This window comes from Monodon monoceros, unplaced genomic scaffold (genome assembly GCF_005190385.1).
Source record: "Monodon monoceros isolate NGI ecotype Baffin Bay Population unplaced genomic scaffold, NGI_Narwhal_1 Super_Scaffold_15, whole genome shotgun sequence".
Taxonomy (NCBI): Eukaryota; Metazoa; Chordata; class Mammalia; order Artiodactyla; family Monodontidae; genus Monodon; species Monodon monoceros.
The window spans coordinates 84,954,518-85,026,606 of NW_021703771.1; positions in this window are offsets into that span (position 1 = coordinate 84,954,518).

The window sequence follows — 72,089 nt, forward strand, 5'->3', positions numbered from 1 at the left end:
ATGACCTTCTCAGCACCTCTGGAAAGTATCTACTGAAGATCCTCCAAGAAAAATCCGTATGTGCTGGATAAGCTCAGTGGTGAACTCATTCAGGATGCATAGAAATCAAGGCCTCTTCCAAGAACTGTATGGCTTCTCATCTTCAGATATGCCAGCATGTAAATCAACTGTGGAAAATATTTTCTGAAGAATCGCTAGATCACGTGCTCCTTGAGGGCATAACCCGCCGCATATCCAGAGCAAGCTCCATACCTAGTACAGCAGTTGGCTTATTTGATTGCTTATTTATTGAATTAAATAGATTTCAAGTTGATTTGGAAATTTGAAATCTACACCACTGGGTTGCGAATTAAGTAGATGATTTTTTATAAAATATCTATTTTAAATAAAATTTTGAAGTATATTGGATTAGATTCCGCTAGACCCTAACTGCTATCTAATCCCACGTCTCAGCTGATAGGAGAATATCTGTTACACCCAGGGCCAGCCGCTGTGGAGTAGAAGCTCCAGGAACAACTACTCTGGACTCTGGGCTGCCAGTTGCCTGCCGGTTAGACAGCAAAACTTCCTGCTAAATCCAAAAGCTGCATTTCAGCTCTGGTCAAATATTCCAGTAGAGATGTACGATAAATTTCTATAAAGCAGGGCTGAGGATTTTCTTCTTATTTCTCCCTCCTCCCCACCTCCTTTTTGCCTCCTAATTGCTGATGTGGACCTAAAAAAAAAGCAAGGTGTAAAAGCTTCGCTTTTTCTTTTTCTTTATTATCCTAAGTGTGAACCTTACATGGTGAACTTGGGATGTCAACCCAAGAAAATGCAAATATAATTTGAGTTTGAAAATATACCATAGCTGCCTAGCTACAGAAAAGCCTGAACAGCTGTACCTGTTAGTCAGCTGTGCCAGATCTGCCCACACTAGGCTGCAACTACGTTCTTTGCTTTGGAATCTCTTGTACTCTTTTATGTAATCTTCTTTGCTAAAATACGAGGGGAACGATCAAGCGACAGTATGAGAAAACTCATGGAGTTGCAATCCAGTCAATCCATCAGTCCTTACCGAGTGTGAGTCTCTTGTGAGGCACTGTGCTCTGTATGATGTGGGAATGTATGGGTGGTATTGCTTATCCTCAAGAAAAAAATCATCTGTAAAGGAGACAGGAGAAAACACTTGAAAGCGTCATTTACGATACAGGACATGGAGAAAACAAGAAAACTTCAGAGCAGGGAATAAAAACAATGTCCACTGCACTGTCCCTGAGGTGTCTTACCCCACTGTGGGTCCAGCCAGGAGTTTAGTTTAGGATTGCCTTTGGCAGCCTCCAAACCCATCCCAAGGCCGGCTGTGCTTTCAGCTCCTGTGGGGATAATTTCAAGTCTTGTGGTTAGCTGGGACTTGAAGGCAGTGTGGAAATTCCAGAAACCTCCCCATGATGAGGTGCCTGCTTTATTGGCCAATCTGGGGAACTCAGAGCAGGAGAATCCCAAGAATGTGAGCCCCTTGAGCCACCCTGCATTCTAGGGGAGTGTCCCCAGCTGCGTCTCTGAGCCTCTTCAAAAAGAAGCTGGGCGTGGAACAGAAAAAGACAAATATCATATGATACCACTTATATGTGGAATCTAATAAAAATTGATACGGTTGAACCTCTTTACAAAACAGAAACTGAGTCACAGATCTCGAAATCGGACTTACGGTTACCAAGGGGGAAATGCAGGGGGAAGCGATGAATTGGGAGATTGGGATTGACATATACACACGACTACATATAAAATGGATAACTAATAAGGACCTACTGTAGAGCACAGGGAACCCTGAGGTTAGGTGAATAAGGGACATGATTTTTATATCTTCTTGAGGAAATATTGCTTTTATTGTTAAGAAATCTCCTTCTTTATTCTCCTTAGTTCTTTTCCCCATAGCTTTTTTTCTGATATAGCTAATCTAGCTTTCTTTAAGATAATAACTCCATGGTTTATCTTTTTCCCTTTCTACATTTTCGACCCTTCTATATCCTTGTATTTTAGGTACATAGATAACTCTTCTAAACAGCATGTACCTAGACTTTCTTTAATCCGTTCTGAGAATACTTGTCTTTTAATAGATGGATTTAATACATTTAAATTATTAAATTTATTCCTAAGTATGTTATCTTTTTTGTTGCTGTTATAAATGGGGTTTTCTCCTCCATTATACTCTAATTGGTTATTTTTGTCTGTATATGGAGACTATTGATTTTTGTGTGCAAAGTTTATATTCTACTACCCTGATAAATCCTTTTATGGTTTGAGTTAGTTTTGTTATTGTTTCTCTAGGGCTTTCCAAGCATGCTTTCATATCAGTTATGAATAGTGCTTTTACTCTTCTTCTAAGTCTTGTGTCCCTAATTGTTCTCTCTTTCTTAATTGCGTTGGCTTCCCATGACCTGCTAAATATTCTTGCTTTGTTCCTGACCACGAAGGGAATGCCTCTTTCCTCCCCGTTAATAGTCTGATGTTAAGACTGAGGTATTTATATCTTATGATGTTAAGAAAGTACCTATCCGTACTTATTTTCTTGAAAGTCTTTAATAGGACAGGTGTTGAATTGTGCCAAATTCAAAGTTTTTAAACCACGTTTGGATATAATTACATGATTTTTCCTCTTAGACTCATTAGTATGGGGAGTTATATTCATAGATTTCCTGGGCTTCCCTGATGGGGCAGTGGTTAGGAATCTGCTTGTCAATGCAGGGGACATGGGTTCGAGCCCTGGTCCAGGAAGATCCCACATGCCACGGAGCAACTAGGCCCGTGTGCCACAACTACTGAGCCAGTGCTCTAGAGACCGCGAGCCACAGCTACTGAAGCCCGCGCACCTAGACCCCGTGCTCCGCAACAAGAGAAGCCACCGCAATGAGAAGCCCGCACACTGCATTGAAGAGTAACCCCCACTTGCCGCAACTAGAGAAAACCTGTGCACAGCAACAAAGACTCAACGTAGCCAAATATAAAATTAAAAAAAAAAAAAGAAAGATTTCCTAATACTAAATCAGATTTGCATTCATAGTATACATTTCACTTAGTCATGGTGTACTTACTTTTAACGTGGTTTTCAACCTGTTTACTAATATTGTAACTAGTATTTTTGCACTATATCCATAAGCAACATTGATCTATATTTTATTTTTGGCATATCTGTGTCAATGGTAATCTTGTTTCATAAAATGAATTTAGAAGTTTTCATTCATTTTCTACAATTTTTTTTTAAATTTGAGATTATCTGGTCATGTAATGATTTGGTGGAAGTCCCCTGTGATAGCATCTGGGCCTGGTGCTTTTTGTGGCCTTGATAACTTTCCTATTTCTTCTATAGGAATGAATAGAAGCTTTTTGTCTCTACTGGGATTAACTTGGATAAATTTTATTTTCCTAAGAAACTGTTCATTTCACTGAGATTTTCAAATATATTTCCATAGTGGTGTAAAAGTGTTTTATGTTGTTTCAAATTCCTCTGTATCAATAAATATTTTATATATATGTGCTTTCTCCCATTTTCCTTAATGAAATTGGTCAGTGGATTTTCTTCTTTTCTTTCTTTTTTTTTGATATCTGCAAAGAACCAACATTTTGGATTATTAGATTTATCCAATATTTTTCTGTTCCAAACCTCATTAATTTTTCTTTATTATTTTCTTATTGTGCTTTTGTGCTTTTGTTCTGTTTACCTTGTACTTTGAATAACTTTTTAAATTGTAAATACATTTATTTCACTCTTGCTTTCATTGCTAGAGCTATTTGAGGCTATATATTTTCCTCTAGTCACTGCTTTAAACGTATCCCATTGATTCTGATATGTAATATAAGTTCCTATTGTTTTTTCCAGAAATTCTGAAATTTCAATTCATATTTCCCTTCTTCCCATAGTTGTTTAATAGAAGGCTTTAAATTTCCAAATAGAAGGAATTTGAGGAGTTTTTAATTCCTTTTCAAATTTCTAGGATTTTGGAGGGTTTTTTTTTTTTGATTAAAGAGTTTTGTTTGAAATATATTTACTACATAGAACTTACGAATGCTTTCTTGATGATCTGATATATGATCAAAATTACATACTTTTTGTACATGATCTATGTGCAGTTGTGAAGAAGGTATATTCTCTATTTTCAGGATATATTTTTATATATAGTGATACATAGATAAAGATATAGACAGATATAGGTATATATACATATACATAAGAGCTACTTTATTCTAGATGTTTTTTAGATCCTTTATATTCTTACTTACCTGTGCACTTGACCTGTCTTTCACCATGTGGTATGTTAAAATTTTCTACTAGTAGTGTGTTTATGTGTATCTCCCATTGCATCTCCTGTAGTTTCTGCTTTGTGCAGGTAGTGGCTGTTTGGGGCATAGATAATCATTTCTTGGTTATGAATTTTTACTCTTAGCATTTTAAAGTAACCTCATATGATGCTCTTTTGCCTGAATTTTCCTTCATTCCAAATCAGAATTGCAGCACCAATCTTCTTATTGTTTCCATGCCTGGTATACAGTCCCTCATCCCTTTATTCTTAGCTTTTTGAATCAATGTGCCTTGGGTGTGTCTTTATTTACAGCATAGAGCGGGGTTTTATTTTATCTGCCACTGTGAAGATGGTTTTGCTTTTTTGGGGGGGAGGGGGGCGCATTACATGGCTTGTGGAACTTCCCTGATCAGGGATTGAACCCATGCCTCCTGCATTGGTTGTGTGGAGTCTTAACCACTGGACCAGACTGCCAGGGAAGTCCCACTTTAGCTTTAATAGATGAGTCAAGCCCATTCACCTTTTACTGATATGACTGATATATTGGTCTCAGATCTGTCACATAATTTTTTGTTATAATACCTGTATGTATTATGTCATATTTATTGTTTCTTTATACGGGGAGTCACCTCTGTTATTACTTTTTAAATTCCTTTGGTATTTTTCAAAGGCTTAAACTTATTCTAGCTGTTAAATGTATGTTTATACCTTTTACAACGCAGAGTCCTCATTTTGTTTTCTTACATAACCACCACTATTAGGTCTGTGAGGCTTAAATTGTATTGTTTGACTCACACCTATTTTCGGTGATTTTCTATTTTCAATGATCTTACTCTAATTTCCCTTTGTCTCTTCCTCTAATTGCCATTATTTACGTGTTTCTTTCTACATTGTCAGAATATATTCTTGTTTTAATCTTAGCTCGTCAGTTAACTGGATTAAGTTATCAGCATCGATTCTTTGCTAAGGCTTCCCCACTTGATGATGGACATCTTTTCGGTGATGTTTCACGCAGCCCATGTGTCCACTCTGTCCCCTGAGTTCCCGCACCTTCAGTGCTGTTTTCCCAAAGCCTATACTTGGAGGACTACTTGGTCTCAAGTTCGCCTAATTCATTTAACCACATCAGTAACTTTTTTTTTTTCAGGAGGTCCAATGAATACTTTTAATAGCCTTTCTCTCAGGTTTAGTGATTTCAGTTCAATTTCCTGGGAAAACAATGGCCATTTTCAAGAAATAAACTTCAGTCTTTCCCAGAAAATTTACCTAGATTGTTATTTTAAATATTGGTTCTCTTCCTTTATTTTGTTTTACTTCTTCAGTAACTCCAATTATATCTACTTGGGGCCATTTTTCCTGCATTCAATTACAAACTCTTTCCCTCTGAACATTTCACTTTTATTACATTTTCATCTTCTTCATTGTTTTTCTGCCTTTCTTCAAAGTTTCTCAGTATATTTCAATTGATTCACTCTAAGCCACCCAATAATTTTTTTTTTCACTTCTGACATGGTTTTTGTCTTTTTCTTCATAGTTCTCCTGATTTCTATTCAGGTCATTACCATTATCCCCCTAACACTATAGCTTACGCATTTTATTGTCCTGCGATGTTCATTTCTCCTGCAGAGTAGACTTTTCAATAGTCATTTTTGGTAGACATTCTGTCTTTTCTCTTTGATAGCTGTTTAGATATTTATTTTCATATTTGATAGCCCATAATAGTTTTCCTACAATGTGCCTATGAATAAATGTGTTTTTATTTGTTGTTATTGAGACATTGTGCTTTTTCATACTGAAGTTTCATGTCTTTTTTTTTTCAATTTCAGAAAACTTCCTTCCCTATTACTTTATTATGTCTTTCTGGAACTTTATTTGATATATGTTGGGACTTCAATTTCTTCCCCAGTGTCTATTTTCCTTTCTTGCTAGTAATAAAATCTCTTTTTTTTTTCACTTTAAAACCACAAAATTTATTTTGTCACAAGAATCCACTGTATCAGTGATCAGTGGATGGGAAGACATCCCTAGTCTAGTTCCCCATATAAAACTTCCATTTCCCTTTTCTATGGACTGTTGCTCATCTCTGAACCCATCTATTAGTTATACTGGGATAATGGCCATGTCAGTAAATACTGACCAGTGAGCGGGGAACTTGGAAAACCGTTTTATTTCTGTTATCAGTTATACTAATGTATTGTGAGAAGTTAATAATGCAGGCAGATTTAGGCAGATTTAAATGAAACACGTTTCCAAAATAATCATTTCATAAAAGGTAATTTCAATGATCAGTGTCAGTCGTTCCATCAGCATTTCTTCAAATTGTACTACACATCACTTTCTATTTTACGTGTAAAAAACATCAGTGTAACGTTAATTAATATTGTCATAATCTAGATATAAATATTATGCCAAGTCAGAGATTTAGGGAAACAGCTTTGTACTCAGAGACAGCAGATCAGGTCATATCCCAACTCTGCCCTTCACTGCTTGTGTGACCTTAACAAGCTCAATTAAATTCTCTTAGTTCCTTCAGCTGTTAAATGGAGAGTTATTTTAGGAGAATAGCTAATGAAAGTGCCTAGCACAGTTCCTGAAGCAGACTATGATTTAATCTGAAGTATGTCATCAGACAAAATTAAACAATGGTTCTGTGTGATTCTTCACCTTTAGTTCATCAAGCTTTTAAAATCCCTATACTTTAGTGACAACACGAGGAAGTGAAAATATCAGGTAATGTTTGAACTCTGAGAGTTTTGACATCATCAGACCTAATAACCCAACACAGTCATTTTCCCAATGCAGAAAATGAGACAGTTAAAAACTTGTCAGAAAAAAAATCACCATAAGCCCAGGTGTCCTGACTTCCTTCCCAGCGTTTTTCCGTTACCCTACACTACCTCTGATCAGGCTGGCTCAGAACAATAACTCATCTTAAAGTCTCAATATTCTTAAGTGTTTTTTCCATGTTTGTTATATTTCAAATATCACATGACTTTCCTTCTCCAGTTATCCTGTTTTGCTTTGTGAAATTAACATAGAAAACATCTATAAAACTCAATTAATATAATTAAATATACATCAATAATACTTTACATATACATGCAAAATTAAAGAGTTTTATTCATATTAGCAAGAGGTGCTTATAAGTTACCATCAAGAAAAGAAGGAAGCCAACAGATCTTTCCATTAATATTTAAGACTGAATAGCTTCATTCTTTTATTTTATTATATCAAGTTCAGTGTTGCTGCCAAACTTGAACTTGACTTTGAAACATCAGCCATATTTTGTTAATATCTCAGCTGTTGCAGGAGTCTTTAGGACAGACTGTGATATAGACAAGAAGATGGTGTGGAAATGAAATGAGAGTGGCTTTATTCTTGTTTGGCAGAACATTTGAAGTTTTTATCATTATCTTTCTTATTTGAGAATCCCTTGTGCCATTCTTCTCTCATCCCAAAATGGACACGTTACAAATGGAAAATTAGTGGCAACAGATAAGGACTTGGTAATTATGTGACTGCTAGGTGGTAAGATTAGGAGCCTATAATTTAAAGGAAATCACTGACGAAGCTTTCTGATTCATAAAGAGCAGAAAGAGAGCACATTTGTGCTGACTACATCTTCTCCAGTCCTCATTTGCCTTTATCCACCAAAAAAACCCACTTTTTCTATTGCAAACGTATCTTGACTGTTGAAATATGCAAGTGTATTTGGCTGAGAACTGGTCATTAGAATACTAATAAACAGAGATATAATGATAACATTAGAAACAAAGTTATTGTGGAATCTTAGAATTTTCTGACCAAAGAAGTAAAAAGCTGTTCATTGCAACCTCCATATGCACTGCACCCTATTCACTGTGTGGTAAGAACTTGTCTCTGACATCTGCTGTAAAATGCTCCTTCTATTCTCAATTCTGGAGGACGAAGAGCATTTAACTAAAGCCCTAGGGAACTGATTAAAAGAACCTGGCTCCCAGAGGCCAGACCAGCAGATTGCAACACAGAATGCCAATATATTATTTTATAATAATGAGAAAATAGACAATTTTCCAATGACCAGCATATCTATGCTCGGTCTCCAAGGAACCTCCTGTCCTAGAAACAAGCTTGGAAGACAAAATTGAGTGCCTTACTCAACAAGCACAAGTAAGAGTAACAAAGGTTTTGAGGAGGATAAATACATTTAAATGTATATCTTTAAAGGACATTTTTAAGTATGCCTATCAAAACTTTGCTGTATAAAAAAAGAAACTGGAAGAATACTGGTGTTAAAGTTCATGATAAGATAGACATCTGTCTTGTATTAAAATAGAAAATATCTAGGGCTTCCCTGGTGGCGCAGTGGTTGAGAGTCTGCCTGCCGATGCAGGGGACACAGGTTCGTGCCCCGGTCCGGGAAGATCCCACATGGGCCCGTGAGCCATGGCTGCTGAGCCTGCGCGTCCGGAGCCTGTGCTCCACACTGGGAGAGGCCACAGCAGTGAGAGGCCCGCGTACAGCAAAAAAAAAAAGAAAGAAAATATCTAAAAAGAAAATAAAAAGAGATTCTTTAGTAAACTTCATAGACTTCCAGTAAAAAAAAATAAAACAGAAAATATGGTGTTTTTCTCTCTCTCATTTTTTTGGTCTTACTTCTCCAATACCTATGGCACCGAAGTCATGTAGGACAGCATAGTTTTGAAAATTTGACAGAGAACTGTAATAATATATTTTCCCTGAAATGTATGTATTCTTGGTATCTTACTGCAATATGACCATCAGAAGAGTCCCTGGGCTACCAGGAAGTAAAATTAAAGGTCACTTATATCATAAAATAGAAATGATGGCTCCAGAAAAACAACAAATGCCTAGAACACACTGTTATAATTTATTGACTACTTTACCCTTTCCTCACTGATTTCCTCTGATGTTGAGCTATATTTCTCAGTGCTTCATAAAGTACATCCCATGAAGGTGAGAAGGGACCAGGGGGATGGAGGGAAAGTAGCTGCACCTGGACATTCGGAACCCCTCTGTGACCGTGACCTTCAGCAATTTCTCCTGTTTGTGCATCCTTTGTCTTCACTTATGTGTCCTGTGTACCCTGTGGAGTCTGTGAGTTCTTTCAATCCCTCACCCTGGGTCATCAATGCAATGTCTCACCTGTATGGCAAGCAGCCCTCTTATTAATTTACAAAAATATCTTTATTTTCATGCACTTCTTCATTAGGAACTTCAGAAAAAATGCCATCTAGTTATAAAAGGAAAGGCATTACGATTTTGGTTGGAAATTTGCTAAATATGTAGATCTACTTATTAGTCAATTAACAGCATTTCCAATTTCCTTTCATGCTCTTCAGATAGGGATGAACACATACACAACAGTTAAAGATAAAAGCAACACATCAGGGCATGTATGCAAGTGAGAAAATGGAGAAGGAAAAACTTGGCTGTTATAAAATGGGTGATTTTAAGGGTGCCACTAGACAATTTTAAAAGCTAACATTCATTAAATATTTCCTATGGGCCAGGCACTGTTTGAATCACTTTGCATAAAGCAACTTGTTTAATCCTGACAACAACCTGTGAGGTATGGATAGATGTGGATGATAGATAGAAGACTGATAGATTGATGATGGATAGATAGATGACAGATAGATACAGAGATACGAGAGAGACAGAGGATTGATAGATGTAGTGATAGACAGTCAATAGAGATACACAGATATGAGAAAGACAGACAGAGAAAGATGATAGACAGAGGATACATTAGATAGATAGATAGATAGATATCAGACGATAGATATATAGATAGATAGATATCTGACGATGAGGAAACTGACATTCAGAGAAGTTAAGTAATTCACTCAAGGTCAAACATTGAGGAGAATCAAGCTTCAGACACCAGGAGCTGAAGTGAGACCCCAGAGCTGGAGTCCTTAACCACTACTCTACACTTCTAAGCAAATAAGCTAATAGTCTAAGAAGCAACAAAGCTGGATATAGTTAACCCTGCATCTATGGTGTGTGTGCCCACGGTGCAGACATTTGCTTGCACTAGTTGGAGGAGGGATCAGGATTCCTGGAGGGAAGTATTTACTGGGGTTACCTAGGCAGCATCACAGTGCTTCAAAGCAAAGGCCCATTTTTCAGTCCATATTCCCAATCAGCACAAGAGCCCTGTCCACACCTTAGCTGCAGAGAACTCAGTGCGGAGAGGGGCCTTCGGACACATGCCTACAGGAGCTATGCTTGGGGTGATACGCAGCTCTCCTTTCTAGCACATATTCCAATACACGGAGACCAGAAAGAGTTACTAAGGCTGCATATCAGAGGGATTTTGAACACGTACCTAAGCAAAAGCTGAGGATATTCTGCAAGCGTGCGAGGGCCTGAAACACGCAGCTCTTCAGCTCATCGGGCAAAACCAAGGGATGGCGGAAAGCTCAGCAGAACCCCAAAGCGACTGAACTTGATGAGGAGAGACGATTGTCTGGTGCTACGTAAGTATCACCCTCAAGGCAGGTAGAACCTGAAGAAAAGCAGGACCTCTCCACTTGTTATGGACAGCCGTGGTTTTTAGGCAAATCTAACACCTGGAAAGAAGCACCTCTACCATTCTTAATCCAGAAAGCAGGTTTGCATCTTAATAAATGCTCTTCTTTCTTCAATATTCTAAGAGAAACTGGGCCTTCTCGCCTTGTTTACATGGTTTGGATGGGGCGGACTCCATCTGAACAATTATAGTCCAACAATCAAAACCTTAGAGACCCCATCAGATAAATCCAAGGTTTTTGTAGACAGCTGCTCTGCTCAGGCCAGACTGAATATCCTTAGCTAATGCCTTTACTATTTGAGGATTTAAACAAGCACTGGCCACAGGCAAATGTAAGCTGCTTTGTAATTCAGTAAAGTGGTCCAAATGTTCTCATCTCTGCTTCTGGAATCCAGATTTCTCAGGTTTAGAAGGATCCTAATTAGCTGAAGCTAATCACATTTATGCAGATCTCCACCGCTGTGTAAGCCTCTTACAGCCTCAGGATGGAATATAACCTTACATAATCACTAACCTTATCCTACGATGGGCCTCCATCTCATTAGATGCAATTGCCCTATATTGGCGACACGACAGAACCTTGCACCAGGCCTGGATGCCAGCTGGGGCTGGAATTATTTGAACAGGTGAAAAGGTGCTTTGGGAAAACAACAGAAAGAACAATCCCCATGATTTTCACCCAGACTTATCCACACAAGTCAAAGTCAGTTTTCTGAGGAACATGATTTAGACCCACTTGCTCCTTGACTCACTTGTAAATCTCTGTCCAAGTTTCTTTCTGTCCTCACCTGCTTGGACTTCCCACTTGCTTTGCCCACCGTCTGTACTGTCCGGGACTCAGCACCACCTAGTGAGTGTCTAGTTGTTACTAGGGTTCTGATCTCCCATAGCCTCTCTGCACAGGTGTTCTGGTCCTAGCCTCCAGCTTAGAGGAATACCTCTAGTTCTACCAAGCTCCAGCATATTCAGTGGGCTATAAGGGCCATAGACTAAGAGACCAAAGTTTACAAAAGTATGTTCTATTTCATTAGGAGTATTATAAGGCATTTTTGGCATCCACCATTTATTACAGAGGAGAAGTGTATTAGAACCTTTCTTACTTTCATTTAATGGGGCCAAATAGAAAAGAGTCTCATTCTCTAAATAAATTCAAAGATCAGATAGTCGGAGGACTAAAGGGATCTTCAATCCTATTCAGTCCATTCCCAGTCATGGTAGCTCTAAGATGGCCGCAGACCTCACATCTCCCATTGTGCTAGGGTTGGTCCATTCGACCAATAGAAATGGCAGAAGTAATGGTGAGTCACCTCTGGGATGATAGTGTAAAAGATGCTGTGCTTCCATCTTCCACTTCCTCTCTCTCTCTCTCTCTCTCTCTCTCTCTCTCTCTCTCTCTCTCTTTCTCTCTCAGATTGCTCACTCTACAGGAAGCCAGTCGCCAAGTCCTGAACAGCCCCACAAAGAAACCACATGGTAACAACCGAGGTCTCCTGCCAACAGCCATGCCGGTGATCTCCCAGCCCCATCAGGTCTTCAGATGATTGAAGCCCCAGCCAACAGACTGGCTGCAATCTCACAAGAAACTACGAGCCAGAAGCACCCAGCTAAGCCATTCCCAGAACCCTGACCCTCAGAAATTGTGTGAGGTAGTGACCTAGACAGCATATAGGAGTGTCCCGTTTGTGAAGGGGGTTGTTGGGTGGGGGGAGTCATCATTTTTTCACAAGTTCTGGAGCTGTTAAATTTGGAAAACAAACCCTACGAGGTGAACCCCCATGGTGTGATGGAAGAAAATACATTTTCTGCATATTATGACATTATCTAAATGTTTAAACACATGGAGTAGAGAAAGTAACAAGAGATCTACACCTCTTATTCTGATTTTGGGTGTAGAGCCCATTCATACCTTATTCACTTTCACAGTCCCCATAGTTCCTGACAGAGCTTCTTGTAATGGCAGGTGTGCAAGAAACGTGATGAATGGGTTAATGAGCCCATGTATTTGAGGGTGAGGGAATATTTTTCTTGTTGAAGTCCTGCCCTGTTACTCTCAAAACTATAATACTGATGATTTAATGCATGATTCAGAAGGTAAATACCAAAGGTCTATGAAGGAAAAAATACTTTCCCTCTGAAAATGTCACAAAAAAGTCATCATCCCACTTGCTACCTGGAGAGGTAACTGTGCTACATTCTACCTCATCTCAGGTGCAGCACCAACGTGTACCTGCTCTGACACTGAGATATATAAACATCCCCTTTCCCGCCAATTTGTAACCAAGGGCTAACACTGAATGTTTGAGGATCACAAGTTTTATTCAAATTCTGTCCCAAACCAATATCCTATTTCTTCCTCCATGAGTGAAAACACATGAAATGTGAATTGTAAGATGGTAACATGACCTGTTTCACTGTGGCCAATTTCAACCCATTTAACCTCCTTAAGAGAAAAAAAGAGTAACAAGAACATGTATTTCTGGGCACTACTGTTTTCTATAATGACTACTAATTTGAACTCCAGAGCCTCCATCTTTAATTAGCAATGTCTAAATAATATGTTGGAACCTTACTATGTATTACCTATTTTGAAACAACTAAATATTGTGCTACTTGTTGCACAAAGCAAGTTCTCCAGACTCAATCTCAATCAGCATTTCACAGTCTTTTTTTCTCTAATGTTCCCTGTTTAAGAGTGGATAATCCCAGTTTCCTTCCAGAAATGCGTATTTGAATGATCTATGGGCTGCTCCTTAATATTATGACTTTTCTTGTCTTTGAGTCCCTTGCGGTTACATGTCACCAAACTTTGCTCTGTCTCTGAAACCCACTGAGTCAATGGCATGAGTATCACTTTTGATAAGTCGCTGGGGAAAAGATTTACAAGAAGGTAATGCATTTGTTGCTTAAATTAGGAAACCATCAGATAATATATACGTCTGATATGACAGCTGAGAAATGAAAAAATAGTACTTCCACAGAGAGAGTCAGAAATTGACAGGAAGAATACATCTCGTTACTATTTTCACAAGGTAAATGATCCTATACTTTTGGATCTATTATCAATTAGTTGTGTTATTTTGGAAAAATCACTTCACATCTCTAAAGACCATATTCCTCATTTTTGCAGTGAAGAGATTTGACTAGATAAACTGTCCAATTCATTTCCTCTCTAAATCATGTGTGATTCAAACAGTACCTTGTGGAGGGGTCTGAAAGCTGACAACAAACGATTAATAATCTATCTCTTGTCCTTTTATAGACAAAAAAAATAACAGTGAATCCCTTTTCTTCTATCTTTGTAGTGCTCCCCACCTTGTACCCTGCCATTTCCATAAGATCTGCCTCATTGGTTTAGAAATAAGCTTGGCACCCTGCGACATTATTAATATCCTAACAGATCTCTGTGGATTAGCACGGCACACTGACAAAGCGTACGTGGGGCTGCTCCAAGGCATCACATCACAAATCCTATTTATGCAAATTTGCAAACTGCAGACTGACAAGATATTCTGTCTAAAAGATTCCTTATTCATGTCTAGGAGCACCCGGCTGACAGGATGCGTTGTTGGAGTTCCACTGGGTGGCCCCAGGCTCCGAGCTGAGGACAGCATTTGTTCCTTCATGAAGCACCAGGCACAGATGAGTAATGAGTGATCTGAAGGGAACCAAGGGGGGCCCCGTTCACAGCAACCAGGTCCTGTCAACTAGCCACTAAAACCGTGGGTTGTGCGTCACTCCCAGCCCCACTCAAAATGGACGAGTCTCCCGGCCCTGCTTCCTCTGGAGTCTTCAGATTCAGGGTGATGGTAAGAACACGATGCCACACTCCGCTGTATGCAACCTGCTACAGGTACCATATCACCACTCAATTGAGAATATATTTTACACAAAAACATACATGTGAAGATGATGTTGGGAATGGTGTGACTGGTGACATACTAAGGATGAGACAGAAAATGTCATCCATCAGTTGGAAAGTTCAGGGAATCAGGGATTCTCAGAGTGGGAAAAACCTCTCTTCCTGAGCTGCTGATCAAATCCAGATTCAAGTAGTGCACACAAGAATTTATGGCCCAGGGTCTTCAGGCCACAACGCAGGATAAGCTCTCAAGAAAGTGTGATGAACTGCAGATTTGGGAAGCAGAGCCTTAGAGAATCAGAAGCATGAGTTCCCAAGATGTCATTTGACTTGCCAAAACCGTTAATCCAGAAGCAGAGGTAAAACTGCAATAAAGGTCTCCTGATTCCCAAACAAGTGGCTCTTCTGACTATTTTCCAGCAAACAAAGCAAACTCAAGGTCATGCAGACCATCTACTGTTTTCTAGATATTCTACAATACATTTCAAGATCTAGAAAATCCAGCAAAATACGGTACCAACGTCAAATTTGCACACTTGTGGAATCACTTACTAAGTTGCATTTTCTTTTTATGATGTCAGCTTACATTGATTATCTTTAAAATAAATAACTGTGAAAATTATTGCATTTCTAAGGGTTTCAGTAAGTAAACAAACATCTCTTCCCCGTGTGACAGCTGAGCCAATTGAGAAATAGAAAATAAGCAAACAGGTGGAAATCCAACATACTATTTTTTGACTGATAAACGAATATTAAAGAATTTTCAGTCAGTGGGATTACTCAGATTTATTCACAGATCCAGTCATATGCAGTAGCGGGCTGGCATCATTTCCCATTATTTTTGATGGCTGTAGGGATTCCCCTGTAATAGGTGATAACTCAGAGTAGAGGGAAGTCTGTATCCCAGCAGACACCTTACTCCCAAGGAGAGGGAGAAGCCACTGTGCTCTTCATGCCAAGGTTTGCTTTACACCAGCTCACAAAGGGAATGAGAGGATGGAGAGAGGCCAGACGTGCTTCTATAATGAAGCATTCTCCACTTGGAAGGAAACATCACGAGTGGGGGACAAGCATCCCCCAGTAATAAAACTCAGTAACTACCATAAAGACATTACTGAGGACTTTGTATGTTGTGTTACATAGAGTGTAATTCTTTACCACACTCTCTGAATTCTCAGCTGAAATTAACCCCAGAGCAGTTCCAATTCTAAGTATAGAATACATACAAATAGTCTTGGCCACATGCACTACCAGAATGCCTTAGGACTCAGTCAGAGAATACATGCAGGCCTTAGTAACACATGTTTAACGTGATCCTTGTCTGCAGTTTGTTCTCATCATCCTTCCCTCCTTCCTCCTCCTTCCTCTTCGTGTTGTAATCGAGTCACTTAATATTGTCACATATCATCCACCCTTGAAAGCCACTTGAAATGCTTTTAGTAACAAGGCAAGGTACAAAATAAATAAATATTGGATTTGCCTCAAAAAGCAGCTCTACCCTGACAAATGATTCATCCAAAGAGCATTTTCTACATACCGTAAGATGAATTTCACCTTAGGAGTGCTGATTTTCTGTCAAAATCAAAGCAAAACACTGAACTTTTCTTTCCTTATTGGAATCATCATTCCACAAAAGCAATCACTCTCTCTCTCTCCATTCCCAAGGTGCATAAGTTTTAAATATATTTCTCCAGCTCAGATATCTATTGGGGTACCAAATACCTACAAGGCTTTTGCACCTGGGCATCTCAAAGACAGCACCTCCTCAACTGAAGTGACAGCCTTTCTTACAAGAATCTCCCTGTAAAATTCCCTTTTCAATGATCACGGAAGTACCCTGCCGTGCACCACCCAAAAAATGTGGGCATCATTCCAGAATCTTCATGATCCCCACCTCTAAATGCCATAAATAAGCATAAGTAAACATGGTTTTATCAACATAACCTGGGACTATAGAATGCTTCCCCAGCCCCAAACCTCAACACCACATTACTAAAGGCCTATTTACCCTGTGCATCATATCCAGCTATGAAGGAAAAATTATAAGACAGAAAATACAGTTGGAAGAGACAGAGAAAGTATCAGAACCAGACATGACAAAGATAAAGGAATTATCAGATACGGAATTCCAAACAACTGTCATCAACATGCCAAGGACTCTAATGGAATATAAACACAGAGATGGAAACCCTAAGACAGAGCCCAAAAGAAATGCTAGAGATGAAAACACTGTCACAGAAATGAAAAATGCCTTTCATGGGCTTATTAGCAGACTGGACACAGCGGAGGAAAGAATCTCTGAGCTAGATTATATATCAAGAGAATCCTCAAAAACTGAAGAGTGAAGAGAGCAAAGACTGAAAAAAAATAAAACAGAATATCCAAGGACTGTGGGATGACTAAAAAATATGCAACATATGCATAATGGGAATAGCATGAGAAGAAAGAAAAAGGAACAGAAAAAAATATTTGAAACAGTAGTGACTGAGAATTTCCCCAAAATTAATGTCAGATACCACACCACAGAGCCAGGAAGCTCAGAGAACACCAAGCAGAACAAATGTCCCAAAAAATTCTACCTAGGCATATTATATTCAAAGTACAGAAAATCAAAGGTAAAGAAAAGAAAAATCCTGAAAGAAGCCAGAGGGGATAAAAACCAATTTACCTAAAGGGGAAAAAAGATAAGAATTATATCAGCTTTTCACAGAAACCATGCAAGCTAGGAGTGGAGTGAAATATTTAAAGTGCTAAGAGAAAAAAATCACCAGCCTAAAATTCTGTACCCTTCAAAATTATCCTTCAAAAGTGAAAGAAAGGGACTTCCCTGGTGGTGCAGTGGTTAAGAAGCTACCTGCCTATGCAGGGGACAGGGGTTCAATCCCTGCTCCAGGAAGATCCCACATGCCATGGAGCAACTATGCCCACGTGCCACAACTACCGAGCCTCTGTGCCTAGAGCCCATGCTCTGCAACAAAAGAAGCCACCGCAATGAGAAGCCCATGCACCACAACGAAAAGTAGCTCCCGCTCACCGCAACTAGAGAAAGCCCACACGCAGCAACGAAGACCCAATGCAGCCATAAATAAATAAAAATTTTTTAAAAGTGAAGGAGAAATGAAGACTTTCTCAGAAACAGAAACTGAAAGGATGTTAAAATAAGTTCTTTAAAGAGAGGGAATATAATACAACTTAGAAACTCTGCTCTACATAAAGAGAGGAAGAATATCAATGAAGGAGTAAATGGGGGTAAAATAAAATTTTTATTTTTCTTATTAATTGATCTAACCAATAACCATTCGTTCAAAATAATAACACTGTATTCCATTATGTATGCTTATGTATATATCTTATGTATAATTGAAATGAATGGAAGCAATGATACAAGGGACAGTACAGAGAAATTACAATTATTTTGTTATTATAAGATACTCAAAATAACAAAAAGAATAAAAAAGAAAGAAAAAAAATAAGATACTCACATTACCTGTAAGGCCATATAGTTTTATTTGCAAGTGAACTTGAATTAGTTGTAAATGTATTTTACCAACACTAGAGTAACCACTAAAAATAAATAAATAAATAAAAGTATAACAGATATGCTAAGAAAGGAGAGAAAATGGAACCATATATAAAATGTTTATTAAAACCTCAAAAGGCATAAAAAGTGGAAGACAAAAATAGGAACAAATAACAAGACAACAAATAGAAAACAGTAACAAGTATGGTAGGTATTAATTCAACTATATCAGTAATCAACATCAAATATCTAAATGTACCAATTAAAAGCTTATCTGAATGAATCAAAAAATAAAACCCAAATATATGTTGCCTATGAAAATAATATAATTAAATATTAGACATATATAAATTAAAAGTAAATGGTTGAAAAAAATTATACCATGATGACACTGATCCAAAGGAAGCAGGAGTAGCTATATTAATTTCAGACAGAGCAGACTTCAAAGCAAGGAAATTTATCAGGAACAAGGAAGCACATTACACAATGATAAAGGGATCAATTTTCCCAGAAGACATAACAATAAACACTTTTAAGAAAATAAACAGAGAAGCTGGGAGAAAATATTTCCAAAGCATGTATCCAATAAAGAACTTACAACCAAAATATTTTTGTCTTTCAATTCTATAATAAAAAATTTTAAAACCCAGTTAAAAAGATAAGCTAGGGCTTCCCTGGTGGTGCAGTGGTTGAGAGTCTGCCTGCCGATGCAGGGGACACGGGTTCGTGCCCCGGTCCGGGAAGATTCCACGTGCCGCGGAGCAGCTAGGCCCATGAGCCATGGCCGCTGAGCCTGCGCGTCTGGAGCCTGTGCTCCGCAACGGGAGAGGCCACAATAGTGAGAGGCCCACATGCCGCAAAAAGAAAAGATAAGCTAAAGATTTGAACAGACACTGCACCAAAGAAGAGCTATATAAAGACAGCAAATAGCACATGAAAAGATGCTCAACATCATTAGCTATTATGTAAATCTAACTTAAAACTACAATTTAACACTACTATAAACTTGCAAGAATGACTCAAATTTTTAAAACAATACAGAGAGTTAAGATGTGGAGCAATAGGAAAATTGATCCACTCCTTCCAAGAATGCAATATGGTACAGTCACTTTGGAAAACAATGTCACTCTTGGGTATTTAACATGTGTCTGCACAAAGAATGTTCATAAGAGCTTTATTTGAATAAACCAAAAATCAAAACAACTCAAATGTCCATCAAGTGAATGTATAAACAAATTGTGGCACGTTGCTACCATGGAATACAATTTAGGAATAAAAAGGAATGAACTGTTACTACAAGGTATATCGTGAATAAACCTCAAATTTATAGTGATGAGTAAAAGAATGCAGACATAAAAGTGTACATACTATATAACTCCATGTACTTAAAACTCTAGAAAAGAAAAACCTGTAGAGACAGAAAACAGATGAGCGGCTGCCTGGGGTCACGGCTGGGGAGTTGCCTGGGAAGAGGCACAGGGACTATTTTGTTGTGACAGAAATGCTCTACCTACTGATTGCATTGGTAGATATACAGGTGTATCAATTTGTCAAAAGATGCACCAAAAATGGGTGCTTTTATTGTAAGAAAATTATACATTAATAACGTTAATTTTAAAAACCATACATGAGGACGACTTCTGGTTTGGTAGCATAAGCAAGGACCCACTCTCTTGTGAAATGAGCATGATTGGTGAAACTTTTCTTTAAAAAAAAATTTTTAAGTCTCTAGAAATTGTCCTAAGTGTATATAGCAAACAAATAAACATTTGATCAAGAAAATCTATGAAATCTAAATAAGAATAGAAACAGTCTGTAGTATTTGAGCCATGATCCCCTCCTTCCCTCCTCTTTCCTTCGCCCATAGTGACAGAAGCACCACATGTATGGGGACAGAAGAGGACACACAGCTTCCTCTCCCCCCAGCTCCCAGTGGATGGCTATGGTATCTCCCCAGGAGGGGAAAGCTACCAGTGTTTTTTCCCCAAAGCCCCAGGTCCACGTTGTAGAGGCTTTTCTTCCAGACAATGGCAACAGAGGGATCTGAGACTCTTTTATCTACCCAATTCTCATTCATAAAGCAGAAGCTCGGCCTTAAGCACAGCAGGTGGAGAATACCAGGGCCCCAGTTGCTCTCCCCTGAGCCCAGCACCATGCTTGTGAAGCAGGGTGTTTCAGAGAAGTGTGGTACTGTGCTTGGCCCAGCTCCAGAGCAGTCGTACAGAGATTGTTGCTCAGAGGAAGAGGAAAGGCATAATTACAGATAGCGCCCAAAGCTCTCCCCAGTTGAACTAACTTTATTTAGAACAAAACATGGGGAAATTCAATCCTAAAGGTGTTCTTGAAAACAATGGAGATTGTGGTGGCAAGCAAACAAGATATGAAGGTACTGAGTCAAAATTCTTATGTGCAGTAAGAACAGCTCAGGGTGAGGAGAGCTTTGTAGTTGGTGAAAGTTGCAGCTGCTTGAGTCAGCACACGCGATAGAAAATTCCTTTGGAGAGCTCCTAAAACACTTTCATAAGATAGGGAGCATTTGTCCTCATGATCAGGTCAATTTTCAGTTCAAGTAATTCTATTCTGTGGCCCTAATATTCTTGATGCCATTTCAATTTTAGCATTCACCCTTGGCATCTTCCGCTTGAGGAAAAGTCTTAACAGACAGCTGTGTCACACCGCCGACATCAACTGGCTTTCACACTCCCTACCTTGACATGGCGACCTTTGTAACTGCAGCTGGCAAACAATGACAGTTTAGTCAAGACACATCAGCTGTTTTTTCTGCAAGTCATACACATGGGAAATATTAATAATTGCCCCATAAAAGTTCATTTCTGTCTTGTTCCTAAACCTAAACAATTTCCTGTGCCTTTATCTTTCAGTGTTACTGTGTTAGTGTGCATTTAATGTTTATGTTATTATAGCAGATGAGACAATGGTGTGGAAAAAAATTAATTAATAGAGATTTCAGCTTGGCTTCAAGTATCCTTAAATCTTAATTCATACAGGCATTTCATTTTTCTAAACTGAACATTCTGCAGAGATAAATGAAGACTGATCGCATTACCCAGAAGCTGCTTATCTTGATGAAAGATCTCAGGGAATCACAGCTGTAAGCAAATGTGACCCTTTGACATCTTACATGTAGACAGGTTTTGGAAGAGAGGGGTGGCAGTGTGTTAGCACAGCTGCTTCTCCGATAGGAATGCTGACAGTGCTGCTGTGATTATTTTTTGTTTAAATTCTGCATCCCATTAGTTCGGATACGAAAGGCTGAACATTTGATTCTAATGTATTCACATTTCTCCCATCAGGAAAAGTCTCAGTCTGGTTCAGCAGTGCTAGAATCCAACACCACTCAGTCAAAATTATCTGAAACCTAAACCCGTATCATGTCTTGTCATATATTTTAAGAACACAGTCAAGTTTGTTATGTCAAGTGATATATGATCAACAAACAGTAAATGTAATAAAAATGAGGATATCGTTCAAAATAAAAGCTATTTGGGCACCTGTGTCTGGCAGGCTATTAAAGTAGAAAATAGATGCTTGGGTTGTTTTCCTGACACTGGATAAACATTCCAATGGGCAATGATAAATTGGAAGGTGAGAAAAAAGTGTCTTATCTCTTACATAGACAAAAAAGGACTTGACAACTATTTTTACATTCTCTGTATGTGTCCAGATAAAGAGTGCATGACTGGTTTCCCTTGGAATCTTACACTGAGTGTTTTTGCCTCAGTCTGAATGAATATTTGTTCAGAGTCTAGATACCACAGATTAACACCATAGAAATAGATGAATACAGAAGATAGTAGAGTTGGCAAGAGTGGGGTCATTTTAGAAGAACCTGGGGGAGGATTGGGACAAAAAGAGAGCATATTCGTATGTTCCTATGCATTCTTATTTTAAATGGCCCAGACTGGTAAAATTTTTAACTACATCAGCATGGGAATTAACTCGAGTGGTCAATTCCTGTCAATACTGAAAACCTTTATCTGTCACCTGGTAGATGAGAATTCAATGTGAGATGAAACATGAAAGTTAAAGTAAGCAACGTATGGAACATTAAAGTTAACGATCATTTTACCCATTCGAGTGCAGTAATGAACAAAGCAGTGTAATTAAAATTATTTATCAAACTGAACACAGAAAGCAAAATACCTATTTACTGGGTGATAATATTTCCATCGGTTACCAATCTAAGTATTTGTTCTCTCCTTTGTCTAGAAAACAGTAAAAATAATATAAGTAGCGTTAAGTTTCTTCATCTGTAAAATGGGAATGATGATATCGCAGGACATTGTCGTGAAGACTAGAGTAATGATCTTTATTCTGGGCACGCGCTTGGTGCCCTGTGAGAAGCTTTCTTTGCCTTGCCTCCACCAGCATACAGTCTTCTTCCCACATACTGGGAACTTACTGGGAACATACTGGGTCCTTCATTAGGACCCTGCCTAACCCTGCCATGTTCAGCCCATTCTGTCAATCTCTCCTCACACTGATTTGCTCAGTGATCAGATCTAAGCTACCTTTTAGGGAACCAAGTTATTAAACATGTTAAATTAGGCTTTTCCAGTCAGAATTGCTGCTAAGGACTCTAGGTTTCAAGTATCCCCATGTTCGAAAGAGATACACCAGCCAGTACAAACAAGTCACACACAAGACGATGAAAGCTCTTTGGAGCTCTCCCCCAGGCCAGGTACTTACAGGAGACTGGTCAGTAAGGGAGAAGACTGGCCAGGAGGATTTCCTTGGAAAATGTTTGAAGAGTACTGTGTGTCCTATACCCCCATCCAGGAAAGGGTATATTTCCTCTAATTCAAGTCAGGTAAAAGGAAGCATTACATCCACCATATAAAGTTTGAGGCATAGAGACTGAGTAATTGACCTTTATCTAGAAAAATCCAAAAGCAAGAGTTTGGCTGTAGGTATCTGCGATAGATGAGTGAGAAATTGTAGCTACATGGAGAGTGACCTGCCAAGTGCTTTCCACGGGCCAAAGTAGTCACCATGGAAAGTAGCCCATGAACTTCCATGAAAGAGCCCGTCCCAAAAATGGCCTGTCAGGGAGAAGCGACACCAATGGAAAGAAGATGTGTGAGCTTTACCCCAAGACTGAAGTGTCTACATGTTCACAGCAGAAACATCAGTACTATACCAGATTGCAATGACAGCAGTCAAGCAAGACCTTTACATTCCTACAACTCCTCTCTCTGCTCACCCTGGAGGCGCCAGAAGAACCAGGGCTAAGAGAAGAAAAGGAGGAAAGAGGAAAACGCAAACCACACCTTCTTCCTACATAAGCTTCTGGGTTAGGCCAGAAGACCTGTGGAAAAGAGAGTTTAAATTGAATGAGAAACCGAAGCTTCGATTTAGGTCTTTTCTGTGCATGAAACTTTATCAGTATCTGAAATTGACTGAGCGTTTGCCAGAGTCTTTGTCCTTAGGGAGAGGGCCCTCTGACATGAGTCAGAAAAAGTTGCTGTGGGGAGTTCCCTGGTGGCCTAGAGGTTAGGATTCCGGGCTTTCACTGCTGCAGCCAGTGTTCAATCCCTGGTCGGGGTACTGAGATCCTGCAAGCCATGCAGTGCAGCCAAAAAAGAATTTGCTTCTTTATTCAGTACTCAGAGCTCAGATCATTCAATAAACCTATTATGATTATTAATGTTCAATGTTTCCTTAATATAGTTTCCCTCCCCTTATGTTTAAATACTAAAAATGTATGATTGGAAAAGTTCTTAAGAAACATTTTGTCCCCCAGCACAGTCTCCAAAAGAAGGTTGCTACTCTTGTGTTTCTGCCACACATTTGCCTTATGCATTCACTTACACATTTTTTTTATTTAACAAATATTTATTAGTATCTTACTGTGTATGCATAAAGGTAGAATAAATGGCATGGGCTCTTGGAATCATAATTCTCCTGACCTGAGTCCCAGTTCCCCAACTGGTTCACTGAGAAAACTAACAGGCTACTTGTGGTACTTCAGTCTTCTTATTGGGAAACATGTAAATAATAATGTCATCAGCATTAAATAAGATAACCCATGCAAAATTTTTAAATAGTTTCTTCCTGATCACAAAGACTCAGAAGAACTATGACTAAAATGAGCTAAGAGAAGAGTATTCCAGGCAGAAGGAACAGCAAGTGCAGAGCCATCCAGGTGAGGGAACCGGTTTTTCTGGTTAGAGAAACAGAATGAAAGCTGGTGTTGCTCTATATCGAATTACCCAAAAAAACTTTAATGCTCTAAAACTGCAACTATTAATGTGGCTCACTTTTCCATGAGTCAGCAATTTGGGCAAGTTGAGATAGACTGTGTTTCTGGTCTCAGTGGGGCTCACTCATGCTGGATCTGTGGTCAGTTGTTGGGTCTGTTGGGGGCTTCTTGATCTTGGACTGCCTCAAAGGCAATAGCAAGTCTCTGCTCCACGTGGTCTCTCATCCTCCAGCAGGCAGCTGTCATGGTGTCTGGATAGTGACTCAAGATGCTAGCAGAAGCACAGTAGGCCTTCTGATGCCAGGACTCAGAACGGAGGCACCATCACTTCTGCTGCACTCATTTAATCAAGGCAATCACAAGGCCAACACAGATTCATGGGGGAGAGAAATAGACTTCATCCTTTGACGGGATAAGCTTCAGTAAGTCATGAATCTGGGGAGGTAATATTCGGGCTGTTTTGCCATCTATACCACGACTGCTGATGCAATTAGTGCAATGAGAGAGATGGGCAGCAGTCAAATGATTCAGCACATGTGGGCCAAGTAAGGAGATGTAGTCTTTTTACTAAATACAGTATAACTCACTAGAAGCTAGGTGATTTATGGTTTTGAAATATTACTTAGGGACCCTACATAGGTAATAAGTTGCAAGAGCAGAAACAGAGTGATCATTTAGAAGTAATTGAAGAAATACAGGCAATATTTAATGATGTCTTAGATGAGATGCTGGAAAAAATTCAATTAAATCAGGAAATATAAATAAAGCTGATATGACTTGCTAATGTACAAACTATAGAGGGCTATGGAAAGAGAGGAACCATGCATGATCGCTAGAGCTTTATGTACTGGGTAAGTTATGGGACTCTTTACAGAGAAGTGGAAAAGTGGAGAAGAAACAGGTTTGGTGAAGCAATTCAAATTATATTTTGTACATATGAAGTTTGTGATCTCATTATTCATTCAAATGGCAATGTCAAGTAAGCAATTAGATATGTGAGTCTAGAGGCCATCGGGTGTTTAAAGCTAGAACAATCAGCATACCAATAGTATTTTAAAACAGGAAAATGTATTCGATTACCCATGGAGAGAACATAAATGGAAAATGAAGTACAGGACCAAATCTTATAAAATTCTAACATTTAGAGGTTATCTGGAAGATGATAAGAGCAAATGAGACAGGAGCCTCCCTTGAAACCATCAGACAGTTACAAATAAAAGATAACCTCAGCACCTTGGCACTTCATATTGACATGCTGGGCTTGATAATTCTTTGTTGTGAGGGCTTCCTGTTCTCTCCCCACTAGATGCCAGTAGTACATCTCCATCAGGACAACAAAACATGTCTCTAGACATTCCCAACTAACAAATGGGGTATAAAAATCACCCCCAGTTGAGAACCTCTGATCTAGGGGGGAAAAATGATGTCAATTGCATCAGATAATACTAAGTAGTCAAACGTACTGTGAAAAGAGAGGTGACCACAGGGTTTGTCACTATGGAGTTCCTGGTAATCCTGATGACGTAGTTCGAGTCCAGGGGCTGGCAGAGTCAACACCCGGAAAAACCCCATGTTTCAGTTTGTGAGATAATACAAAAAATATATATATTAATCTCTGCCCCTCAGTCCCTGACACGGGGCTTATAAAAATCTTTGTAAGTTCCTCAATGGTAAGAAAACTAGGAGCATCTTTTGTACTAATGGGGTGAGTCTGGGTAGGCTCCTAGATCGGGGCTGGTCACCAGAAAGACCAAGTCCGAATTAGAAGCTTGGCATTTTCAGCTCCAACCCCACCTCCATCCTCCATAGAGGGAAAAGGGGCTAGAAATGAAGATAATAATTCACCATGCCTGCATTAGAAAGCCTCTATAACACCCCAATAGTATGGGCTTGGGTGAGCCTCCAGGCTGGCAAATACATCCACGCATTGGGAGGTGATGTACCCCAACTCCATGAATACAGAAGTTCTTGTGCTCAGGGCCCTCCCAGACCTCACCCTATTTATTTCTTCATCTGGCAGTTCATTTGTACCCTTTATTATATCCTTTAATAAATGGGTAAATGTAAATAAGTGTTTCCCTGAATTCTGTGAGCTGCTCTAGCAAATTAATCAAACCCAGGGAGGGGAATCATTGGAACCTCTGATCTGTAGCCAATTGGTCAGAACCACAGGTGATAACCTAGGCTGGCAACAAGCATCTGAAGGGTGTGGAGGAGGGGAGGCAGTCTTGTGGGACTGAGCCCTTAACCTGGGGGATCTGATGCCCTGTCCAAGTCAGTAGTGTCAGAATTGAGTTAAATTATAGGATACAGAGCTGGTGTCGCAGATAATTGCTTGGTGTGGGGAAAAAACTGGAAAAGAACAAGCCCAGGAGCCTTGCCTTGTAGAATAATCTCTCTCTCTCATACTTAGCCTTTCATACAGCTGGCTGAGAGCTCCACCATGTAGGATCCAGGGACAGGACAATGTCAGAGCAAAGTCACTGCTTAGGACCCATCCAACCTCCATTCTTGATTACTGCTCCATCCCAAATATTGAGGTCGTATTATAATTACACAAGCCTCTTCACCTACCTGTAACATCAGAAACACATGCTTCTACTCAGGTAAATGTGCCAGTTCATAGCTATTACATGGACAATGGTATCTAAAAATATACCTTCCAGAATAAATCAGAGAAGGCTATAGGCTCCCCTTCGGGTCTACGCTACCCGAAGCTTTTACGATTATACCATCATAATCTGAGCATGCACTCTGTCTTTGAGGTTTAACAAGGTTTCCCTTCTGTCCACCTGTTTCTCTTGCTCTCGTCACGCCTGTGAGAGTTCTTGGCTTTCTACCCTCTAGTTTCACTGCTGAGGCTCAGACTCAGCTTGCTTGACAATCCATTTGGAAATAGGCCCCCAAGTGATTAATGTCAGCAAACATTAAGCTTAACCCAAATTAAACGTCCCTCAGGTCATAAATATAAGGCTGAGGGTCAAAGGTGTTTCCTCCTACCCATCCAGGTCCCCTGGGACATATAACCACCAGGACAACTTTGCCAGGCTTCCCACCAGGGAGAGGAACTTGGAGAATCAATAATATACTTATTTCCATCTGAAGATGGTGTTTGCCACTTAATCCATACTCCTTGCCCACTTTCTTTTGTACTCAACTCATGGTTTCACTAGATGGATTTAGTTTTTTTCTCCATATTAGATGCCCATATTAGCTGCAGACTGATAATCATGCTAACGTTAGCCCATGTTCCATGCCAAACTAGTTGACACCCTGAAAAGGAAAAACAGTGAGAAAAATACATTAGTTTCACATGCACATTTTGCTGAGTTGTTCATAACAAAAACACTCATCACCCTGACTGCTATCTCATTTCCCACGTCAAATCCACCTGACCCTACTTTGTATGTATTTTTTCTTTTTAAAAACTGTTTTATTTATTTATTTATTTATTGGTGGCACCCTGCAACTTGAGGGATCTCAGTTCCCTCACCAGGGATCGAACCTGCGCCCCCTGCAGTGGAAGCGCAAAGTCTTAACCTCTGTACCACCAGGGAAGCCCCCATATGTGTCTTCTCTCATAGCACTCATCTTCTAACAAGTTACAAATTAAATATTCAAATATGTCTTTGTTACTTTCTGTCTTCACATTCCCACCACCTCCATTAGAATATAAACTCCAGAAGGACAATAATCTTTTATTTTGTTCACTGATGAATCTCAACCACCAGGAACCCAACTGGTGCTCTAGACAGTCTCTATCAAGTGAATGAATTGGATTTCTCCCAGTAGGCAAACAGTTTTGTCAGAGAGCAACAAAACAGTCCAATCCAATCTCCTATATTCTCTTTTCTCTTAGAGAGAAGCAAGTGGCCCAGGAACTTCTCCTACATGCTTCCTTGCCTGGTTCTTACTTCTGAGTTCTTTTTTTAAAAACATCTTTATTGGAGTATAACTGCTTTACAATGGTGTGTTAGTTTCTGCTTTATAACAAAGTGAATCAGCTATACATTCACATATACGTATATCCCCATATCTCCTCCCTCTTGCATCTCCCTCCTACCCTCCCTATCCCTCCCCTCTAGGTGGACACAAAACACCAAGCTGATCTCCCTGTGCTATGCAGCTGCTTCCCACTAGCTATCTATTTTACATTTGGTAGTATATATAGGTCAATGTTACTCCCTCACTTCGTCCCAGCTTACCCTTCCCCTTCCCTGTGTCCTCAAGCCCATTCTCTACGTCTGTGTCTTTATTCCTGTCCTGCCCCTAGGTTCTTCAGAACCTTTTTATTTTTCTTAGATTCCATATATATGTGTTAGCATATGGTATTTGTTTTTCTCTCTCTGACTTACTTCATTCTGTATGACAGTCTCTAGGTCCATCCACCTCACTACAAATAATTCAATTTCATTTCTTTTTACAGCTGAGTAATACTCCATTGTATATATGTGCCACATCTTCTTTATCCATTCATCTGTCGATGAACACTTAGGTTGCTTCCATGTCCTGGCTATTGTAAATAGAGCTGCAATGAACATTGTGGTACATGACTCTTTTTGAATTATGGTTTTCTCAGGGTATATGCCCAGTAGTGGGGTTGCTAGGTCATACGGTAGTTCTATTTTTAGTTTTTTAAGGAAGCTCCATACTGTTCTCCACAGTGGCTGTATCAATTTACATTCCCACCAACAGCGCAAGAGGGTTCCCTTTTCTCCACACCTTCTCCAGAATTTATTGTTTGTAGATTTTTTGATGATGGCCATTCTGACCTTTGTGAGGTGATACCTCATTGTAGTTTTGATTTGCATTTCTCTAATGATTAGTGATGTTGAGCATCCGTTCATGTGTTTGTTGGCAAGCTGTATATCTTCTTTGGAGAAATGTCTATTTAGGTCTTCTGCCCATTTTTGGATTGGGTTGTTTGTTTTTTGGATATTGAGCTGCATGAGCTTCTTGTATATTTTGGAGATTAATCCTTTGTCAGTTGTTTCATTTGCAAATATTTTCTCCCATTCTGAGTGTTGTCTTTTCATCTTGTTTATGGTTTCCTTTGTTGTGCAAAAGCTTTGAAGTTTCATTAGGTCCCATTTGTTTATGTTTGGTTTTATTTCCATTTCTCTAGGAGGTGGGTCAAAAAGGATCTTGCTGTGATTTATGTCATAGATTGTTCTGCCTATGTTTTCCTCTAAGAGTTTTATAGTGTCTGGCGTTACAGTTAGGTCTTTAATCCATTTTGAGTTTATTTTTGTGTATGGTGTCAGAGAGTGTTCTAATTTCATTCTTTTACATGTAGCTGTCCAGTTTTCCTAGCACCACTTGTTGAAGAGGCTGTCTTTTCTCCATTGTATATTCTTGCCTCCTTTATCAAAGATAAGGTGACTATATGTCTGTGGGTTTTTCTCTGGGCTTTCTATCCTGTTCCATTGATCTATATTTCTGTTTTTGTGCCAGTACCATACTGTCTTGATTACTGTAGCTTTGTCGTATAGTCTGAAGTCTGGGAGCCTGATTCCTCCAGCTCTGTTTTGCTTTCTCAAGATTGCTTTGGTTATTTGGGGTCTTTTGTGTTTCCTAACAAATAGTGAAATTTTTTGTTCTAGTTCTGTGAAAAATGCCATTGGTAGTTTCATAGGGATTGCATTGAATCTGTAGATTGCTTTGGGTAGTATAGTCATTTTCACAATGTTGATTCTTCCAATCCAAGAACATGGTATATCTCTCCATCTATTTGTATCATCTTTAATTTATTTCACAGTGTCTTATAGTTTTCTGCATATAGGCCTTTTGTCTCCTTAGGTAGGTTTATTCCTAACTATTTTATTATTTTTGTTGCAATGGTAAATGGGAGTGTTTCCTTAATTTCTCTTTCAGATTTTTCATCATTAGTGTATAGGAATGCCAGAGATTTCTGTGCATTAATTTTGTATCCTGCTACTTTACCGAATTCATTGTTTAGCTCTAGTAGTTTTCTGGTAGCATCTTTAGGATTGTCTACGTATAGTATGATTTCATCTGCAAACAGTGACAGTTTTACTTCTGCTTTTCTGATTTGAATTCCTTTTATTTCTTTTTCTTCTCTGATTGCTGTGGCTAAAATTTCCAAAACGATGTTGAATAGTAGTGGTGAGAGGGGGCAACCTTGTCTTGTTCCTGATCTTAGAGGAAATTGTTTCAGTTTTTCACCACAGAGAATAATGTTGGCTGTTGGTTTATCATATATGGCCTTTATTAGGTTGAGGTAAGTTCCCTTTATGCCTACTTTCTGGAGGGTTTTTAATCATAAATGGGTGTTGAATTTTGTTGATAGCTTTTTCTGCATCTATTGAAATGATCATATGGTTTTTCTCCTTCAGTTTGTTAATATGGTGTATCACATTGATTGATTTGCATATATTGAAGAATCCTTGCATTCCTGGGATAAACCCCACTTGATCACGGTGTATGATCCTTTTAATGTGCTGTTGGATTCTGTCTGCTAGTATTTCTTTTGAGGATTTTTGCATCTATGTTCATCAGGGATATTGGCCTGCTGTTTTCTTTTTTTGTGACATCTTTGTCTGGTTTTGGTATCAAGGTGATGATGGCCTTGTAGAATGAGTTTGGGAGTGTTCCTCCCTCTGCTATATTTTGGAAGAGCTTGAGAAAGGTAGGTGTTAGCTCTTCTCTAAATGTTGGATAGAATATTTCTGTGAACCCTTCTGGTCCTGGGCTTTTGTTTGTTGGAAGATTTTTACTCAGAGTTTCAATTTCAGTGCTTATGATTAGTCTGTTTATATTTTCTATTTTTTCCTGGTTCAGTCTCAGAAAGTTGTGCTTTTCTAAGGCTTTGTCTGTTTCTTACAAGTTGTCCATTTTATTGGCATATAGTTGCTTGTAGTCTTCTCTCATGATCCTTTGTATTTCTGCAGTGTCAGTTGTTACTTATCCTTTTTCATTTCTAATTATATTGATTTTAGTCTTCTCCCTTTTATTCTTGATGAGTCTGTCTAATGTTTTATCAATTTTGTTTATCTTCTCAAAGAAACAGCTTTTAGTTTTATTGATCTTTGCTATCATTTCCTTCGTTTCTTTTTCATTTATTTCTGATCTAACCTTTATGATTTCTTTCTTTTTGCTAACTTTGTAGGGGGGATGTTTGTTTTTCTTCTTCTTCTTTCTCTAATTGCTTTAGGTGTCAGGTTAGCTTGTTTATTTGAGATGCTTCTTGTTTCCTGAGGTAGGATTGTATTGCTATAAACTTCCCTCTTAGAACTGCTTTTGCTGCATCCCATAGGTTTTGGGTCATCATGTTTTCATTGTCATTTGTTTGAGGTATTTTTTGATTTCCTCTTTGATTTCTTCAGTGATCTCTTCGTTATTTAGTAGTGTGTTGTTTTGCCTCCATGTGTTTGTATTTTTTACAGATTATTTTTCCTATAATTGATATCTAGTCTCCTAGCATTGTGGTCAGAAAAAATACTTGATACCACTTCAATTTTCTTAAATTTACCAAGGCTTGATTTGTGACCCAATATATGATCTATCCTGGAGAATGTTCCATGAGCACTTGAGACTTTCCTCTGACTTCTGATTTAATCTTTGCTTCCAACTCTAATTTGATTAATTGGCTTTAACCCAACTCTTTCCCAGGAATCTGTTTGCTATATTTTTATATCCGAGTGACAATCAATCATGTGGCATTTTTCAAGTAGCATTTCTATACTTATCCTTCAATTTCTAACTTGTCCCAAATGTCTCCTTCTGTATTACCTTTTAATCCTCAATTTATGGCACTGGCCTTTGATACCTTGTTCAAGTACATATTGTTTAGAAGACATTGTACAGCCTCCTGGGTACTAGAGTGGTAACAAGTGGTTTAGATCACTCTACCCCATTGAATCAGAGCCCAACCACAAAGCTGTTTGAATCAATTTCAGAATTTTTTTTCTCCAACAGTGGGTGACACTGAACTGATTTTAAGCACGTCTCACCAAATCCACATCATTACATGAGTGCAATATGATGAACTCATTTTGTAGCAGCATTGCTATATTCACACAAACAAGCACCCCAGCCACCGTGTGTAGACCATGCTTTACCTCGCTGTCTGAAAACACTTGAAAACCTCTTCTGATGCAATACTGGCAGCAGTCTGGCTCCCAAATGACTTCCCTCCATTGATTTTCTTGGGTAAGTAGTTTCCAACCCTACCTGAGAGATTAAAAGAAAAGGGGAAGAATTTCTCCTCAAAAGATAAGGTACAAGGATTGCTGACACTATATTTTCATCTGCTACGTTGAGCCATATTTGTCATATCCACTGAAGTATATTACAGATTATTTAGTATTTTTTAAATATTCTATTATTTTTCATCACAGTGGAAGGAAATCTCAGAGCAAAGGATATAAAGATTAGGAAAGTCACTCTTATATGACTTATTCCATCTTGATGAAAGCTTAAACATTCAGTAAGTGTCTTTCATCATCCTCCTTTTCAAGTCTAGCAGTCAGTCATTATAGTGCTAAAGATCTCTAGGAAATTGAAAAGATATTAAACACGTTTTTTGTTGTCAAGGCCCATAATCCAGTTAAAAGAACAAAGCATGTTTTCATGAAAAAATTACCTTTCTGTAAATAGTACAAGGTAATATACTATGGCTCAGAGAAAAGGGAAAGGTGAGCTTAGGCTAAGCTGATTAAGAGTGGAATAATGTGAGCAGGTGAAATGAGGTCTGCATCTTCAGAATCAGCTCTCATTAAATCAATGGCATGGAGAAGCATGAGTATTCACAGAACAGCAGCAGAGGTAATAGGGCTCAGTGGACAAATGTCCACATGGCAGATGGCTGGTTGAGGTCACAGGGTTAATTACTTCATCCGTCCCTTTGTTAATTCCCTAGATCAATAAATTGTTTACTGAGTGTGTTTAATATACCAGAGGCCCTGCTGAGTGGGTGCAGGGAATACAAGAATGAACCAAACAGAAATAATCCCTGCCCTCATGGGGCTTACATTTTACTAGAAGAGACAGAAGCTAAACAAGTTCACTAATTAAATATTATGTTAAGTGCCAGAAAAGAAAGAAGCAGGTTTCTATAAGATTGAGGGGAGTTGGGGGAGAACATTCCAGGAGAGGGAGCAGCAAATGGGAAGCCTCTGTGGTGTGAAGAACTCAACGCGTTGTGACAGTAGAAGCAGACTAGGGTGACCGCGGGGGTACAGACAAGATGAAGCAACACAAAGTGAGGTCACAGTGCTTGTCACAACCCAAGCTTTCCATGGCAAGTGGGTCCAGGGCAATGCGGTACGGAGCTTGGTGTTTATTCTAAGAGTAACTGGAACACTCTGGAGTATGTTAAGCCATTAATTGGCATAATGAATTTATACTTAAAAGAAATCACGCATGCTGATGTGTGGAATGCAATGGAGGGGACGTAAGCAGAAATCAGGATACAAGTTACGTGACTCCAGAGGTAGGATGCTGACTCCTGGAGGTGGTTTCCAGAGAAAAGGCCATGATTTGGGTATGAGAGGGGATCCTTGACAGTATTCCAGGGAAATGTTTACCCGTTTTTATTCTTGTGGGAAATACCCATGTCTGCAGGCACAGAGGAGATGCAGTGGGGAGGGAGGACATTGAGGTAAAAGAGGGACAAAAGGGAACATTAAAAGAATACAATCCTGAAGGACACAGAGATGCCAACTGGCAGGGTTAGCCTTGGAAATGAGATCCTTCTTACTCTAAGATGGTTGGAAAGGAAGACAGATAGCTGGCTGCAGAGAGAAAGCGTGAGTGTGTGGTACATCCACAAGCAGAACGTCACAACTGCTGTGTTACAGGATATCCACCCGTTTTTTAACCAACACTTGACTGGCCCTGTGACTAAAACTGGTACAACGCATCTTGGTACTTAGTAGAGCATAGGTTCTTCTGTCTCCATGCAGAAAGAATTCAGTAAGAGGCAGAGTGACAGGTAAGGAAAGAGGTTATTAGAATAGGAGGCTTGTGAGAAATACCAGCTGGCAGGCAAGAGAGTGCCACATTGAGAACTTAGTGGGCTACAGTTTTATAATCAAAAGGAAAGTGGGGAGGGGGAGAAGACCACCTTCTTCCTCATTCTTGAGTAGACGTCGAGCTTCCATCATCAGCCCGTGCCCCTCCTCCACGTTGGGCGGGGGAGTTTTCTTGCCCCTACATGGTCAAACTGGGACTGTCATGGTGCCATGGAAATGAGCAAAAAGTTGGTAACATATGCTAAAATATGGTAAATCTTCTCAGATTTCAGTATAAAGTCACCTTTTCCTTATATTTTTGTTTTTAGTGTGCCCAGAAGAGCATGTCCTAGGAATCATTAGCTTACTGAGCTCACTGGGCAGGATGTGGGTCTCAGGCCACCATTGTTGTATTGTTTGGGGGCATGTCTCATGCTTCTGTTGCATGGTCTTGTTGCTAAAACAAGCCTGCTTGGTTTTGTGGTTAAGCAAACCTGCTTTCTTGAGTGATCATCAAGTTACAGGGGTCTCCCATACTGTTTCCTTTACTTAGGATCCGTTAGTGGGATTAACTATTTAATCACCTACTTTATCCCTTTACTCTGTCCCTACCATGACAAGGTAGAGAGCCTCGCTGTGGCTCCAAAGAAGGTGTCCGGATAGGCTAAATGTCAGTGGACCAGGACCAATGAGGGTTTGAAAAGGACAATGTAATCTGATGGTGACAATTGAAAAAAGGAAGCATTTGTTAAGGAATCATGATAGGAAAACCCTCTCGAAGCACAGCGGAGAGCAGAGAGCCTGACAACCCCTCTCCTTCCCAGTGTGTCCAGAAGTATGGGAAGGACGGTCCTGAAGTGAATCATCATGGCCTGGCCAGGTCTGGATCAGAAGTGGAGCCCAAACTAGCAAATTATAGACCTGGAATGAAGTCAGAGATTGTAACTCCAAATCCAGACTCTTTTCACAAGGAGAACATTAGGGTAAAAGATTTGCCTGGAGCAGTAATTGTATGCATTGGGATTGAGTGAATTTGGAGGTCTGCAATAAAGCAGCATTAATTTGAGAGGCCAAATGAATAATAATGAAGAATTTAGCTACCGGAGTTTATGAAATTGACCAAGCCTAAATTCCATTTGGAAAATTGCCATAGTTGCCTCTGCAGGACTCTGACTTGGTTCGTATCAATAGTTGTTCACTCTGGCAAGAAAAAAATAAGCCAAACAAAATATGGGGCTCCCGAAATCGGGCTGCCCAGTGCAGAACTGTTTCACTTGACCACACTTGGATTCTTCCAAGCTCTCTCTCCCACCAATTTTTCAGCCCTATTTCTTACATTTCTGCCCATAACTTTACTGTTCCCTAATAAAATGGCACTAACACATGTCTCTGGAAGGAAGCGAGATCCCCAAGTCCTCATGGCTGGACCACTGTTTTAGAAAACAGCACACCTCTGACTTGATTCCATTTCATTGCCCGGAAACGATAGCGATTTGGGGGGAAAGGGGTTTTACTACAGCTTTAGCTGATGATCGCTTTCAGTAAGGGGGAAATAAATTGGCTCAGTAAAGGTTTTTGAGCAAAACAAACAAGCAAGAATCTTGCTAGGACAGTCCGGTCTCAACATTAAGGAAATAGCAGCTTAGGGTGACAGCTCACCAATCGGGACATCACCTCACCTCCCCCAGGTAAGGTTTTATAGGGTCAGAGTACCATTTCAGGCTAGTTTATACTGCGTTTAAATCTTCTGCAGTCTCTTTGGAACTTGTTATTCTTGTAACATTCCTATTTCATGTTCATTCAATCTAAAAATGTGGCTTTTCTGAAGTGTTACAAGATAGGCACAAATCAGAATGCTACACAGCGGTGGTGGTGTTGGCCGTGTGTGGTTCTATTAGGTTAAGTCAGTTTAGTGCTGGATAAAGAGAAGGACTAAATTAGAATTTTGGATGGCAGAAATAGTCTCCCATCTGGCACTGTAATTACATACTACCTTGACCTTGCTGTTCTAGCACTAGGGTTCCTGAGGGGCACACGCAAGATTTAGGAGATATATATTATTTAGAATATCTTCTTTATATTTCTGAAAAAATAAGCTGTATAAAAATTATTTTAATATGCCTCTCGCTTTTAAAATGAAATAACTTCCAGACGCCTAAGAAATGTGACCAATTTATGGTCGAAATAAACAGCCGAGATCTGTCTATTTTCACGCATGACATCAGACATTATTTCAACTAGGACACTGTTTCAGTACACTCTTCGGTGAGCCGGTCCCTGGGCTTTTCTTTCAAAGGGTCGGTCTTGGTTGCTGCTGACACGCGGCATTTTCAAAGACTCAAAGTGGTCTTTATTACAACCCTTGACTTCACCTTCTATGCTAACGGGAAATTTTATACAGCTCTAATCTCCCTGTCGCAGCCCAGCAGGAAGCTGTGCTCTGCCTGGTTCGATACTGCCACCTACTGGCAAAATATATTCCGCCCCCCCTTCTCATTTTATTGATTTTTTTCTGGGCTGACACTTAGTGCTTCCTGGAATCCATGTGGAATTAGCTTTTAACTTTCTACCTAAAGCCACAGGCTGGACTTATAACCAAATAAAATCACCATCTGAATCTCTGCTATTGCAAAATAGGGCTGAAATCACCCAGGCAAGGTGTAAGCCCATTTTTACTGTCAAACACAAGCGTGTGTCACCATCCTGCGTTTTCTCAGGCCCTGCCCACAGGGTGACCCGAAGCAGCCAATAGCCAGGGCCTTCTCTCTGCCCTCTGGTCTCTCCCCACGCATTGTCCTACTGGGTCTAAGTCTCTAAGTCCCTCCAAATGGCTACTGCACTCACAGGCGACCAAATAAATGGATTGCTTTTAAACAGAAAAATGGCCCTGATTGTCATTAAATATAACTAGTGCCTTATGTACATTTCATTGGAACTACCAGCTCGAATCAGCCTGTCAGAATTTCACTACTCCTGATGCCAGTGTGTCAAGGGGCACAAACAATCAGCTCAAGAGAGTAAAGAAAAGGCTTGTCACAGCCTTTACAGCATCCTCTTCTCTGAGTTCCATCCCTTTGCATGGTGCCTGATTTATTTCAAATTCTTTTCATGTTTGAAGTGCACGTGTGTGTGTGTGCACACGCGCGCGTGTTACCCTTCAAACTTCAAAACCATCGCACGGTAAAACCTTATTTGTTATAAGGGTCCAAGTGCTTTTTTTCTCCTTTGACTCCCCTTCTGCAGATGAGAATTTATCAAAGGCTGGATCCTAACCCTTTGTGAGAAAAACAAAGTATGCTGAAAAGAGGATGTAAAATTCACACTGAAACTGGAAAGATCAAACTTGAGGAATATTGACCCAGCATGACTAGATACCACCAAATCTGAAGGCTTCAGGACTACCAAGAGTAGCTTTTTCCAGGCGGTGAGAAAACAGAAATAAGTCTGTATCTAATGTGGAATCAGAAGAAGAGTCCCTTCGGTGCCATGTCCTGCCTCCAGGAAAAGTCAGTATGATATTGGATCCTTTTGAGAAAAGCTTCAACACACACGCCTCCAAAACAAACGCTTGGAACAGACCCCGCCAGCCGACGGGGGGGAATGTTTCCCAAAAGATGCAAATCCACTCCTGCAGTGAGAGCTGGGATTGCTGCAGATCCTAATCCCAAGGATTGTGAGGAAAGCTCTTTAAATATTGGAGGAGTGTGCCCCAAAGACACGTGTGTTGCGGGATCACATGCCACGGTTCACCAAACTTGGGGCCACGACAGGGGAGTCCACGAGTTCCAGAAAAAACAGGCAATCCCACACAAGCCACTCAGAGGCTGGCAAGAGGGGCAGTGGAGACCCAACCTGGGTCTCTTCCCCTGGAGTCAGAATAAAGGATGCAAGTGTCTCTTCATGCTCAAAAAGCCAATTTTCTACCAGCAAGTTATGAAAACATCCTCTTTTGTCTTCAAACCCTTTTTCTCCCATGCCGTATCAGTCAGGTATCTCTAGAGAAACAGAACCAATGAGAGAGAGAGAGAGGGAGAGAGACTTACTTTAAGGAATTGGCATGGGAGATTGTGGAGGCTGGCAGGTCCAGAATCTACAGGGCAGGAGGGCAGGCTGGACACACAGGCAGAGCTGACATTGGGATCCTGAGGCTAAATTCCTTCTTATCCAGGAGACCTCTTCAGGCCTTCAACTGATTGGATGAGGCCCACCCACATGATGGAGGGTAATGGGCTTTACCTAAACCAAATGCAGAGTGATTGCAAATGTTCATCACATCTACGGAGTAACCTCAGAGCACCACCTAGATGGTATGTGATGTAACAACCAGCATCACAGCCCAGCCAAGCTGACATAAAATTCCCACCACATCCAGGTCCTCTCCATCTAGGTACCCAAGAGGCTACACACTGAATATAAATCTATGTCACTTTCATATCACTTAAGATTCTGAAACATTTAGACCCCGGTTTAAAATATAACTGTATCCATCCTGTCACTTTCTCTCCTCTACCTTTCAACCTTTCTGCTCCATCTGCCTTTCTTGCCTAAAATCTGGCTTGGGGAGAGCTGGTCTCCTTCCAAGGGGTCAGCTGGCTTTCTAGTGAGGCCACAGGCTGGAGTGCCTGCCTCCTGGAAGCCGCCGGAAGAGCACAGCGTGGAGGATCTCCAATGAGCTCTGCCTTGGTCAGGTACCGCCAGGTGTTCACGGCCTGTCTGTCGCAGGGCCTGGCTCTCCTCCACAGGTACGAACAGGACAGCCAGGGTGGCAAGTTAAATACTAGTGTCTGGATATAGAATCTGAATAGAAGTCAGCAAGTATAACAGGATCTGCTTGGTTATTTTGTTTTAATTCCCAAGAGAAAATAAATGTGTTCATTCCCCCCTAGGTATCTCCCACCAGCACTGCAGACAGAGCCCCTCTGTGTCCGGGACCCCAGGCTCTGCGTCGGCAGGCGGCCCAGGTGGCAGCCTCGCGGGGCCCCGAAGCAGAGGTCGGGAGCCCCCTGTGCTTCAGGGATCGTGTCTTGCCCTCCACGCGATTTCAGCCCGACTCGGTGCGCAGACCACGGGCAGAGGCTCCACTGAGGACCACTGGCCTCCCCGGGCTGCCACGCCCCCCGCCCCCCACAGGGGAGCGCAAAGCGACGGAGTAGCTCACGGTGGCGCACGGATTCAGAGCCCAGGGCAGCCCCGGCCCTAGAGGGACAGGCAGTGCAGCCCACGCTGCTCACACCTGACAGGTGCCAGCAGCGGACCTCATCCCCAAGGCTTCTCGGAGCCCACGGGACGCAGACCCGAGCACGCGTCGCCATCAGACCTGCTCCAGGGGATTTTGGCCGCCGAGACAGGACGCTGCTCCCTCACCCCCAGTGGGACGGACTGCAGAGCGGTCACTCCCATACCCGATATCCCTGCCCACACAGAAAGTGCTGTTTTTTTATTTTTGAGATTAAGTATTTTTTTTAATTGAAGTAGAGTTGATTTACAAAGTTGTGTTAGTTTTCGGTGCACAGTAAAGTGAATCAGTTATATATATATTATATATTTTTTTATTTATTTATACATATGTAAATGAATCATATAATATTTGTCTTTCTCTGTCTGGCTTACTTAGTATGATAATCTCCAGGTCCATCCAGGTTGCTGCGAATGGCATCATTTCCTTCTCCTTTATGGCCAAGTAATATTCCATTATATATGTAAGGATTTACGGGGTGTGGCACCATGAGACCAGAGCCTAGGAGACGTGGTTAGTGCTGGCCTGGAATCACACGGCAGGTAAGAGGCTGTCATCCTCCGGCTCAGGAGACTGCCGGCGGCCTGCTGGCTGCTCTAGGCACGGTGTGGCAGAGGAAGAACATTGCCCTGAGTGACCAAGGCTGCTCAGAGCATTAATACAATACGTAATCACTGAGATTCACTATAAACAAAATTAGCTGTGCGTACTGGATAAAGAAAATAGAAGATCCATGAAGGTCACGTGCACACACGGAGGAGCAAAGAATTCGGAATTACTGACTTGGTTCTAGGAACAAAGTAATACAAGCAGTCAACCAGGACATACACTGTCCATGAGCAATCGCTGGTCAGGACAATGCATCACAAACAACAGGCAGGCAACAGAGCCATTGGAGCCTAAGACTGAACAGGCTGTGGATCTAACTTCCAGAAAGCAAATCACTTTAGGTTAACAAAATCAGGCATCATGCCATAAAATTTCTAAAGTAATTGTTATTTGATTTGGGGGTGGTTAGAACATATTCTCTAGTGTATTACTTCTTTATTATTATTATTTTTTATATTTCTAACAGCTTTGTTGATATCTATCTAATATAGAGTACACTGTGCATATTTAGAGGGTACAATTTAAGAATTTTGACAAGTTTATATCCTGTAATCAATGTTATGAAATAAAAACCACGTGCAAAGTTTCTTTCTGCCCCTTTGAAATCCTTCCCTCCTGCCCCTTTCATTTCACCTCCATCCGCAAGAACCAGTAACCCACTTTCAGTCATTATAGGTGAGTTTGCATCTCACAGAATCTTATATAAGTGAAACCATGCAATATATCCTTTCTGCTTCTTTCATTCAGCATCGTGTTTTGGGATTCATCCATTTGTGGCCCATATCAATAGTGTATTCCTTTTTATTGTTGGATAATATTCCATTGTATGGATATATCTATCCATCCATCTATGGATAGACATTTAGGTTTTCTTCAGTTTGAGGCTCTTGCAAATAAAGCTGCTATGAATGTGTGTACAAATGTTTGCAAGGACGTGTTCTTTCATTTCTCTGAATACCCAAGAGTAGGATGCCTGGGTTGTGTGGGAGGTGTATGTTCAAGTTTTTGAGAAACTGCTGAATCCTTTTCCAAAGTTATTGTACCATTTTACAGTCACAGTGCTGTATGAGAGTTTCAGGTCCTCCACAACCTTGTCAGCACTTGCATGGTCATTCATTTTCATGTAAGATAGTCTATAAGGTATGTCTCACAGTGGTTTTAATTTTCAGTTCCCTTAAACCTAGTAGTTTTAAGCATGTCTTCATGAGCTTCTTTCCAATGGTTTCATTGACTTCTCTCATCGATTGATCTTATAGTCAACCACTAATTACTTTTTGGCTTTACTATCACAATTTGTCATTTATTTTGCATAGATGCTCAAGGTGTAGTTTTCTTCCAACCTCTATTATTTACTGTGGAACACACAGCATAATATCAATTGTCAATCAGTTGCAAGACAACTCTTTTAGGTAAAAATGAACCAAAATAAAATTTTAGAGTTTTATATTCAAATTCATTTGAGAAATAAACTTTCCATATATTGCTTTATCAGAGAGAAAAATGTGCTCTCACTTAAGAAATATATTTTCTCATTAAAGTCAATCTAAATGCAATAAACATTTGTTTTAACTCATTTGGAAGAAGGCTTGAACAACTCTTACCCTGCACCTAAATTTATATCTAATTTTCTTGGGTATAATTTCTAAGTTCAAAGGTTTTTCATAAAGATTTTTAAAACACTTTTCTGCCGAGATTTATGCTTTGTGTCCCCATAGCTACTACCTTTACAACATTTAAATGCTCCATTCCTACTATTCTTAGTCATTTCTAAGTTTTCCAAGGCTGATTTTATCAGTGTGAGGATAAATAAGTTCCATTGGCTGAATAATTGAACACATATCCCCCATGTATACATGCGTTTGAATATGTGAGAGAAAGAGAAGTAAAGAACAAGCTATATTTCCTTTCAAAAATATTATTGTAAACATGTAAATCCAGTGAGACTTTACACATTTGGTATCCTCTACTAGTAAACTACATAAAAATAATAATAATAAATATATTTTCCCAGCCATATAAAAGGTCAAATGAACATTCATAATTGCAAAACATCCCAGTTACAATAATATAACAAGCAATAAAGAGTCACATTTCTGCAATATGCCTTTTGTATGCTCATCAATCAGCTGTTATTTCTCTCATCTGATGATACTGTTTAAATATGTGAGTCTATTGTGAAGTCCTTAAGATTCTTCACCGACTGTAGCTAAATACTTTCATTGCAGTAATGTGAAGTTTTACGGCAAAGTAGAGAAACGAATTGTTCAAAAATGAAAAAAAAAAAGAAGTCTTTCCAGGAAAGCACTGAGACAGGGAACACGAGGGGATAGGTGAAGAGGGGAATCAGAGAAAATGATGAAAAGTAAATAAGGTGTCAGAAAGCCAAGAAAGCGTTTAATGAGGTGGAAATGAAGAGTCTATGGGAGGATAAAAGAAGAAAAGTGTCCAAGTATATTTTGAAAATTAGGCCAAAGATTAAATTAGTCCAAAGAGTTCAAAATTAGGCTGAAGATTAAAGAGAACTTCTCTCACCCAGGTCTTAAGTTAGAGGCCATCCCCGCCCGTAGCCCGCCCAGCACCTGGGCAGCAGGGGCCAACAGAAGACAGAGTCTGCACAGACCTGGAGAGCAGACTTGTGGTTGCCAAGGAAGGGGGGGTGAGGGAGGGATGGATTGGGAGGTTGGGGTCGGCAGATGCAAACTATTGTATCTAGAATGGATAAGCAACAAGGTCCTCCTGTAGAGCACAGGGAACTCTATTCAATATCCAGGGATAAACCATAATGGGAAAATATATATATGTATATATGTATAACTGAGTCACTTTGCCGTACAGCAGAAATTACCGCAACCTTGTAAGTCAGCCATACTTCGATAAAATTAAAAAAGAGGAAGGAGACAGGGTCTATTCCTGTGCCCACCAAGGAGTAATGTGCTTCTGTGGTCGTCCTCCCTCCCTCCCCTGCCCCTCCTCCCCCTACACCGTGGCAGCAGGTGTGAAAGAAAGCGCTCTGGGCACAGCAAGCCAGTGACGGAAGCATTCCAAGACAGAGTTTCAATAATATTGCAGCCTCTTGACCCGGCTGCTGAAGACCTTGTAATAACAGTGTGTATTGAATCAAATTATTATGACATGCATCTCAAAACCTCTGACGTCACAAACAAGCAGAAGTGCCTGCTAAGTGGTGCATGGCCATGATAAGGTTTGCCTGTCTCTACACTGGCACTCCCTGAGCATTGGAGGGGAATAGAAATGTAAGGGTAACGGAAGCTGTCTGTGCACAGCTCTTCAAATGCACCAGGTATGGCTGGGAGTCCCTGGTTGAAAGGATAGCCCTCTCTCTCAGCCTCGGAGGGACGTTTGCCATCCCAAATGCCAAATAATTGTTGTTAGGATCATAACAATAAGCCAAACATAATTGAATTTGGATGGAGCATTTTAAAATGTTGTAAAGCAGGTTGCCCTGCCATCTTGTGGTTGATATTATACAAAGAAAATCTCCTGTTCAAAATTGACACACAAAACTTGATCTTTATTTCTTGAGAGGATGGTGTCCGTATTTCAAGATGGAATGTTCCAGAGAACTAAACTAAGAAGAGGGGGTGGCAGGGGTCTTCAACTCAGCCCAACTTCAACCATCCCCATGCCACTTTTCAACACGTACTTGGAACTCTCAATAAAAATTCATGAGAAACATGTTACTAATCAAATTTATTGATTCACTTATTTTGAGTGTACAGTTCAATGGATTTTGACAAATGCAAACAAAACTGTCGCTACCACCACCACAAATAAAATTTTCCATTACCCCCCAAATTTCCCTCATGGCTGTTTGCCACACTGCCCCCCCATACCAGCCCTAACCACGGATCTGCTTTCTTTTATGTTATGCCAGGTTTCGAATGTTTGATAAATTGAATCATACAATACATTTGCTTTGCTTCCTGACTTCTTTCACGCACCATGATTTGGAGATTTACCCATGTTGCATGTGCCATGAACTTAACCTTTTTTCTTGCTGAGTAGTATTCCGTTGTACGGATATACCGTATTTTGTTTATTCATTCATTACCTGGTGGATGTCTAAGTAGTTTCAGTTCGGGGTAATTATAAATAAGTCAGTCAACATTTGTACACAAGTCTTTTCATTTCTCTTGAAATGCCTTGGAGTAAATTCACAAGGTCATATCGTGAGTGTATAATAACTTTGTAAGAAGCTGCCTGAACTTGCTCCAAGGTGGTTATAGCATTTTATTTTCCAACCAGCAGTGTATGACTGTACCTGTTGCACCACATGCATGCCGACAGTGGACACCTCACTTTAGCTGACAGAGCACGTATGCTGGAATATCTCACTACGGTTTCAGGATGCGTTGTCCGTTTACTACTGATACGCATCACACCTGTGAAATAAGATTCACATTTTATGGCAAGGCAAGAAAAATTCTTCTCTGCCCTTTGGCCTCCCCTCTCCCTCCACTGCACGTTGTGTATCTGCATTATGCGTCAACCAGACCTCCCCCATCAGCAGGAACACCTGCGCAACCATAAAGAGCAGCATTCTCCCAGCATCAACAAGACGGCTCCTTAAAAGTAACCTTCCTTCTTGATCTCGTAAGGGGCCATGTGGCGCTTAGCTCTGGATTGTGTGAACTGTCAATAGTACGTACATCAGTTGATGCACAGCTCTCTGTCTCAAAAAACTTATATAAACCGTGTCTTGACTTCTAATGGGTGGAACAGTTCTCAGAGCTTTCTGAGATGCTCTTCCCAGATTACAATCCTCAAATTTGGTTTGAATAAAATTTTCCAATGGTTTCTTAGATCAACTGATTAATTTTTCATCAACACACTACAAGTGTACAGTATACATGAGCAGGTACAGATGTTCAGATAAGTACTTAACAAAGATTCAAAGAGACACATAAGCAGACTTCTGGAATCTTTTCTCTGCACAGCTCACAACTCTTCTGTCCACTGTCCTGCAAATTCCAGCCTCTTTGTCTCTCCAACTACCAACACTCACTGGTGACCTCCCTCCTGCTCTAAGGCCCCTCATTTGTTCTCTTCTCTCAGGGAACACAGTACTACATTGCCTGTTGCCCAATGTCTGTAAGCAGTTCTTTCATTATTTTACCCAGTTTCTAGATTTTTAGAGTAGGAAGGCAAATCTAATCCCAGATAATCCATCAAGTGATAAAAGTGAAAATTCCCAGGAAGTTATCTTTTGATATTCAGTGAAAATTGAATGTGTGTATTAGCTCCCTGTGGCTTCCATAACAAATTATCACAGACTTGGTAGTTTAAAATGACGGAAAGTTATCCTCTCACAGTTCTGGAAGCCAGCATCTGAAATCAAGGCATTGGTAAGGCTATATTCCCCACAGGGGCTTTAGGAGAAGATCCATTCTTTGTCTCTTCTAGCTTCTGGGGGCTGTCAGCGTTCCTTGACTTGTGCCTGCATCCCACGGGAAAGGTCTTCAAAACCACATTCCAGTCTACTCCCCTGATTTAAAACTCTGGAAAATGAGGCCCCCCAAAATGAAGGAGACATCTTCACTCAAGAAGCAGAGGAAATATACAGATTCCCAGACCTCACCCTTAGAGGCTCTGAGTTGGAATAGGAGCAGGGAATCCAAATTTTCCAAAATCTGAGAAGATTCTGATGCAGGTGGTCATTGGACCACACTGAGAAAGAGCATTCAAAGGGCCCTCACCTGGCCAGGAAATAAGGTGTATAAGAACGTCCACAAGCCAAAGGAACAGAATACACCATCAGAGTGGACAGGTGATTAAGCCTACAACGTCAGCATCAGTTCTCCTAGCGTCTGCTACTTTTATTAGACTCAAAGAGCCATGACCCTTGTCATATTATCACCTGATTTCTTCGCTGAAATGGATCCTTTTCTTCTCTAAATCTTGACCTCTAGCAAGCTGATCATAATAGAAAGCCACTGGCCACATCTGAAGGTTTTTGCACTTATAAATTCACTTATGCCTTATGAATGAGGTAGCACTAGGATCAAAGTCCTCTTGGACGCTCCTGGTGCCAAGTTCCATCTTTAGGCTACAGGTGTTCCCTAAAAGTGAACATGGTCCTACCTTCCCTACTGATGAAACTCTAAAGTTGCCCCTCAAACATATCCTGATCAGAGACTTCACAGCAAATATTTTCAGATTTTTCTAATGGCTTTAAAAAGAGGACACCAATGAAATGCATAACATACTTAATTTCGTAAATTGACCTTGAAACTATTTCAGTATCCCATGGATCAATAGGAAAGAGGGAGAAGAACATTTAAGTGGTCTATAATGATATTTTAAAAAGCTAGAGAATAATAACTACATGGAAGTTTACATGACTGACATTTTTAGCTAAAGATCAGCTAGAAAATGATTTTTGTCCATGTGTTCTCAGAGCCAAAACCACCAGTCAATTCAATCAATCCAAATGAATTCAAAAGTCAAACTGGTTAGAAGAAAAATCCTAGTGACTCTTAAAGTTTCCATTTGAACAGGTAAAATATTATAAAAACACAAAGACATTTATAAGACTTAATACACAGTGCCATAAGAACTCTTTCTTTTATCCACTGAAGGAAATGAAAAATGTGTGTAAATCTAGCTTGGACCCTTGTCAGTTACATGAGAAATGTAAACCACTTGATGACATGGGCTAAGCTTTATTCATCACAGTGTGTAACACGTAGAAGGGGCTGAATAAGTATTTGAACAACTCCATAGGAATAGACTTATGTTTTCCTGGAATAGAATAGAAAGCTTTTAATAAAAGTGTTTTATTATTATTACAAAATAAATAATGTAAAGAACCCATGAATGTTGAAATGAGTTGCTGAGTGAAATCTGTTATTTCTTTCTGCTGAATTCTCTAAGTCCTAACCTGACAAAATTAAATAGCACTAAATTTCCTTATTCCTTCATATGTCTACATACTATATTTCATTTACCCATGAGACTCAAGCCAATTTAAATAAAATAGCATTGCTTTTCAAAAGTAAGCAATTACTTCAGGGAAAACTTTGATAAAATATTTCATGTAGCTCAAAAACGTTTCAATAACACCTCCAGATACCCAATTTTTTAGAAATCCTCTATCCTATTCTCTCCTGCATAGTTACCCCTATTACCCATTCATTCCACTGGTGGCACTCCAGCTGGCAATCACAAACGTATCCCATACACTCCTGGAGAGAAAGTGAGATCTGAAATGAATATTTCATCCTTTCACTATAAACGTTTCTTCATGTTTTCAAGTGTCTCCATAGAAAGTCTTGGGTAAAAATGATAAGTGTAAATGGAATGCAAAATGGAAAATACTTTTAACTATTTTAAATGACTGGTTTGAGAATAAAAATATGAAGCTGGAAGTGGGGAGTAGGCAGCGTGGGGCAGGGTGGGAGTGGGATGGGTATGATAATGACCTGGTAACAGACAAATAAGCCCCAAAATGCCACTGCAGCAGCAACTCCAAGCTACAGTTCTCAACAGTGATGATTTTCAGGAGCAGATCAGTGCAATCTGTTACCTGGGAACCCTTGCCTGACTGCTTCCATGGTAACATCTCCCTCCCTCTCAATTCCCAAGGGCTGTTACACAAAGCTGAGAAGTGGGTCTGGAGTCTTGATGTTCATTGAGGCTACATCCTGCAAGTACAACCAAGTTTCAACAAATTAGATATCTAAGTAAATAGGATCCCAAAGCAGTGCTAGATAATCATTAGACTCTCACATGACTCAAAAGGCCTGTCAAGATTTTCTAACACATGAGGATTATGTTTGTAAAAACAAATTACTCTATTGACAAAATATGTTCGAAGCTATTAGTAGAGATTTGCAATTGGAAACACAACCGAAGGAAGGTGTTCTCCTTGTGCCTGGGAGTCAGAAAGCTGGGAAGAACATTCCTTCTACTCCAGCCACGAGAAAAAGCTGGATAATTTCAAAAACATAATAATGATATCCCAACAGAGAGCTAAGGTCACAGAGCAAATAACCTAAAATCTACAGAAAGGCATAACCATCCAAGGAAAGAGGTAATGGACCCTGGCTCACTTGTAGCAGAGCATGGGAAGAAACAGTAGGCACCAAGAATTGATCCAAAAATTGTAGAAATTCCTAAAGGCTTGTGTGAGCAAGCCTGAGAATACAGAACTTCTGGAAGCCAGAGACACAAGAGGAGGTCACACCCTCTCGCTGTATCCTTACATACTTCTGCTGGGTGCTCCCAGAAAGGCAGGGCAGAGAAAGCTATGGGCTCTGGTGCAGCCTGGGGGAGGCGATGGTTTACTAGTGCAGAAAAGGCACAAGATAAAAGGACTCCTCCCCTCTGAAAATTAAGCTTTAAGCCACTACTAGAACCCAGCCAATCCCAGTGCTCACGTGATGACACATTGCAGCTGGGGAAAGAGTAAAAGGAACAAAAGCCTTCTGTCCTGGGGAAGGTGAAGGAAAACTCCTGGACCCAGGATCCTAAATCAATTCAGTGAGGTCTTTTACCACTGTGGGAAGAAAAGAAAGATCTCCCAGAATCACTGAAAAAAAAAAATCATGACTCAGGTACATAGAGCCTAAGACTGAGGCTACACTGGGAAACAGAGAAATGCTCCCTCCCAGTGCCCCCCACCAGGCTATCAAGCACCGAGGAACAAGTGACAACAATCTACCACTGGGAGGGGGGTGAGAGCATTGGGTTGAATTGTGTCCCCCCAAACTATATGTCAGTCCAAACACCTAGTACCTGTGAATGTGACCTCAGTTGGAAATGGAATCTTTGGATTTGTTATCAAGTTAAAATGAGGTTATTGGATCAGGTTGGCTCTAATCCAATGACTGGCATCTTTATAAAAGGAATTTGAACACAGACATACAGAGTGGAAAAGGCCTTGTGAGGCAGAGACATTCACAGACAGAAGATGGCCATACGAAGACAGAGGTGTAACAGGGAAGAACAAATCTGGCTCCATATTGGATCTGTTTTTTTTACTTTAACCTTCGTAGTCTATTGATTTTGCTACAAGTTAATCACTAAAGGGATGTTGCCTATAACTTAAATTACACATAATGGCCCATCACCAGGAACCCTGCCTCCTATGCTTGAAGTTAAGCTAAAATACCCTTGTTTAGCTGCAAGAAACATCCTGACCAGGCCCACCTATGAATGGCTGCAGGAAGGAAGAAATTAACCCATCCCCTCCAGAGTCTGGCTGGAACCAGGAAATATTTGTAACAACTTATCACCTTTATTACTTTACCTCCTCACCTACCCCTCTTTGTTCTATATAAGAAATGAACACCCAAACCCAGGCAAGATGGTTCTTTAGGACACGAGTCCACCATCTTCTCAGCCTGCTGGCCTTCTGAATAAAGTCGCTATTCCTTGCCCCAGCAATTCATCTCTCAATTTATTGGCCTGTCGTGCGGTGAGCAGTATGAGCTTGAACTTGGCAACAGAGGCAGCGATTGCAGCGATGCTGCCACAAGCTAATGAACACCTGGGGCCACCAGAAGCTGCAAGAGGCAAGGAAGGATCCTCCCCTGGAAGACTGCAAGGAACATGGCCCTGTTGGCACCTTGATTTCAGCCCTCTGGCCTCAAGAACTGTGAGAGAATACATTCCTGTTGCTGAAAGCCATCAAGTTTGTGGTAATTTGTTACAGCAGGCCTGGGAAACTAATACCCAGCCCCCCAGGCATAGGAGCACAGCAAAGATTAAGAGCTGAAGATGGAGGATGAACCTGAGAAAAGCCCTCAGGATACCAGCCACCACCTTCAACACAAAGCAATACTAACAGAATTTGAAGCTAGGTGTGCAGTGAGTGGAACCAGGGCAACAATAAAACCTAAATCCAGCTCACATATTGACTGGACTGACTTCACGTGCCATACTCAAAGCATTATAGATGAAACGTGGACCCATATACGAGCTCAGTCTCTACAAGTCTACAATACTCAGCACTCAAAAATTATTAGACACGCAGAAACTCTGACATATCATCTTCAAACTGCTAAAAGTCAAAAGTAAAAATAAATTCTTGAAGGTTATCAGAGATAAAAATACATGACACACAGAGTAACAATACAGGAGATTACAGAAGACCTCTTGTCAGAAAATATGCAACGTTAAATATGATAGAGGGTTTTTTTTTTGCCATATTACCCTTATTTCAATTACCTGTAATTGTCATTGTTGCTCCCAGATTATCTTCCAAGTATCTGTAAATTCCTAACACCATTGAATATTGAGAATTGAATTTATGCTCTTTCTCTCTTGGCCCTTTCAAATAAGATGCGTTTGCCACTCAACCCCCAAGATTCAAGCGGCCGAAAGAAAAGACTATCTCGTTCTGCCTTATGTTCTCCATAGGCACTAAAACGGTGCTTCTCACATAGGAGGCATCAATCAATCAGTTTGGAAGTGAAATTGAAGTTGTTCTTGTATTATTTCATTGTCTTGTATTTTATATCATACTTTTCCTTTCTTTATTCAATCTTTTCATAGCTATCTAATCATATCCTATATGTGTTCATTTTCACTTGCAGAAAGAAGTAATCTAAAAAATTCTGCAATGAGTTTGCAAATATTATACAATGTTTTAATCAGTAAAAACTTTTGCTTTGATTGATAGCTTTACTAAGAAAAATCAAGTTGCACACTTCAGTATATTTTATTCAATTATGGTGTTTTGCAAGAAGAGTTTATAATTAAGTTATGCTAGGTTAAAAAAATAATAATAACAAGCTCTTTCAGAAAATCTTATGCGAAGCTTCTGTATTTTGGCACAGTCTTGAGTCCATGTGTTAGAGGAACAGTGGTTGATAAGTCAGGGTCTATATCTTTTCGGTTTGGTCAAGGTTAAGAAAAGGACTTTAATTTAAATTAAAATGTTATGATAAATAAAGATCGAGCACCCTTTAACAACGAATTCAATCATTCATCAAATGTTTATTAATTTCTTACTACATGCCAGGTACTCTTCAAGGCATTTAAGATACACTGGTGAACAAAACAAAACAAGACAAAAATACCCATGCCTTCAAGGAGCTTAAATTTTGCCAAAGGAGGATGAAAGATAAGTAAGTAAATAATACAGCATGTTGGAAGGTGATAAATACTCTGGGGGGAAAAAGTGAAGCAGGAACAAAGGAAGGTAGCAGAAGTGGGCCACATTGTATGAGGCACATGGAAGAATAAGGTAGAGAAAAAGTGTGGAATTTGTTGGAGAAACACAATCAACAGATCAAATTAATAATCCATAGTTAGAAATCTTGCTATAAAATATGACTATTTCATCTATTTGATGTTTTCTAATGATTATCCACTATACTCATAATGTATGCTTACTTTATGCCTCAACTATCGCATTCAATATCTATCCACAACCAAATATGTGCACTTATGCAAGATTCTAGCATGCATACATTTATTCATGAATATCTTCCCAACAGCGGCACGGATTACAACTCTAGGATATATGGAATTCCACTGTCTCCCCCTGGGGATAATTAGAAAAAGAGAAAACTGGGGTTTGGGTACAGAAATGGGACAAAAAGCAGAGGGCAAAGCAGGAGTCAAGTTTTCTTACAATGAAGTCTTCTGAGAAGTAAAGGACATGAACAGGATATGAGAGCAGGACTTAGAGCTTCTTAGAGTCTCCTGTTAAAAAGGGAGTTAAGAAATGTGTAGATAAAGTAAATCTTATTTTAAATATCTCTAAATAACTGTGTGCCTGGAGCAAACCAACCACTGCCCACCAATGGAGATGCCGAAACACACCCAAAGCAATGAACTGAGCCCAGGCCGGGGCCCCAGCTCTGAAGGGAAAACACTCAACTTGAGGAGGTGTGGACCGCCCTGGCTCCTGAGTGGTGATAAAAGACTTAAGAACATGTATATGTATCACCGAATCACTTTGCTGTATACCTGAAACTAAAACAACATTGTTAATCAACTATACTCCAATATAAAATAAAAAGTTAAAAAAATTAAAAAAAGAACACATACTCTGGAGCCAGGGCACCTCCCCTGCTTACACACCCCACGATCTCAGTCAGTTGTTAGGCCCTGCAGGGCTTGCTTCAGCTTTCTCTTTATAAAGTGAGAATAATGACAGGGTACCTACTCTTATGGGTGGAAGGAGGATTAGATTAACTGATGTACACAAGACACATAAAGCATCAGAAAAAGTGTCACAAATTCGCTGTGCCCATCACTGTTCTAGGCTCGGAGGACAGAGTGGACAAAACCAACTTAAATCTACAACTTTTGGAGCTGACATTCAAGCTGGGAGGAAGCAGGCAATAAACAGAGTCAATAAGTAAATTAATTGGGGTGTTACATGATATATATGTCTAGGGGAAGAATTAAGCAGGTATGAAGGATGGGAGATGGAGGGCTGTAATTTTGAGTAAGGTGGTCATGGATGGCCCCACCAGGGCACCCTGAACAGAGACTCAGTCCACAGGGAGAGGCCAGAGTGTTCTGGTTGGAACCAACTGGGAGGAGGGGTCGCAGAACAATGGTGGGCGGAGCCATGAGAGCCAGACAGGCACCTAAGCACTTGGGAATTTACTCTTCAGGACTGGGTGCCAGGGAGCCTGTGGGCAGAGTAAGTGCTTGCCTCACGTTTCAGAAGCATCCCTCTGGGTGTTGAGCTGGGGGCACCAAGGAGAGAAACAGGGGGACCAGTAGGAGGCAATCACTATAATCCCAGAAAAATATAACCCGGGTCAAGTGCAAAGTGGTGCCCAGGTGGTATTGGCAAGTGACAGCAGTGTGACTCTGGATCTACTCTGAGGGTAAAACAAGCGGAGCTATTTTCAACGGGGCCCGTGACATTCGGTGTCTGTCACTGCTCTCTTGATGAGTTCTTGTCACAGCAGATGAGGAAAGGTGGTGGGACACAGACAGCTAGAAACGGAAATGTTTGTTATCCCTGTCTTTACAATATTTTGCCAACCCAGATGTTCGATCTCTGATTCTGCAAGAGGTGGACGATCTGCAAGTCTGCGCTCCACAACATTACATCTACAATATATAAGTAAAGTTCAAAGTTTAATTAGCATATTTATATAGATCGCAAAGTATTCCTATTTTCTGAGAGCAGAGGGGCTTAGGAATGTGCACCAAGTCTGAAGATAAAAGTTCTTCTTGGATAAGCAGGCTGAAAACATCAGCAGACGTGAGCGTGAGTCTGTAAGGGTCAGCCCTGAACCCTTGTCAGCAAGCACCCATAACTAAAGCAAAATCTACCCAGAAACTGCAATGTGTGATTTGTAGGACTGTGTCATTAGTCACAAAGTTTCATTTTGTTTCCAGTTCAGGGCTTCATATTTTCTGTGAAATGTACAGAAATGGGAGTGGCTTCAAAGTTAGCAATAGTATCAAAATTGCTAACTCTCCCTGCTGCCTGCAGCAAAAATTCACTTAAACTGCAGTAAATATGCTTTAGGTTAGACATGTGGAACAATGCTTCTTTAGAGAGGTAATCATATCTGTAAAAAAGAGTCATCTTTCTTGGAGAAATTTAAGAATTTCTGGAGGTGTCTACGGGGGGAATAAAAATTCCAAAAGCAGAAGGATCCTCTTGCATAGTTTCAAGGCTAACCCCACCCCCCCCAGGATACAGAAAGATAACTTTGCTGACAGAGGGAGGAGGACATGTCACCAAGAACCCTCCATATAGGGTGACCGAGGCAGCGCAGAACCTCCAGCCCGTGAAAAGCAGGTGACAAGGTCAGGCCGAGCCACGCCAGATCCAGACAATACACTTTTCTCTAGGGGTGCTCCTTTCCAAGGACGCTAATATATAAACCTGAATTCCAAACATACGTTAAAACATGTCTTTGCATATTAATATCTCCTCATCCTTTTTTCAAGAATCATAAGTGGTTTTAGTTTAAACAGCTCTACACAATGGAAGCGATTCCAGACAATTCCCGTATTTTGTAAATATTTGTTTCCGCAGAGGGGGCCACACAACACTCAATCAAGTCGTATGAATCAATGCTTGAATTTGTGAAATCATAAAGGTGCTCTGATCAGGCTATTAGGTGCAAGTGACAGAAATCTATTCGAACTGCCAAAGGAGAGGTTTTATGAGGACCCTACAGGCCAGAGCTCAGACACACAAGTCTGGTGTTGAAGCGTCTCTCAGTCCCCAGGGGCTACCCGGCATGTCTCACCTCAGCGTGTCTGCAGGTACGCACCGTGTCCTCTCTGTCCAACTTCCCCTGGCCTTTCTCCCTTCCCTGTAGCATCATGTACGGTCCCTGCCCTCCCAGAGCCCCTCACCCCACCCTGGATGTCACCTGCTGCTTGGCGGGAAGTTCCCACGCACCCCTGGGCCCCTCTCCTGAGATCTCTCTCTGTCCACAGAGGCCTGCTGGCTCCTTCAGGAGCACCAGGGTCATGATGCACCCCCAGAAGCAACTCTCAACCCACGCAAGATGGAAGTTGGAGATAAACACCCCAGCTTCCGCCCTCCTGGGTGGGATCATTCAGGACTGGGTACAGGCTCCCTGAGCATCCCAGCTGCCCACAGCAGACATGCAATATGCTTTCAGTTAGGCATTCCTGGGGCTCAGGTGTCCATCCTGTGACAATGAGGACTGGTGCCCAGTAACCTGCTGCCCACTCAGGGGCAGGTGTGGGATTCCCTCTGAAGGGGATCTCACCACAATTACTGATATTGCCAAAGCAATTATCTGGGACTTGACCTTCATAGTAGTTATGTGAGTTATTATTATCACCTCCCGTTTTGAAAGAGGGAAACTGGAAGGTATTAAGGCAATAACACAAGGGTAACCTTCCACCTGGCCTCCCCGGCCCTGCCAGGGCAGAGATGGAAAGGTCACCTGTATAGCCTCTGTTTGGGATAGGAAGGTCCCATCAAATACTTGGGGTTCTTCTTTGTAATATTCTGGATAACATGCCAATGAGAGTTAACTTAGCTCCAAAAGCCATTGTTCTGCACAAGCCAAGGAAACTTGAAAGTATGTGATTTAGACTAGGGGAAATGAGCATTCATGCCCTAAACCTTACAGGTGAAAAGGAAATACAGTAGCCAAATAGGCTTATTATTGTACAAATGTGAAGAGTAATGTTCTCAGAAAGAATAAGCTAATACTTGCATTTCTGATAAAACTAGATAATAACTGTTCAGCCATTTTACAAGAGTGTAAATCAACTTTATTTGTGTGTAAATTCCTTGAGATTTGAAAAATCAAATAGGTCAGTTTCACTTTACTACCTGAAGAGAAGTTCACCACTATTTTCTCATTTCTGCCAAGGACTCTGAGTTCAGTATGTTTTGAAAGTGTAGGAAAATGTCTAGCAAAGCATTGTCTGGAGAGAGGGAAAACCTGAATTACTTTCAATGAACCGAGAGAATTTGAAATGGAAGATACAGTGAAGCAAATAATTACCTGGAAATAAATTTTAAATATGCAATTGCTTATACGATGCTTGCATTTCAGAAAAGTCTAACGTAAATTCTTAAAAGACCAGAGAATAAGAAATCTAGACAAAATTTAGGTTAAAAGATAATTTTCTTAACTAAAGATGAGGAGTGTGAATTCACAAGTAAAAAGTCACATCCAATATTTACACCATTTTGAGCAGGGCCCATCTAGGTTTGAGCCCCAGAACATAGCCCTGTACTAAGCATGCCTCCCCCATCCTTTGGCTCTGTAATAGGGAAGAACAAATCTGACTCCATATTAGATCTGTCTTTTACTTTAAACTTTGTATTCTATTGCTTTCGCTTTGCTTTAAGAATGTTGCCTATAGCCTGAAATATACAGAATAGCTCATTCTCAAGGCTCTGATCTTTAAGGATAACACACTTTTCACTCATACAGAGATAAAAAGTTTCAGAACAGAGAACATTTGTCTTCTTGGAGGTTTACAGGAACGCGTGACCTGACCTACATGGACAGCTGCAAGAACAAAGGATTCCTGCTCAAGAAGTTTGCAACTACCAACCACTCCCCTCCCTCACCTGGCCTTTAAAGATGCTTTGCTGAAACCCGTTGGAGAGTTAGGGGTTTGGAGGGGGGGGGATGGGCCCCCTGTTCTTGAATGGTCCTGCAATAAACCTTTCTCTGCTCCAAACTCCACACTTCGGTTTGTTTGACCTCACTGTGCGTCAGGCATAAGAACTTGCGTTCAGTAAAAGCTCTACCTGCATTGGGGGTCAGAGCTTCACTCCTGTGGTCAAGGTTAGCTTCCCTGTTCACTCGTTCACTCAGTCACCCAGCAGACATGCAGGGATTCCTCTCTGTCTTTGCTTCCTGTGACTGCTGTCACAAAGTGCCACAGACTGAGTGGTTTAAACACCAGAAGTGTAAACACCAGAAGTGTATGCTCTCACAGCTCTGGAGGCCAGAAGCCAAAATCAGGGTGTCGGCAGAGCCAGGCTCTGTTCCAGGCCGCTCTCCTAGCTCCTGGCGGTTTCTTGGCTTGCTCTCCCTGTGTGCGGGTCTGGGGCCAATATTCCCCTTTGCATAAGGACACAGTCATACTGGATTAGGGCCCACCCTATGACCTCATCTAAACTTAATAACCTGCAAAGACCCTAGTTCCAAATAAGTTCACATTCTGAAGGACAGGGTATTAAGAATTCAACATCTTTGGGGAGAACACAGTTCAACCCATAACGTCACCAAAACGCATTACGTGTTATGAGGATACTGAAGGCAACAGGTATGACTTGTGGCTCTTGCCTCAAGGAGCCACCCGTCTTGTGGGGGGACACAGACCCACAAACAGAAAATCACCACATCTGTGACAATGTGTACACAGAAGGGGCTTTGTGCCCCTAGGACGGTTTCCTAGACAAGGTGAACATCTGATTCTTAAAGATGGATCCTACTTACTGTAGCAGCAAGGTTGGGAAGGCTGTTCTAGGCCGAGAAACCTTCCCTGTGACATTAAAGCAGAGATGGTGTGATGCTCTGTGCGGCCAGGAATGGGTGCTTGTGACAGAGAGCGTGAAACGGGATGAACAGGGGACCAATGAAAAGGACCAAGAACAGTGTCAGGTGTCCTGGACCAATGCCTGATGCCAGCCTTTCAACTGGATGTGAGGAGGTCAGAAGACAGCAGCTCTAAACCCTTTGGAGAGGAAAGCAATGACGTGAAGAAGACCCCAAGAAGTAGAGCCTGAGTCAATGTGGCTCAAATAAGAAAACTCACTGAGAAGGCAGAGGTGGGTGGCCTTCGGGAGACTGTGGTCAGATCAGTTCACAGTCCGCATGCCCCTCTCCTCCCTGTGCCCATCTCTGTGTGTCTATGCTGCTCTCTTGATGTCCTTCTTCATCGTTGCCAGACAGTTGTCAGCAGCAACTGAGCAACTTGCCTCCTTGTTGACCTTCGGGGGCCAGAGGACACTGCTCCCGACCGCACAGTAGCATCCTTGGCTTTCATCTGATTGGTCCAATGTAGGTCTTGGACCCCTAGACAGTAAGAGTCCCCTATACCAGGCTTCAGCCTGAGTTCCTGCCCAGATAGTGGGGAGGGATAAAGTCAAAAGCACCAGCTCAGCCGTCAGAAGAACCAGGGGAACTTACACAAATTTCTAATACCCAAGTCTCACCAATCTCTCAATTTAATTAGTCCAGGTTGAAGCTCAGGCATCTATTTTTTCTTAATTTCCCTTGGAGGAGTCTAATGTTCAGATAAAATTGAGACCCATTGGCACGGTTGAACTTGGGATCCACTCTTGAATGTAGAAGGAAGGTCTGGTCTGCCACATTACAAGGGCTATGGTGGAGGAGGTGTGGGTACGGTGGAAAAAAAATTAAAAGTATAAAACAATTGAAAAACACGGATTCTTTTAGGAAGGCAGAGCGGGTAACAGATGCTAGATAGGCAGCCCACACTACAGCAGAGTAAAATCAAGGGAAGTTTGTTCTTTTTCCTTGCTGTATGTTTGTTTGTAACATGGATAACTTGGCCATGTTTACAAGTTAAGGGAAAAGACCCAGGAAAGGAGCGATTAAAGATAAAGGACAGAGAGTCTGATTGATGGGGCAAGGTTATTGAAGAGTCAGAAATGGGTATCTCCAGAGGCTTAGAGCGTACACAAGTTAAATGCTCAGAGAAGCGCTGTTAACACACCGATGAGTCCCTTGCAAATAAGAGTAGACTCTGAGATCCAAAAAGAGCCGCTGCTTAGCAACTGGAAGTTATAAGTAAAGAGGGAGTGAGTCTTGGAGAGTGCTCTATGAGGACACTCTTAAAATCAATAATTATTTCCTCCCTTCCTGAAAGGCAGTGCTCTTTCACTTTCTGTTGGCAGCTCAGAACAGTTTTGCATCCTTAGGACCTTGGAAAACCCTTCAGAGTGCCCTGACTCTTACTATTCCAGGCAAGAAAGGTACAAGAACAAATCCACAACACACACTGATAGCAGAATTTAAAAACTCATCTTGGAATTAAAATGCTGTTAAGCGTTGCAAGAAGAAAACATGGGAGAAATGGCACATCCATAGACCAAATTAAATAGTTCTTAAGGTCATAAATTTTGAATCAATTAGATCCAAGGGATTTTGTATATATTTAACATAAAACATAATATCCATTTAAATATTATAACTAGAAGGCTCAGCTGAGAGCCAAAGCTAAGCAAATTCGGATGATAAAGTAATAATTTTAGATCAAGTCTCCACGATAACAATCAATGGAGACTGAAAAATCATAGTTTACTCTTGCAAAAATGTTCCTCTTAACAATTTATTTTTACATTTATGAATGGACCTAGAGCAAATTAAAATATGGGACCAAATTCAAGTTAGGATGTTCAGCATTCTGAACAGAATGCTTTATTCAACATTATAAAGATAAAGACATATTATAAATCAGTTTTAAATGAGCTCACTAACTGCAAGTGCAAATTAATGGAGTTTATAAAAATAGTTCACAAAAAAAAGACTATGGTGTTTGATTAAAGTTATTGCTATTTCACTCATTCTGCTAATTTGGTCAATGTTTTTAATTCAAGTTTTAAGACTATTATTCAAAATATGCAAAGAACTTTTAAAACTAAACAATAAGAAGATGAACAATCCAAATAAAAAATGGGCAAAAGATCTTAATAGACACCTCATCAAAGAAGATATAGAGATGGGAAGTAGCATATGAACAGATGCTCTACACCATTTGTCATCAGGGAAATGCAAATTAAAATGACAATGAGGTACCACTACACACATGCGAGAATGGCCAAAATCCAGAACACTGACAACACCAAATGCTGACGAGGATGTGTAGCAACAGGAACTCTCATTTCTTGCTGGTGGGAATGCAAAATTGTGCAACAACTTTGGAAGGAGTCTTGCAGTTTCTGACAAAACTAAATATACTCTTCCCAAATGACCCAAATGTGCATATGAATGTTTATAACAACTTGATTCATAATTTCCAAAAGTTGGAAGCAACCAAGATTTCCTTCACTAGGTGATGGATAAATAATCTGTGACACCTCCAGATAATGGAATGTTATTCAGCATTAAAAAGAAATGAGCTGGACTTCCCTGGTGTCACAGTGGTTAAGAATCCGCCTGCCACTGCAGGGGACATGGGTTCGATCCCTGGTCTGGGAAGGTCCCACATGCTGTGGAGCAACTAAGCCCATGCGCCACAACTACTGAGCCTGCTCTCTAGAGCCCATGAGCCATAACTACTGAGCTCACATACCACAACTACTGAAGCCCGTGTGTCCTAGAGCCCGTGCTCTGCAACAAGAGAAGCCACCGCAATGAGAAGCCTGTGCACTACAACGAAGAGTAGCCCTTGCTTGCTGCAACTAGAGAAAGCCTGCGCACAGCAAAGAAGACCCAAAGCGGCCAAAAAATAAATAAATAAAAGTAAATAAAAAATTAAAATTAAAAAAATAAAACCAGAAGAAAAATATGCACTACATAAAAAAATTTCCAAAAAAAAAAAGAAAGAAAGAAATGAGCTATCGAGCCATGAAAAGACATAGAGGAAACGTAAATGCATACAGCTAAGTGAAACAAGCCAATCTGAAAAAGCTACATACTGTATGATTCCCGCTATATGACGTTTTGGAAAAGGCAAAACTATGGAGCTGTAGAAAGGTCAGTGGTTGCCAGGGGTTAGCGAGTGGATGAATAGGCAGAGTACAGAGGATTTGGGGGACAGTGAGTTAAACTTCTCTGCATGATACTATAATGGTAGATGCATGTCATTATACCCATGGAATGAACAACACCAAGAGTGAACCCCTAAGGTGATGATGTGTCAACATAGGTCCATCGATTATCCTAAATACAACATAGGTCCATTAGATTATCCTCTAATCAGGAGGATTTTCCTCCTGATACAAAAGCGAGGAATAACACGAAATGCCTCTCTTCTTTGGCAAATTTACCATGAGGGAAGAAATCTAAATATTAAACCAAAATACTAGGACAGCAGAACCATGGACAGAACCTGGATACCGAGGACACTGGAACCACTGGATCAGCTCTAAACTGCCTGCCTCTGGGCTTTCTGACATTTAAAATAATACATTCTTAGATTTACTTAAAAGGTATAAAAAAGTGCAGAGAGTTCCTAAGAGCCTTCACCCAGATTCCCCTAATGTTAATATCTTATGTGGCTACAGTGCATTTGTGAAAACTATGAAATTAACACTGGTCCACAACTGGTATCTAAACTACCAGCTTTGATTGGGTTTCACCAGTTTTTCCACAACTGTCTTTGTCCTGTTCCGGGATCCAATCCAGAATTCCACATTGCCTTTTACTTTTTTTTTCCTCGCTTCCTGTGCCCTCACTTAAAAAGAATGTCTTTGCTGCCCAAGCTCATGAAAATATTCTCTTGTGTTCCCTCTGGTGGCTTATTGTTTAGCATTATTGCCAAGTGTAGGCCCATCTAACTGATTTTCCTGGATGGTGTGAAGTAGAACTTGAGAAAGCACTTTCCCCTTACGTATACTCAGTTATTCTAACACCATTTGTTGAAGATATTTTTCCTTCGCCGTGGGATTGCTCTAGCATCCTTTTCAAAAACACTGACCATATATGAGCGAGTCTATTTCTGGTCTCTACTTTTTGTCATTTTACCAATACCATACTCTCTTGATCAACTTTATAGTAAGTTTTGATGTCAGGTAAACTATGTCCTTGATTCTTGGTCCTTCACTTTTCCAAATAAATTTTTAAATTGTCTTTTCAATGTTTAGAAAAGAAATTACCCCCAAGATTTTTATACCCACCAAAGAGTAGCTGGAGAGAGGAACTCTAATAATTGATATGAGCTATCTTTCTACCAGGTGGATAAGGGTTTCAGAGCCAAATTTAATTCGACTTAGAAATAAAGCAACATGGCATTCCATGTGTGTTATGGAGCAAATTGCACGCTCGTGCTCACCTGCCACCTTGTCGTGCCACGCAGACCCTCAGGCTCCATGGGCTCAGGCAGTGACCCTCTGTTTGACTCATGTGTGTGCAGCCAACTGCAGTCCCTGGCACACAGGGCAGGATGTCTGCTCACAAGCCCACAAAGTGCAGGCAAACGGTCCGTTAAGAACCTCGACTCTGACACAAAGATTTTCCCCTAAGAAGACTATCGAGTAAAGAAGTTCTGGTTCTTTTTGTTTTTAATAGGAGAGATTTAGACATTTTTACCCTGATGCGAAAGAACCGATGGAAAAGGGCTATCTGACGATATAAGGAAATAAGACACCACTGAGTCGAGGGGCCAGGGAAGGAAAGAGTAGGATGAGGATGTGGGCAGAAAAGTCTCCCACGTGGAATGAGCTTGGACTCCAGAGGCTACACAGCAGCACTTAGGAGCAGGGCCCCGGGGCCAGACAGCACGGCTTGGCCGCAAGGTTCTGTGAACTTGGGCGAGTCCTTCACCTCCTGTGCTGCGGTTTCCTCATCTGCGGGGCTGGGATAATAACAGCCCCTTCCTCTGTTTAGAACAGCGAGCCCGGCACTGGGCTCTTACTGTGATCACGACACTTGGTAAATTCGAGGAAGGCGGCGACGATGGTTGCGAATATGGATGATTCTGTCATCAAAGAGCAGGACATAAAGATGGCTCTGATCAGATGGCTTCCGGTCTTGGTTGTTTTCTTTGTTTTTTTTTTAATTTTATTGGAGTATAGTTGATTTACAACGTTGTTTCAGTTTCAGGAGTACAGCAAAGTGATTCAGTTAGACATATATTTACATATATCCATTCTTTTTCAGATGATTTTCCCATATAGGTTATTACAAGATATTGAGTAGAATTTTCTGTGCTCTGCAGTAGGTCCTTGTTGGTTATCTATTTTATATATAGTAGTGTGTATATGTTAATCCCAAACTCCTGATATATCCCCCCCCACACTTTTCCCCTTTGGTAACTGTAAATCTGTTTTCAATATCTGTAAGTCTGCTTTTGTTTTTTAAATAAGTTCATTTGTATCATTTTTTAAAATTGTTTTCTGCCAAGTAGGAATGAAGGCCAGTAGCAGAAATTGAAGCTGCATGGAAGAAGTGAGGGCTATGGAGGTGTCCTGTGGCTCAGGACAGAGGGAAAGGTCTCTGAGTCGCTGGCCCAAGCCAAGATCTGTTGTCCACGAAAGGCACAGTGTGGACCTCCACAGTGATACATCTGACCTGATTTCCACAAGCAGGTAAGGACGTGGATTCACCTAGATGGACGGTCTTGGTGCCTGGGCCCCCAGTCACCTACAGCTGAGACTCAGTATTGTCATCTGCAAAATGGGAACAAAATGTGATTTTCCTGAAAGAAGGGCTCTCCAGATGCTTTCGAGAGGTTCTAATCAGCTCTGAGAACCATGAGAACTTTGCACGTTGCCCCCTCCTCCTTCAGAATGTTGTTACCTATTTACAGGTTGGCCCCCAAAATTCCAGATGGAGCTGGCTGTGCTCCAACCAGCCATGTGGGGCAACCAGCCTGACCCCTTACAGTGAAAACGTACACATCCACACACTTCAGAACCCCACTCAAGCAGGCACACGCCTTAAAAAAATAATTTCAACTTTCTTGCGGTTTTAATTAAATAAAGTAGTACTAATAGAATACACTCTGGGGCTTTCCTGGTGGCGCAGTGGTTGAGAGTCCGCCTGCCGATGCAGGGGACACGGGTTCGTGCCCCAGTCCGGGAAGATCCCACATGCCGCGGAGCGGCTGGGCCCGTGAGCCATGGCCTCTGAGGCTGCGCGTCCGGAGCCTGTGCTCCGCAACAGGAGAGGCCACAACAGTGAGAGGCCCACCTACCGCAAAAAAAAAAAAAAAAAAAGGTAGAAAACACCCTGTGTACAATTGACAGGTGAATAAATTCATGATTACTTAAAAACTGAAGTCCAATTGTCTCAATTGCTGTTATTCCAAACAGAAATCAATGCTTTGTACTTGCTGAATGCTACACAAGATCCGTGTGCCAAGTCACACAGAATTCAGATGAAAAACCCATAAAACAATTGGGCGCGACATAAATGGGTAGCCAATAAGCAATGAAAAATAGTTATTGAGTATCTACCACATGCGAAAAATATAGAGAAGGGGGAAAAGGATAGCTAACATGCATATTTTAAGATGCTTGATCTTGTTAATAAGAAGACATTAAATGGCCAGATACAATTTATTTTTAAAAGCTCAAGTAAGAATCTTAAATTAACTAAAAACTCATAATTCCCTCCCACTCCACTCTCTACATTTCCCCAAAACCCATGCTTCCCACAGTCAGCTCCTGCCTGTTGCTCAGACAAAAAGCCTTAAAGTCACCTTAGATTCCATGCTCTCCCTCCAGCGTTAGATCCAAACCATCAGCAAATCCTGCCATTTCCCCTTCAAATCTGCTTTCCTCTACCCCCAGTTTCTAGCACATTTGACCACTTCTCGCCACTCCCAAGTTTCCTGGCTGGCTCAGCATCACCTCCTGCCTGTATTCCTGGAAAATTCTCCTCATGGGGTCCCTGTGTAGAAGGTTTCTGCCCTGGGGCCTGTATCAGCCATGGTTCTCCAGGGAAAGGTACCCGTAGGCTATACATGTTAAAATGAATCTTTAAAGGAATTGGCTCATGCCATGTGGAGGCTGGCATGCTTGAAATCTATAGGACAGGCCAGCAGATTGGAAACAGGTGGGAATAGATGCTGCCATCTTGAGACAGAAATTTTTTACAGGGAATCCTCAGTTTTTGCCCTTAAGGCCTTCAACTGATTGGGTGAGGCCCACCAGCATTAGGGAAGGTGATCACCTGTACTTAAAGCCAACGGATGGTAGATGTTAACCCCACCTCCCACATAGCTTTATACCAACACCGCAACAGTATTTGATTAAATCCCTGGGCACTGTGGCCCGCACAGTCTGACCCATAAAACTCACCATCCAAGCCCCTTCCCAGGAGACAGACTGGTCCTCTCTCCTCTATTCTCACCCCCAGTGACTGCCTGTCACCCTCACTGTAGAAGCCCTGCCCTAAATCCGGGCATCTCTCCCTGCTCGTTCTCCCTTGCTCCCTCCTTTCTGCTGTATTTCCCTCCTTGCTGAGCCTATTCTTGGGATGGTAGCACGAGCAGTACTGGATGGACACCCCTGCTGTGCCTTGAAGTCCCAAGTCCTTCTGTTTCCAGGGCCTTTGCACGTGCTCTCTTTCTGCCTGTTTCCAGGGCCTTTGCACGTGCTCTCTTTCACCAGACCCTTGTATGATTTCACCTCTCTTCTTTAGGGTGTCTGCTCCAATATAATGATAGGAGGGAGAGCTTCCCTCACCGCTCTATGTGGAATGGCATCGTCCTCACTCGCCTCCACGCACCCTGTCTCCTTTCCTCTGCTTTACTTTCACTCATAGCACTAATTGCCATCTGCCTTATTCACTAATTTACTGGTGAGGAACTGGTCAGGAACTGGTCAGGAGCTGGGGGTCCTGAGCCCAGGACTCCTGGAGCTTTGTATTTGGCATCTACAGCTGTGTCTCCATTAAGTAGGATAACGCCCAGCACACAGTATGTCCTCAATAAATAATTGTGAGTAATGATTGAATTAGAAATAATAACTCCAATAGCTGCTAGTTACAAAGAGGTGAAATGGGTGTTCTATGGCTGATGAGGGTTTAATTTTGGTACAACCAAATTACAGTTTCACAATTTGGACCAATTTTAACAAAGCTAGAAAAAAAATTAATGCATGTACCATTTTACATAGAAATCCTACTTTGAATAGTTTATCTTAAAAAACTACCATCTCAAATAAAGGTTGTTCGTGGCAGTTGCAAACGTCCATTTCATTGCAAAAAGATTTTGAGAACAAGCTAAGAGTCAGTAATCCATGAGAGAATGGTTAAATCAATTAAAATATAGCCACACCATAGAATACGATGTAGCCATTCAACAAAAAAGCAGATTTTCATGTTCTTATTTTAAAAGATGAGGCTAGTATAATGTCAAATAAGGACAAATTTCAAAGCTGTTATAAGTTGATCCAGTTTTGTTAAAATATGTATGCACTTATTAATTTATAGTTACAATTAATTTATCATTAATTATTAATGTAAGTGCACAAGCCTATTATAGAGATATGTATATGCACCAAATACATAGAAGGCCATCCAGAAGGTCATCCCTTGAGTCAATATTATGAGTATCTTTGGGAGATAGATCCCTGGGATGATAGCATGTGTAGTATTATCTCTACAATCAAGATAAAGGTTTAAAACTACACAGACAAGATTAAAAGCCAAGATTCATGTCAATTCCAATATGCAAGTTAGACCCATGAGCAGACTGTGGTCTAGAATTTTGCCTTTCATGGAAAAGTAAATAGTGAATATGTTTTGCCTAGAAGGTTTTACCACCTCACGTGGTGAAGGCATGAAAGCAATCCTGTGTGGATATTTCTATTGCACAGGACATAAAGCATGCTGGAGATGTGCTTCCTAGCTCCCTTCAGCCGTGCAAACTCGCGCAAACTCACGTTGCATGAGGGCTGTGGTGTGCTGGCTGCGGGGGAAAGGAGAGCTCAGTGGGAGACACAGCGCCTGGTGAAGTGCCTACCAGAAGGGAACCCTCTCAGAAACAGATGTGAGACACCTTCTCCTGCGCCCAGAAACACGTGGGGGGTGCCACAGGCTGAGGTGCCCTGTCTATAAGCAGAAGCCACACGCAGGAATTTGAAGCTTGCCTGTTGGGTGACCTGTAGGAGACAGAGGACTGGGGAACGTGGCTTTCGTGTGTAGAAGAGAAAGCGTGGCCCATGGTCCCTATTCACGAATGCCAGCATGCCCTGCTCACCCTTGGGATACCCCCCACCCACTCCCTTGGACTCCAGTGGCCACTTTCATCACAGAAAGCAACTGATTCTCCTGTTCCTTCCTCACTGCAAACTTAATGCTTAAGACATCTGTGTTATGACTCCGGCTTCTCTCTACTATGATTCTCATTCCCTTTCAAAGCCAAGCATTCCTGCAGCATCTCTGATGGACCCTCCTGGCACCACCAAGTCCCTGGAGACCTTGCACTTGCTTCCTATATCCTAACAGTTGGGACTTGGACAGTTAAAGGTTTATCTAAATAAACCTATGTCATAAATACACTACTGTGTGTAAAACAGATAGCTAGTGGGAACCTGCTGTATAGCACGGGGAGCTCAGCTCGGTGCTCTGTGATGGCCTAGATGGGTGGGATGGGGGTCGGGGAGGGAGGTCTAAGAGGGAGGCGATGTGTATATGCGTAGGGCTGATTCACTTCACTGTGCAGCAGAAACTAACACAACATTGTAAAGCAATTATACTCCAATAAAAAATTAAAAAATAAATAAATCTATGTCACCCGATAGACTCTTTCCAAAATGCTGTGAGATTTGTGATACAACCCAGTCTTCAGGGAGTGATGTCAACATCATTGTTTAATAATATGTCCCTCATTCTTCCCCCCCCCGACTCCACAACAACAATTCATGGTCCATCCACAGACAAAGGTGCCTCTGTGGAAGCTGTGGGATCCAGCACCATATGTCAAGGGACCCAGGGACAGCCTCGCCCACGCATGCACCTGGTGATAGGCAGGCAGACCTTGGTCCCAGGTGTGCACCCTACTGGGGCCCACGAACCAGCACCAGCCCCTCTCAGCCATGGGAGCCCTTGAAAAACGCTGTCTTAGACAATCACCTACAGTCAAGGGAGCCTGTGAAGTCCAGGTTTCCAGAGGAGAAGGTCCTGCACAACTTTGGAGCAAAAAATACAAGTTTGGATGCACTCCCGTGGGTAAGAGGAGAACTTTGGCTTTACTACATCATCCTTCTCCCAGGGCAGCCCAGCTGAGGGCCAAGACAGCTCACGAACTTCCACGGGGGAAGGTGTGAGCCTGTGAGGGCCACTTCTCTCTCACTCCATCCCGAGTACCAGATCGTGGCTGCAGGACTGGGTGCAGGAAGAGGCTGGGAGGGCGGTACTGTTCCTGGTAACTTCATGGTAACAAAGGGCTCAAAAAGGCCATCAGGCCTTTCTGACCCCTCTCTCCCAGTGCTCATGAATCCTTTGGGTCCGTCTTTTTACTCTCCTTATACCATTTACAAATACTTACACCACAGCCCCATAACGGGGCTATTCCACTCATCGTTTTATAAAATATATTTAAATTGTGAAACATTTTAAATAAGCAATTCCCCATCTATAAAATGAGAATGATAACTGTAATCTACCACACGGGGTCATGTGAGAATTAAATGAACACACGTAAAGCACATAGACTAGCGTCTAGTATACGGTGAGTGTTGAATACATGTTAGGTGCTAGCATAATAGTTGTACAGCAACATACAGAAAATAATATAATCAATCCTTGTGAATCCACTATCAATATTAAACATACATTAGGAATGTATCTAGGGATATCTGCTTCAAATTTTTCTTTTTTAAAAGAAATGAAACATTACAGATATACTAAACCATTAAAGCTCGCTATGCCTTCTCTTTTCTTCCCTACAGCTAATCGGCATCCTAGAATTAGTGAGCTTCATACCAATGTGTGTTTAATTATATGTTTGTTTAATTTTATTTAATAATTGTTTATTTGTTTAATTTTATATTTAATTAATGATACCACGATATATGTATCCTCTTGAAACTTGCTTTTTTCACCTAACATTATATTTTTGATATTTAGCAATGTTAATATATGTAGCTCTATTTCTTTTAACTGCTCTATAGTGTTCCACTGAAAGATTTCATCACCAGGACCATTACTACCCTACTCAGGAACCATTAAGTTGCTTCCATTTTCCACTATCACAGTTATACAGTGACCATTGATAGATAGGTATTGAGATAGATGATAGATAGATAGATAGATAGATAGATAGATAGATAGATAGATAGATAATAGACAGACCAAATGAGAGAGAGAAATCTCCTTGGGTACATGTACATGAGTTTCTTCTTTAGGGTCAGACTTTTTTTTTTTTTTGGCCAGCCAGTGCCCTGACCAGGGATCGAACCTGGGCTCTCGGCAGTGAAAGTGTGGAGTACTAACCATTGGACCGCCAGGGACTTCCCTAGGGTCAACCTTTATAGTAGATCAGGATAGGTTATGCTGCAGTAACAAGTTAATCCTAATACCTATTGACATGTATAATATATATAGCTGTAATAAAGCTTACATCTTACTGATGTTGCAACAGGGGAATGTTTACGTCACAATCCACACTCTGAGTAACAGCATCTTTGGGCTCACTTCCTTCCTGGCATGGAGCGACTCCCAAACTCTCTAAGGGAGACAACTTCCCATCCAGTCACTGCATCCAGCTCAAAGTCCACAATCACTGGGGGATACCCTGTAGTCTCTCCATCCGCTAATAACCAGAAATAATTGCAATAAATGTACAAGTGTGTTTTCATACAGAAAAGGTGAGAATAGGGCTTCCCTGGTGACGCAGTGGTTAAGAATCCACCTGCCAGCGCAGGTGACACGGGTTCGAGCCCTGGTCACGGAAGATACCACATGCCGCGGAGCAACTAAGCCCGTGCGCCACAACTACTGAGCCTGCGAGCCACAACTACTGAAGCCCACATGCCTAGAGCCCGTGCTCCATAACAAGAGAAGCCACCGCAATGAGAAGCCTGCACACCACAACGAAGCGTAGCCCCCGCTCGTCGCAACCAGAGAAAGCCCGAGTGCAGCAACAAAGAAAAAACGCAGCCAAAAATAAATAAATAAAATACATAATTTTTTTAAAAAAGGTGAGAATAGAACATACACATAGCGGCCCTTGCTGTGCAGCGTTTTGAAGGCCTGCAGAGAGACACTGTAAGGGTCCCTAGGAAGCATGGGGTGAAGTGCTCGGTTTAAGTACTGATTCTGCATCTGAATGGAGCCCTCTTGTTCATTGTCCTTGTCACTGGCTTGGCCCTCCTTTGTTCCCCACTTGGACATGTTTGAAGTGGGCTTCCCGGAACATGCTTCCTTGGGAGATACACGTTTTCTCAGCTTCCTTCCTTCACCTCTTCATTGAAGTTCAGGGGGGTCCAAGGATGGTTCAAGATTTTGAACAGCAATGGACTTTCTTGCCTTAGGTTTCCAATTTCCTTGGCAGTAAAAGTCCCCTCAAAACTCATTAGATGTCCACTCCATTTGCTTCCAGTCACTTCCAGGTGACCACTGTTTGCTTAGAGATGCTCTCAGATCTTTTTCTTTGCTTTCTCATTCCCACTGCCCAGCTCTAATCTGCAATTCAAGGACAGTTTCCTGGAGGCAATGGGGCTTTGGTGGAAAGGCCACACCTGTAATTTACTCTTTATTTTCACACGGTCAATCAAGTTACAGAGATTTTATAATCTCATCTCTTACATCTTTGGACTCAAAGCAGTCATTTTTTTTCATAGTAAGAAGTCCAAATTTCTGACTCTTTTGTATTATTCTTTTTTATTTATTTTTACAAATAAGTTGATCTTTCCGGTGCTCACCTTTCTTGTAATATGTTATCACAACCCTCCCACATTGGCCCAAACATGTTACCTGGTCTTCCTGCAAGGGGGGTTGGGACACATTAGGAACACAGATATTCGCTGACCAGCACAACTTGTGGCCTAATTACATTCTAACCTGTTCGTATCAATTTACACTCATTTCAGCAGTGGGTAAGACTTAGTTTATCCGTGTCCTTGTGTGCACTTAGGTTTAGCAGACTTTCTTTTTTGTGGTTATTCTGTTCAGAAATCTGTGCAGCAAACAGTAAACTCCCTAAGGATTGGGACTGTGTCTTCTTTCCCATACTTCCAGCAACTAGCATATTGCCTGAAATGTACCTGAATGTTGATGTAACGAATGTTGCTTGAATAAATGAATGAATAATAGGATGACAAGCAATGAATGTTGTTTGAATAAATGAATGAATAGTAGGATGAATAGTAGGATGACTTTTTTTAAAGAAAAATTAACCAGTCCCAAGGATATACATACCAAAGTGACTGCTACAAGACTTTGATCTTGACAAAGATTTGTTATAGTTTATCTCATATCTCTTAAAAACAATGTTTCTGTGGCATTAGCCAGAATAATGGTCAATTGAAAGAAGGATTTTCCTGCCCCTCCACTCCTCCCCCACAAATCCATTTGGTCTCTAAAGCCAGTAGCCCTCATAACATGGAATAACACATCCCTTTGCCTCTACATCCAGCTTCTCTGCCTCCAGAGTAGATCTTCCCTGACCCCGTCTCTTGAGTGAATAACTCTCCCTTTCTTGACAAGCAAATAAACGCAGCTTTGTGTGTTGGTCTGTTTTTAGTTCTAGTGGTCTTTACGTCACTCTTTGACATTGCAGAAATTCATTTCCCTATATCTTGACTGGTGATGTGTCAAAATAACATGGCACGCTACAGTGATAAGAGTTTAGGAACTGAGCAAAAGCCACACCTGGGTTTGGATCCCAGTTCTATTATTTAAGTGAACTTGAAGCAAATCAACTCACCATTTTACATTTTCATTCTCTCCCCTGTGTAATGGGATATCAGGTGCCTACTCAATGAGAGTCCAAAGAACATAAATAACCCATAGAAAGCAACTTGTACATAGAGAACTCAACAAACATTAATAAAGTCTAATTTATTTCTATACATGGTAAAATGTTTCTGTTTCAGTTGCCACCCGTGTGTCTCTGAAAGCAGAGGGGATCAGGTCCTAGGAAGAGATGGACATCTTAAGGAGACCTGTGATGAACACACCTTCCAGTCCATAGAAAGTAAACCTTGCTTATCTCTTTCTCTCTCTCTAACCTCAAACCCTACAGTTCCAAGTTAGGGTTAAAACCCTCATGTTTATACCTATCACTGACATTTGACATTCACTGCAGCCCTATATACAGTTGTCCAAAGTAACTGGACTTGCATTTACTCTGAGTGTTCAGACCGTGTTATAGGCAAAGTGCAGATACAAAGGCTGTCATGAAGATTGCCATCAACCAAGAAATGTGCAGTGCAAAGCACTGTGCTAGTTTTGTAACGGTGGTAGAGCACTGTGTCATTTCATTAAATGGATATTTATTCAATGACTACTACATTTTATTAAATGCTTATACATAAACTTGCATTGGCAAATAAGAAATAAGTTTAATCTGTATTGCAGCAGTGCTGAATTTCCTATCCCTATCAAACAATTGAAAGTATTTTTTCCTGGAGAAAGTTATTGAATGGAAGCAGAAAATACTCTAAGAACTACAATTTTTATGAATATGTATACAAAGTGAAACTAATCACATGAATACATGTACTTATTTCAATATCTTGAGTAGGATACATATACCACATTAATTTTATTGGAGATTAAAACTGACAAAATGAAATGTATCTTCATTAATTT